This window comes from Colius striatus, unplaced genomic scaffold (assembly GCF_028858725.1).
Source record: "Colius striatus isolate bColStr4 unplaced genomic scaffold, bColStr4.1.hap1 scaffold_44, whole genome shotgun sequence".
Lineage (NCBI taxonomy): Eukaryota > Metazoa > Chordata > Aves > Coliiformes > Coliidae > Colius > Colius striatus.
The window spans coordinates 534394-605357 of record NW_026908525.1 but is presented as its reverse complement, the minus strand read 5'-3'; positions in this window follow the sequence as shown (position 1 = coordinate 605357).

Below are 70964 nucleotides of genomic sequence, written 5' to 3'. Positions count from 1 at the left end.
GAGCCGATGTGACAGCGAGCCTGAGCAAGGGGGAAACCAAAACTGCAGATTGTAAGAGAAACAAGGTCAGGGCAAGAAGACAGGACAGAGCATTAGACTAAGCATTGTTAGAAGACTGAATAGAGCATGCAATTTAGCATTGTGTGATTGCTTGCACCTGACTAACAAATTGCAACACATGTATAAAGGTAAGGAAATGTAAGGTAAGCGTAACCCTAGTCTAGTGTGAGCGAAAGTAACTGAAGGCCGAACAGATGGGGTGATATTTTAAGCACAATAAGGATGATGTTTTAAGCACAATAGGGATGATGTTTTAACACAATGAGGTTGGTGTCTGAGTTGTTACAAAAATGAGACTTTGAGGCCTTCTGCACAGCACATGATCCTCAGTGTTAACTAATTGCCATGGACTGTAGCACGTTACAGTGTTTGGGAAAGTACATAAGTGATGATTATGTGACAATACATTCGGAGTCGATGCACATCATATTGGTGTCTGGTCACTCCCGTCTCACATAATGAAGAAGAACCCCTGCATCTGCTGAGCCGGACGTGATACCAGAGAGAGGGACGAGAGGCAAGCCGGGCCGTCCGAGGGACGGGAAGTGGGTACCCACGAGAAGGGAAAAGAAAAGCCTCCTTTTTGGGCGGGATGGGAATTACTGCATCAGTACTGGAACAGCAGCTACACAGAGCCTGCTCCCATTAGCAACAAACACTGAAACTAAGCTACTGCAGGACGACCTTGCGGCCTTACTCCTGTGCTGTCGGCGCAAGGAGTTATGGAGCAAACCCGACCAGCTCTATGATCTGGGAATTTGGGATCTAATTGACCGTCAACTTTGGGAATCTGTAACGGATGGGAACAAAGACAGCTTGAAACTTGCATCTACGTGGAGAACTGTGAAACGCACGCCAGAACAAATGCAGGGGGAAGCTCAGATAAGTGCAGCTGTGGTACGTGTTGTCCGATCAGCAGGGGAAGAAAAAGAGGGAGTGACTGAAAAACTGATCCCCGGCTTGCCAGAGCCCCCCTCTTCCTACCCAGTCAGTAAAAGTGAAAGAGAATTCTGGGGAGGAGAGAAAATAGAGCCTGGACCCTGGGTGCCCACTGATGTAAAGGATGCTCCTGTAACAACTCCCGAGCAGAGTGCAACAAAGGTGCCAGGAGTTAGGGTGTCGCCCACTGCTCCGTTGCCACCTTATTCTACCCCAGTGGGTCCTGCCCCACCAGATCCTGCCCAAGTAGCGCTCCCCATGGGTGTAGACAAGGAGCTGCAGCCCGGCCCGTCACAACTTTATTTGTCCTTAGTTAACCCTGACTTACAAACACAACTCCGTGACGAAGAAAACACTATGAGAGAGCTACGGACACAAAGGCAGACCGGGGAGTACTGGGAGGCAACTGGGAGGTAACTGCGAGGTAACTGGGAGCACTGGAAGGTAACTGGGAGGTAACTGGGAGCAATGGGAGGTAAGCACCCCAAACACACACAGGAGCGCCCAAAGCATCCTCCCCCACACACAGGAGCCCCCAAAGCACCCCAAACACACCCCAGACACACCCAGGAGCCCCCAAAGCACCCCAAACACAACCCACACACACCCAGGAGCCCCCAAAGCTCCCCAAACACAACCCACACACACCCAGGAGCCCCCAAAGCACCCCCTACACACACAGGAGCCCCCAAAGCACACCCCAAACACACCCTGGAGCTCCAAGGGGACCCTAAAATACCCAATGCCCCAAGGGGACCCCAAACATACCCAGTAGTCCAAAAGGGACCCCAATCCCCCCCAAAACCCTTGCAAGGGAACCCCAAAACCATCCCAACTCTCCCTTTCCAATGCCCCAGAGATCCCAACCCCCCTCAAGTCCCTCCAATGCCCCAAAGGGGCCCCAAAACTCACTCTCAATGCCTCAACGAGACCCCAAAACTCCCCAAGTCCCTCCCCAAAGCCCCAAGGGAATCCCAAAATCTCCCCAAACCCCTCCTTAAAACCCCAAGGGGACCCCAAAACCCCCACAATGCCCTAAGAGGACCCCAAAACCCCCTGAAACCCCTCCAAGTACCACAAGGGGACCCCAAAATCCCCCCAAAACCCCCTCAATGCCCCAAGGGAACCCCAAAACCCACTCAGACCCCTCCCAAGCCCCGCGGGGACCCCCTGTGCACTCACCCAGCTCCAGCGCTGCCTCTGAGACCCCATCCAGGGCCCCCCCCAGCAGCTCCCGGCGCAGGCGGCTCAGGGTCCCCCCAGGCTCCTCCCCCCGGGGGGTGGCTCCTCCCCCTGCAGCAGCTCAAAGGTCAGGGGTATCCCCCAAACCTCCCTGCACCCCCTTTCCCTCCCCTCAACCCCTTGGCTCTCCCCCAGAATCACCCCCCAGCCCCCCCTCCCTGTTTGAGGATCTCCCCCCTCCCAAATTAACCCCAGAAACCCAACAAATTCCTCACAAGGACCCCCCAAGTTCATCCCTGACACCCCATCCTCACCCCAAACTCGGGGTCCCCCCCCCTCACCTCCATCTTCTGCAGATTCTGGTATCTGAACCCCGAGTCAAGCAGCAAACAGGGAGAGGGGAAGGATTTGGGGGATCCCCCCCCCACACCCCCTGAGACTTGGGGGGGCCCTAATGGAGTTGGGGGGGCTCTGGGGGAGTCTGGGGAGCTCTGAGGAGGTTTGGGGGGCTGTGGAGGGGGTTTGGGGGGTTTTGGAGGATGTCTGGGTGAGTTTGGGGAGGCTCTGGTGGGATTTAGGGGGCTCTGAGGGGGTTTGGGGGGACTCTGGGGCAGTTTGGGTAGCTCTTAGGAGGTTTAGCGGGGTTCTGGGTGAGTTTGGGGGGGGCTCTGAGGGAGATTGGGGGGTTCTGAGGTGGTTTGGGGGGGCACGAGGGGTTTAGGGGGGGCGCTGGGAAGACTTTTGGGGTGCTCTGAGGGGGTTTGGAGGGTTCTGGGGGAGTTTGGGGGGCCTCTGGGAGGTCTTGGAAGGACTCTGGGGGACTTTGGGGAGTTCTCAGACGGTTTGGGGTGTCACTGTAGGGTTTTGGGGGGCTCTGGGAAGGCTTGGAGGGTCCTCTGAGGGCTTTTGTGTGTCTGAGGGGATTTAGGGAGCTCTGAGGGGGTCTGGGGGGCTGTGGGGAGGACTCTGGGGGCTTTTGGGGGGGTTCTGGGTGAGTTTGGAGGGAGGCCTGTGGGGGTTTGAGGGGTTCTAAGTTGGTTTGGGGGGGGCGGGACGGGTTTGGGGGGGCCCTGGGAAGATTTTAGGGGCGTCTTGAGGGATTTTGGTGGGCTCTGGGGGGATTTAGGGGGCTCTGAGGAGGTTTTGGGGAACATGGAGGCGTCTGGGCGAGTTTGGGGCCTCTCTAAGGGGTTTTGGGGCGCTCTGGGGTGATTTAGGGGGCTGAGGAGGTCTGGGGGCGCTCTGGGGGATTTTAGGAAGACTCTGTGGACTTTGGGGGGCTCTGAGAGAATGAGGGGGGTCTGAGAAATGGGAGGGACCCTAAAGGAACTGGGAGATGCTCCGAGGGGGTTTGGCGGGACCCTGAGGGAATTCTGGGGGTGCTCGGGGGGTTTTAGGGGGCTCTGAGCAATTTTGGAGGGACTCTGAGAGGGTTTGGGGGGCCCCGGAGGAGTCTCTGATGGACTTTGGGGTCCCTCTGGGAAGCTTTTGGGGGTCACTGATAGATTTTGGGGTCTCTGATGAGTTTTGGGGTCCCTCTGAGGGATTTTGAGGGATCTCTGTTGCGTTTTGGGGACCCCTTGATGCATTCTGGGGTCCCTCTGATGGACTTTGGGGTCTCTGAAGGATTTTGGGGGGTCCCTGAGGGGTTTTGGGGTCCCTGAGGGGTTCTGGGGTCCCTCTGGGGGGTTTTAGGGATCTCTGATGGATTTTAGGGGTCTCTCAGGGGGGGTTGGGGGCCTCTGAGGGGGGATTTGGGGTCCCTGAGGGGGGTTTTGGGGTCCCCAGCTTGGGGGCAGCAGTGGATACCACAGCAGGTTCCCTCAAATCACTTTCACGTTCCTCTGGGGACAAAAGCCCCCCTCAGAGACCCCTCCAGAAGACTGGAGACCCCTCCTGGCCACTGTGGGGTGCCCCCTCAGCTTTTGAGGGGGTCCCCAGCCCGTTTTTGGGGTCCCTCACCCCTGGTTTTGGGGTCCCCTCACCTCTGGTGCCGGACGTGGTGGGTGACGAACTCCCAGACGTGGGCTCCGGGCCCTGAGCACAACCTGGAGGAAGGGGGCAGTGAGGGATTTGGGGGGGTCAGGGGGACCCCAAAACCCCCCTCAGGGAACCCCAAAACCCTCCCAAGCTCCAAAGGAATTCCCCAAATCCTCTGAGCTCCCCCAAAGTCACCCCAAACGCCCCCACAACCCCCTCAAACATCCTTCAGCTCATCCCAGGGGACCCAAAAGCTCCTGGGGGTCCCCAAAGTGACCCCAGAGCCCCCTGAGACTCCCAAAAGGAACCCCAAAACCTCTTGGGACCCCCCAAGGTGACCCCAAAAAGACCCAAGAGAACCCCAAAGCCTCCTGACACCCCCCCCAAAGGGACCCCAAAATCTCCTGGGACCCCTGACAGTGACCCAAAGAAACCCAAAACCCCCCGAGACTCCCCAAAATGACCCCAGAACCATCTGGGACACCCCAAAACGATCCCAAAAGGACACAACACCTCCTCAGACCGCCCCCAAATGACCCAAAAGTCCCCCAGATACCCCTCAGATCCCTCGTCTGAGCTCAGGAGACCCCAAAAACTCCTGACACCTCCCCAATTTGACGCAAAGGGACCCCAAATCAGCTCCAAAGTCACCCCAAAGCCGCCCCAGGACCCTTCATCCCACCCCAGGGAACCCCACAACCTCCTGAGACCCCCCAAAGTGACTCCACAGGCCCTTAAATCACCCCCAACCCCCCCACGACCCCTCAGCTCACCCCCGGGGACCCCAAACCCTCCTGAGAACCCCCCCAAGTGACGAAAGGTCCCGCAACACCCCCCCTCAGGGCCGGGCTTCGGGGTTTGGGGGTTCCCGGACTGCTGAGGACGGCTGGTGAGGGGCGGCTGCGGGGCGGCAGCTCCAGCTCGTCCCACGCCCATCGGCCCAGCGCGGCCGCGGCCGCCATCGCGCGAGAAGCAACCACGGGCGCGAGCGCCGCCGCGCGGGGCATCACGGGAGCTGGAGGCGCCCGCCGCGGGGGTGACCGGGCGGCGCGGGGCATCACGGGAGCTGGAGGCGCTCGCCGCTGCGGTGACCGGGCGGCGCGGGGCATCACGGGACGTGGAGGCGCCCGCCGCTGCAGTGACCGGGCGGCGCGGGGCATCACGGGAGCTGTAGGCGCTCGCCGCTGGGGTGACCGGGCGGCGCGGGGCATCACGGGACCTGTAGGTGCTCACCGCTGCGGTGACCGGGCGGCGCAGGGCATCACGGGAGCTGTAGGCGCTCGCCGCTGCGGTGACCGGGCGGCGCGGGGCATCACGGGAGCTGTAGGCGCTCGCCGCTGCGGTGACCGGGCGGCGCGGGGCATCACGGGAGCTGTAGGCGTTAGACGCTGCGGTGACCGGGCAGCGCGGGGCATCACGGGAGCTGGAGGCGTTAGACGCTGCGGTGACCGGGCGGCGCGGGGCATCACGGGAGCTGGAGGCGTTAGACGCTGCGGTGACCGGGCGGCGCGGGGCATCACGGGAGCTGGAGGCGTTAGACGCTGCAGTGACCGGGCGGCGCGGGGCATCACGGGAGCTGGAGGCGCCCTCCGCGGGGGTGGAAGAAGAAAAAGGAAGAAAAGGCTTCGAATATGTCCAATATAACGAGCAGCTGCACGTTCATGTATCTGATCGCTGCCTGTTTGCTGCCCTGGTCGCTCGCGCTCCCTGGGGACAGTTAAATCCCCCGCGGTTGCTGTGTCTCCGCCTCCCGGCAAGACCGTCCCCCTCGCGAGAGCTGCCTCCTCCTGGCGGCTCTCCTCGCTTCTCCTCCAGTCCCCGTGCTCCAGGAAGCCCCGGATCGCCTCAATCGGCCGCGCAGCCACGAATCAACGAGCCTGGCACCGACACGTGTCCCGCCGCTAAATCAGATGCAAAACTGAGGCAATCTTGTAACAGAACAACAACTTCTGTGTTTATTATCTAAAGAGGTGTATGTAGAAGCCGTGCTCAGGAAGCCCCGATGTGCAGACTGTCCACTGAGCACACGGGTTTGCACAGAGCTGAAGCAAATCCTCAGTGTCCATCTCGAGTCGATCACCGGGAACTGAATCTTCCATCTGGACAACAAAGCTGTCCGTGGGACCTCTCTCCTCGCACCTGCAACACACAGCTAGGAGGTTCTCTCTGAAGCCCTGGGAGGATGACGGCAGAGTGCTGGGAGGTGCAGATGGTGGTTCCATCTCCTCCAGGCTCGGGAGGTTTCTCAGCCAGTTCTGCACAAAGCAGTTGTCTGAAACAGGCCGCTGGGGGCTCTGGAGTGGGGACAGATGAGCTGGGCTGGCCGGGCAGGGCTCTGGGCTGGTGAGGATCACTGTCACAGGGCTCTGTGGCAGCTGGAGTGTTTTTCCAGGCACTGGCAGTTCCGTCTGCTGTGGGACCCAGCTCTCAGGGGCTCTGGGCCGTGCAGGAGGGCTGCTTGGGCACACTAAGTCGCTGCTGCTCTCACGGCTGCATCCTGAAGCTGAGAAGTGACAGGGAGGTGCTGCCACATTCCCGCTGGTCCGGTGGTCGATGAGCGGCTCCTGCAGCAGCTGGTTGTCTGAGATGGGCAGCTGTAGGCTCTGGGATGGGAGTACAGGAGCTGGGCTGGCTGGGCAGGGCTCTGGGCCGGTGTGGGACACTGTTGTGTGGGTCTGGATTAGTCTCTCCAGATCTCCAGGCACAGTCAATGTTTCCTGCTGTGGGACCCAGCTCTCAGGGTTTCTGGACTGTGCAGGATGACTGAGTGGTCCAGAAAGGCAGATCCTGGTCTTGGCCCGGGCTCCTGAAGCTGCAGAGAGGTTCCTGTGGAGAGAGGAAGCAGCTGAGGCCCTGCTGCAGCTCTGGTGCTGAGTGGGAGAAGGGGTGCTGGGCAGAGCTGAGCACACGGTGGGGTTTGGGCACTTGCCTGCGAGCACAGAGAGGTTCTGCAGAAATGGGGTGCCCCACACCCCTCAGCTGCGGATGTGCTCATGTACCCATGGCTATCCCCTCTCAGCCCAGACCATCCTGACCTGCCTGCTCTGCATGTGCCGGGAAGGAGCCCTGACCCCAGCATGTGCAGGTCCATGCTGGCAGCGCTGGCGTGCAGAAGGGACACGCTGACTGCCTTTCTCCACAGCCGGGCCCACAACTGGGAAGGTTCCTCAGCACAGCCTGAGTTGCTGGGACCCCTTGGCCGAGGTGAACATCGGGCATTTACGGCATCAGCTCGCGGGGCGGTTGCTGCTGACAGGTTCCCTGCTGGGGAGATGTCACCTGGGCAAGTCACTGTCTCTGCCCACGCCAGCTCGTGTTCTGTCTGGTCTCTGACCTTGCCCTGCCCACATCTGTGCCTGTGTCTGCTCTCGTCGAGGCAGGGTCCCTTTCAACTAACACCTGCCACAGAAAGAAGGGGATCCCTTGAATTGAGAGGCCACTTCAATCATCTGTCAGCAGAAAGCTCAGCCCAGTCTGGCCAGGAACGAACTGGGCACCCCAGAATGTCCCACCTCTGAATGTTTCACGGCCAACAGCGCCCCTCTCATACAGAAGATTGACAAAAAGACTCTTCAAACAACTCACTGCTTTCTGTGCCTGCGCAGACACATCCCACTGCACAGAAGCATCCCAAGCAGCACGCAGCACAGGGTGATCACAAGGCTCATTATCCAATACTTCTGGACATCCTGAGGATCACCAGCCTTTGTGTTTCTCTCGCTGTCCGCACCTGGAGGAACAGTTCTGCACGTTAGTGTGTCCTGCGCACTGCTGGCAGGGCTGGCATGGCCAGGAAGTGTTCTTCCTCCCTTTCTCAGCATCTCTGAAGACGTCAATACACCGGGGCTGAGACAGTGCCTTGGTTTCAGCAGAAACAGGGCAAACTCCAGAAACCAAGTCAAAGCACTCTGGACCTTCTCCTCTCAGCTTTGTGTACCCTATGGGCTGGCCGCCATCCAGTTTCCCTGGTGTCATGGCTTTGCTCCTCCTTGGCACACCTTCACATTTGGGCACCATCTCTTTGGCACTCAGCCCCCTTCCCTCCCTGAGGCTTCTCCCTGCTGCTGCACGGAGGCTGTCTCTGACCCGTGAGGACAAGTGGTCCCACTGAGCGCCACTCATGAGACCAGATGGAGACCACACGTGGGAGCACAGCGCTTTGACCAGCCGCCCCGTGAGCAACACAGACACAACCCATCTCTGTCCAGTTCCTGCAGGGTTTCCTAGGGCTTGAAGACAGCTGGGAAGATTTTCCTGTTTCTGCTTTTTCTTGCCTCTTTAAAGATCTTACAGAAAGTATTAAGTTACATTTCTCAGAGAAATAAATATGGAAACTGAGTGTTTAAGTGGTTGAGGTCACTCAAGCCAGAGCACTCACCGCTGGGATGCACGGTGGGCCTCGGCACAGGATCCCTCTCAGGAGCTGGAGCCGCATCTGCAACCAAGCACCCAGGAGAACCGTTTGCCACAGGTTTACCAAAGAACCATGGCTCGCGTTTGGGCTTGGAGCCGGCAGCTCTCCAGGGAAGCAAATGTCGTGAAGAGACGACAATGTTCCGTGGCATTCGTCTCTTCACCCCCACTCAGGAGCACCCTGCAGGTCCTGGGAGCCTGGGCCATGCTCGCCCAACGCAATCTGTGCACGGTGCTGTGTGTAGGAAGCACTCCCTGGAGATAAACAGCAGCTCTGACCTCACACCCAGGGAGCCCACTGGCTTTGCATCAGGCACTGGGGGCAGCACAGCAGGGAGAGGTTGGCAAAGAGCTTTACAAGGCAGAGCCCCCAGGACCCCACCGAGCCCCCCCATTCCCTCTCTGATCTTCTGTACGTCTGAGCACTGGCCAAGGAAAGATCTAGTGAAATTACTTTTGATCTGAGTCTTAGAAGCTCTTCTGTTCACGGAAGAAGCCCACCATAGAGAAGTGGCAGTAAATAAGGTCATTTGCAACCTCATAGAGGAGCCCACTGAGCAGTGAGAGATTGCCCCTGACTTTGGGCTCTGCCTGTATGTTGGGGACCCGGGTCTGCCCAAGGAAAGCGCTGCAGGGCTGGAGCAGGAATGCTGCCTTCTTTTTGAGGGACCATCTTCTAGTGCTGGATGTCCCTGAGGCTGAGAGCCAGGACCCAGCTGGAGAGTTGCAGAGCCCAGCTGGGAGTAGGGGGAGAACTGCTCCAGGGGGCACTTCCCCAGCCCCGCCCTGCAGTTCTGGCCCAGGAAAGGCTGCCTCGGGTCCGGGCAGTGGAGTATTGAGCTCTAGGGACAGTTTCATATCCTCTGGCCTTGATTCAGTCCCACTGTTCCCTGGAAAAGCCTCCAACAACAGCCCCAAACTCCTGCACCTCCCTGCACGGCACCTGCCTTCTGCATCTTCCTGGAGGGGCCACACACTACCTGGCCCAGCCTGCTCTTTCTGTATAGGGGAGGGTCACCCTCAGCTCTCCCTCCACAGTCAATAGACCAAGGGGATCTTCAGGGCATCCCTTTGGGCCTCTTTTCACAGGAATGACACCTCCCTCCTCGTGCCTCGGCACTCTGGGGGCTCTGGACACATTGCCCATCATGTGCCAAGCAGGGGGCAGATGGCTGCATTCCCGAGATGGCAAGAAGCTCCCCAGCCCAGAGGTGACAGGCGTCCTGAATTGGACCTTCCTGGCTGCTTTCAGAACACGGGCACACGTGCACGAGCACTGGGAGTCTGGCTGCTGACACCACGTGCAGCGGTGGCACCAGGGCAAGAGCCCAAAGCCCCCCTGTGACTCTGAGTGATGAGGCTGGTGCCTGAGGGACAGTCATACCTTGCACACCCACAGCCTGACTGCTTCCTTCCTGACCAGGTGCCTTTTCTTCCTCTGAACAGTTCATGTCTGTAGACCAAAGGGAAGGTCGGGTTAATTGCAAGTAACCTTTCTGCATCAGGAACACGGCTTCTGCAGGACACAAAGTATTTTCCTAGCACTTATAAACAAATGCCAAGCTCTTCAGGGAGCACCTTGTCCAAACAACGTGTCATGCATGGGGAAACACTGCAGCAAGAGACACTTTCCAGTGTAGTGGTGGACAGCACCGCCTGAGCTGCTGAGAGACTCGGAGACTGGAGCTCATCTTGTCCACATTCCACCGAGGGCACGTTTGGCCCACTGCAAAAACGGTAGCAGCTTCCTTCCTTCAGAAGGGACAGGAAGAGGCTGCAGTAAAATCAGCTTGGGGAGGAGGCTTTTGGACAGGCGCTTCCTGTCATGCCTCGGCCATCCCACAGCAAGCAGAAGAGACCGTTAGAGCCCGGCCTCTTTCAGCCACACTCTAGGCACATTCACAGCTGGCAGTGAAGAGCCCAAAGTCCCCCCAGACAGACAAAAACCTTCCTGTGTGTGCCAGCCACAGCATGTCCATGCCCAGATCTAAAGCCTCAGCTTCCCAAGGCTCCTGTTTTGGGGTGATATTTACTAACCTTTTACTGCTTTGTCCAGGTCCTCCATAATTTCATTCAGGATTTCTAAGGACTGCTGGGGAGATGTTTCGTTTTCCAGTTTCTCCTTGGCTGTTTGAGGACCTTCAAAGAAGAAAAAATAAATACTTCAAGTAACTAAATACAGAAAACGCGTCTTTAGTCTGTGAAGTCACTCAAGACAAACCACTCACCAGTGGGATACACGGTGTGTTCCTGCACGGGATTCATCTCCAGGTTTGGAGTCACAGCTGCAATCAAACACCCAGGAGAAGTGTCCGTCACACATTGGGACAATAACCCGACAGCAGAACAGCCCAACGGGCGAGGGGCTCACACCATGGTGTAGCCCACACTGTGCAGAGCTGTATCCCCACACCCACAGGAGAGCCCTGGCTCACATTTGGGCTTGGAACCGGCAGCTCTCCAGGGAAGAAGCAAAATGCTATGACAAGGCAGCACTGGCACTCCATGGCTCCATGGCACTCGGCTCTCCATTCCCAATTGGCTCTTAGGCATGTGAGGAGCACTGACCATGAGAATATCAAGTTCCCCTTCATGTGAACGGAACATTAAACCCCAGATGCTTGTTCTTTGAAGGGAAAGACCAGTGGGTTTCCCCTGGTGTTCTTGGAAACGATCTGGTTGAGACATGGAGTGGCCGTTGCCTTCAGGCACAGCTGCAGTCAAGAACGTTTGTATTATGGATTGTGATTTCCCTCTTTCAAGACCTTCAGGGCTTGGAAGCTCTGCAAGTACCGTTTCCAGGCCATGGACTTTCCCCACTCTGTTCCCCCACTTGTGGGCTGGGGCTGTGTGTTGGAGACCTGGCTTTACCCAAGGACAGCACTGCAGGTCTGGAGCAGGAATGCTCCCGTTCCCCAGGAAACATCTCCCAAGGAAGGCCGTTCCCTAGACTGAAAGCCAGAGGCAGCGCAGAGACACAGTCAAGGGGAGAATTGCTCCTGGGGGCTCTTACCAGGCCTTGTCCTGCAGCTCTTGCCCTGGCTAAGGCTGCTCCTGGACACGGCAGTTCAGAGATTGCTCTGGGGATGGTTTCTGACCCTTGCACTGCTCCAAGGGGGAGTTTTTACCCCAGAACATTCTCCCACGTGGGCTCTGACCTCCTGTGCCTCACTGCAGGGACGTGACTTCTGCTGATTCATGGAGTGGCTGTTGATCTCCTGGCACAGCCCGGCCCCACTGCTCCCCTGGTCCCACCACGGCCCCAGCCCCGCTGCCACCCCAAGCTCTTGCTGCTGGCCATCGCCTGCCCACTCACCTGATTGCCGTGGTCGACACGGAGCAGTCTGGGCTTCCTGGGCTCCCAGGGCCAGCAGGAACAGGAGTATAAGGACGTTCATGGGGGTCACAGCTCCCCGTGCTTGCACCATGGTGCTGCCGCTGCTGCTGCTGCTGTTGCTGCTGCTGCTGCTGGCAGTTCTGAGTGGTGGCTGTGGCTCAGCTCAGCACAGCACGATGTGGAACCGCTGGGCTCTGTGACCTCACAGCCCAGGCCACAGCCATTGGCGTGTCCAGGAGCGCCCCCCTTAGGGCCCCCCCTGCTTGTGTCACAAGGGGTGTGTGGGGCTGTAATGGGAGCCTCAGTTGGCCCTGTCCCTCCCCTCGCAGGGCCGTGTGCAGCCCTTCCCACCTGCTGCCATCTCTCCCCACGCGGGTTTGTGCATTCGCTAATGGGTTGAGATGAGGCTGAGACACGTTACAGACAGCTGAAGGCTGGTATTTTGCCATTTCTCACCTGTGCTGCTCACAGAAGTTGGGGCCTGAGATATTCACAGCCCTGACTTTTTCCTCTGACCAGCTTTAGCACTCAGACATTAAGGTGCTCCTGCAGTCCACATGGGAAAGAGCAGCACGTACTAAGCAGTCCCCAGAAACTGTTACCAAGAGGTGATTCCCACTGAGGGGTGACTGGGCTGTACTGAAGGGTGGCAATAACGCACAGGAGCCTGCGCACGGTTTCATGACAGACCTTCAGAATCATCTGCCTTTTAACGTGGGCAGACACCTTTACACAGTATTTAGATGCAGAGGAAAGACAAAGAAAAGCACAGTATTTAGATGCAGAGGAAAGACAAGTCAGAAGAAATAGTTTCATCCCACCAGAGACCCTCCCATCTTTGGACTGAAAACCCTACCTTGAGGGTCTCAGGGCTCGATGCCTCAAACACGGATGCCTCCGGTTACCCCTGCACAACAGCCTGGAGGTTGCCAGGTTCTCTCCTCCCCTACAGCCCTCTCTGCCACTCTCAGAGGCTGGGACAATGCCACTAAAGGGTGCCAAGAGGCTGGAGAGTAATGGAGACTCCTTGACCCTCCTGGGACACTGTGGCCACTGTTCCGCTGAGGGCACACGAGGAGAGTCTGGAGCCCAGAGCACACAAAGGGAGCTGGAGGGACGTTGGGCAGCTTTCTCTCTGGCAAGCAAAATGGTTTGCCCTCTCCCATGGGAGGTGCAACCCATCCTGCCTTCCCCAGCCATTTCCCTAGGTGCACTACAGGGACCTTCTCTCCCCCTACAGTGTGCAGGGGTTTTGTTTGGGCAGGACCAGTACGGTTAGTTGAGCCTCTGCTGTTAACCACCCAAGTGGCTCCTGCTACATTTTTATCCCACTGTTCCCTTGCCCCGTTGCCCAGTGTTCTCAACATGGTCTTTAGCAATCCGTTATACCTTTCAATCTTTCCAGAGGCTTGTGGGTGACAGGGGATGTGGTATCTCCACTCAATGCCGTGTTTCTTTGCCCAGGACTTTATTTCAGAAATGAGTCCCATTATCTGATTCAATTCTCTCTGGAGTGCCGTGTGGCCACAAAACTTGCCTTTCAAGGCCCAAGACAGTATTTCGGGCAGTGGCAGGGTTTACAGGGGATGTTTCCAACCAACCGGTAGTTGCTTCCAGTGTGGTGAGTATATAACACTTGCTGTGTTTCTGGTAGTGGTCCAACACAGTCAATTTGCCTCACCATACTGAAAAGCCAGCCATCGACCTCTGTTCCAGGAAGACTTGATCCCTGTGGGTCACTTGATTGCAGCACGTTTCACATTTGTGGGTGACCTGTGTAGTGGCTTCTATGGTCAAGTTCACTCCTCGATCAGGAACCCATCTCTATGTTGCATCTCTCCCCAGATGTCCTGATGTTTCATGGGCCCATCGAGCTATAAATAGCTCACCTTTACGCTCCCAGTCTAGGTCTACCCGAGCTACTTCAATTTTGGCAGCTCTGTCTACCTGTTGATTGTTCGATCGTTCTTCAGTGGCACAGCTTTTGGGCACATGAGCATGGACATGACGTTCTCTCAAAGTCATGGTTTCCACCCGAGCAGCAATGTCTCGCCACAATGCAGCAGACAGATGGGTTTACCCCTGCGCTGCCAGTTGGTCTTCTTCCATTGCTGTAGCCATCCCCATAGGGCATTAGCACCCATCCAGGAGTCAGTATAGAGTACTGGCCACTTCTCTCATCCTGCGCTCTTTAGAGCAAGTTGGATGGCTTTCACTTCAGCAAACTGACTCGACTCACCTTCTCCTTCAGTGGCCTCAGCAACTCATTGTGTGGGACTCCACACAGCAGCTTTCCACTTACGATGGTTTCCTACCACGCGGCAGGATCCATCAGTAAACAAAGCATAGTGTCTCTCATCTTCTGATAGTTCATTGTCTGGTGGTGCCTCTTGGGCACGAGCTACTTCCTCAGGCAATGCTCCAAAGTCTCTGCCTTCTGGCCAGTCCATGATCTCTTCCAGGATTCCTGGGCGATTAGATTTCCCCAGCCGAGATGGTTGTGTCATCAACGCCATCCACTTACTCCATGTAGCGCTGGTTGCGTGATGCACAGAAGGGGTTTTCCCTCTGAACATCCAGTGTAGCACAGGCAGACGTGGTGCCAAGAGGAGATGAGCTTCTGTGCCAATGACTTCTGAAGCAGCTCGAAGTCCCTCGTACGCTGCTAGTATTTCTTTTTCAGTTGGGGTGCAGTGGGCTTCTGATCCTCGATATCCTCGGCTCCAAAACCCTAATGGTTGACCTCGGGTTTCTCCAGATGTTCATCTTCAATTTTTTTTCCTGATATCTCTCAGAATAAAAGTTTCTTGGTGAAAGCAGTGTAGAAATTATTTGATTACCATCTCTCAACGTTACTCTAGATATCAGGAGGCAGAATTTTTTCTAAAGAGGCGGTGTAATATTAAGCATGTGGTGTTCATCTACTTAGCTGCCTAAACAAAGCCCTGATATTTCCAGACTCTTAGGTATTTGCCTTCCCCAACTGCACAAGCCTATAAAAACCCTAAAGAAAGTAGGGAGACCTATATTCACGTACACAAAGGTAGACTTGTTTTATACATTGGAAGGCAGGAAATTTTTAATCATAGTACCTTAACAGTGATGTAGAAACCAGTTGAGAGGTATGAATGATTTCATTACTTTCCATTGCTGTTGCATTATTTGCATTATCACTGAATTGGCCCAGCCTCCCATGCATTCAAGACAGGGAGAATGAAGGAACGCATCTGGGATACTCACTGTGATAAATGATGTATCCCCGAATAGGATTCCGGTTGAGTTTAGGAATTTATTGGATGAATAAGAGCAAGCAAACAGTGCTGGGTGCGCCGAGAGCCTCTGCTCTATCAGGACGCACCCCCGTCACACCCCGAGTTTGCATTAAGTAGGATAGGCCTTATACGTATTCATGGCTTTTCCTCGAAGGGGCTGAAAAATGTGGATCATTTCTGGGAAGGGGTCCTCTCCTTCTCGCGCATGCTTTGTTCCATCTCGGGGGTCTTTTTCACCCTCTTTAGGTGGTCGTTGGAGGAAGTCAGTAGTCTTCCTCACGGTGTCCCCCAGGACACCTCCGTGTGCATATCTCTGCAAAACTGGTTCAAGCTGATCTCCCCAAAACATCTGCCAAGCTGCCGTTACAAGAAGCAGAAACATCCTCCTTATCAAAACCTGGTTCAAGCTAGTCTTCCAAGACACCCGTCAAGCTGCCGTTACGAAAAGCAAGAGCAAGTTACACAAGAACAAACAAAGCTACCAAAAATTATCATCCATATTCGTTGATCCACATTGACACGAAACAAGGGAACACATTTCACACTCACTACCACCAGAATGCTGTGACCAGCTAGCAGTCATTTTCTTGCTGTCTAACAGTTATTCTTAACTTTGAGTCACAGAGTTCCAAGAATATCTTTACTCATTAATTTAAATGAACACGCGAGTTTCAGCCCTATGTCTCAAAAACGCAGTCTTCTCTGTGAGAAACAAAAGAAGCTTTCTCGCGAAAGGCTCGGGTCAGACTCTGCAGTGAAGCACTTTTATTAAGCGCTCTTGCAAGAGCGGGTGTCCTAGCTAGCAGGCACACCTGACAGGTACAACATTCGGCTTGTTATTCCCTATCCCTCCCTTGTTTCCCCCTTGATGAGGTACTCCAAGACTTACAACAAGGCGCCTACAATCCCCTCAGGGGATGTCTGGTTTTTGTATCCTATCGTGGATTCTCCCCACAATCCTAAGATTTAAACTCTGATGAACACTTCAAAGAAACTGATGTTAGTCTCCACACAGAAACAGATAACAGTCCCAGGGCCAGTTCACTGATTGACACTACACAGGAACAGACAAGGCCAGTTCGCTGACTGATACTATACAGAAATGGATAACAGGAAAAAACCCAATTCCTTGTCTTCATTTCTCTTCTAACTCTGCAAAAACAACATCTGCATTTCTCACAGGCCCTGGGCTATAATGACTGTTATGGAGTTAGACAAAGACAGCCAAAGTCAGCAGTTTGTCTTTGAATCACCTTGGCGGAAGGGAAGGGAAGGGAAGGGAAGGGAAGGGAAGGGAAGGGAAGGGAAGGGAAGGGAAGGGAAGGGAAGGGAAGGGAAGGGAAGGGAAGGGAAGGGAAGGGAAGGGAAGGGAAGGGAAGGGAAGGGAAGGGAAGGGAAGGGAAGGGAAGGGAAGGGAAGGGAAGGGAAGGGAAGGGAAGGGAAGGGAAGGGAGCCCATGTGACAGCGAGCCTGAGCAAGGGGGAAACCAAAACTGCAGATTGTAAGAGAAACAAGGTCAGGGCAAGAAGACAGGACAGAGCATTAGACTAAGCATTGTTAGAAGACTGAATAGAGCATGCAATTTAGCATTGTGTGATTGCTTGCACCTGACTAACAAATTGCAACACATGTATAAAGGTAAGGAAATGTAAGGTAAGCGTAACCCTAGTCTAGTGTGAGCGAAAGTAACTGAAGGCCGAACAGATGGGGTGATATTTTAAGCACAATAAGGATGATGTTTTAAGCACAATAGGGATGCTGTTTTAACACAATGAGGTTGGTGTCTGAGTTGTTACAAAAATGAGACTTTGAGGCCTTCTGCACAGCACATGATCCTCAGTGTTAACTAATTGCCATGGACTGTAGCACGTTACAGTGTTTGGGAAAGTACATAAGTGATGATTATGTGACAATACATTCGGAGTCGATGCACATCATATTGGTGTCTGGTCACTCCCGTCTCACATAATGAAGAAGAACCCCTGCATCTGCTGAGCCGGACGTGATACCAGAGAGAGGGACGAGAGGCAAGCCGGGCCGTCCGAGGGACGGGAAGTGGGTACCCACGAGAAGGGAAAAGAAAAGCCTCCTTTTTGGGCGGGATGGGAATTACTGCATCAGTACTGGAACAGCAGCTACACAGAGCCTGCTCCCATTAGCAACAAACACTGAAACTAAGCTACTGCAGGACGACCTTGCGGCCTTACTCCTGTGCTGTCGGCGCAAGGAGTTATGGAGCAAACCCGACCAGCTCTATGATCTGGGAATTTGGGATCTAATTGACCGTCAACTTTGGGAATCTGTAACGGATGGGAACAAAGACAGCTTGAAACTTGCATCTACGTGGAGAACTGTGAAACGCACGCCAGAACAAATGCAGGGGGAAGCTCAGATAAGTGCAGCTGTGGTACGTGTTGTCCGATCAGCAGGGGAAGAAAAAGAGGGAGTGACTGAAAAACTGATCCCCGGCTTGCCAGAGCCCCCCTCTTCCTACCCAGTCAGTAAAAGTGAAAGAGAATTCTGGGGAGGAGAGAAAATAGAGCCTGGACCCTGGGTGCCCACTGATGTAAAGGATGCTCCTGTAACAACTCCCGAGCAGAGTGCAACAAAGGTGCCAGGAGTTAGGATGTCGCCCACTGCTCCGTTGCCACCTTATTCTACCCCAGTGGGTCCTGCCCCACCAGATCCTGCCCAAGTAGCGCTCCCCATGGGTGTAGACAAGGAGCTGCAGCCCGGCCCGTCACAACTTTATTTGTCCTTAGTTAACCCTGACTTACAAACACAACTCCGTGACGAAGAAAACACTATGAGAGAGCTACGGACACAAAGGCAGACCGGGGAGTACTGGGAGGCAACTGGGAGGTAACTGCGAGGTAACTGGGAGCACTGGAAGGTAACTGGGAGGTAACTGGGAGCAATGGGAGGTAAGCACCCCAAACACACACAGGAGCGCCCAAAGCATCCTCCCCCACACACAGGAGCCCCCAAAGCACCCCAAACACACCCCAGACACACCCAGGAGCCCCCAAAGCACCCCAAACACAACCCACACACACCCAGGAGCCCCCAAAGCTCCCCAAACACAACCCACACACACCCAGGAGCCCCCAAAGCACCCCCTACACACACAGGAGCCCCCAAAGCACACCCCAAACACACCCTGGAGCTCCAAGGGGACCCTAAAATACCCAATGCCCCAAGGGGACCCCAAACATACCCAGTAGTCCAAAAGGGACCCCAATCCCCCCCAAAACCCTCGCAAGGGAACCCCAAAACCATCCCAACTCCCCCTTTCCAATGCCCCAGAGATCCCAACCCCCCTCAAGTCCCTCCAATGCCCCAAAGGGGCCCCAAAACTCACTCTCAATGCCTCAACGAGACCCCAAAACTCCCCAAGTCCCTCCCCAAAGCCCCAAGGGAATCCCAAAATCTCCCCAAACCCCTCCTTAAAACCCCAAGGGGACCCCAAAACCCCCACAATGCCCTAAGAGGACCCCAAAACCCCCTGAAACCCCTCCAAGTACCACAAGGGGACCCCAAAATCCCCCCAAAACCCCCTCAATGCCCCAAGGGAACCCCAAAACCCACTCAGACCCCTCCCAAGCCCCGCGGGGACCCCCTGTGCACTCACCCAGCTCCAGCGCTGCCTCTGAGACCCCATCCAGGGCCCCCCCCAGCAGCTCCCGGCGCAGGCGGCTCAGGGTCCCCCCAGGCTCCTCCCCCCGGGGGGTGGCTCCTCCCCCTGCAGCAGCTCAAAGGTCAGGGGTATCCCCCAAACCTCCCTGCACCCCCTTTCCCTCCCCTCAACCCCTTGGCTCTCCCCCAGAATCACCCCCCAGCCCCCCCTCCCTGTTTGAGGATCTCCCCCCTCCCAAATTAACCCCAGAAACCCAACAAATTCCTCACAAGGACCCCCCAAGTTCATCCCTGACACCCCATCCTCACCCCAAACTCGGGGACCCCCCCCCCTCACCTCCATCTTCTGCAGATTCTGGTATCTGAACCCCGAGTCAAGCAGCAAACAGGGAGAGGGGAAGGATTTGGGGGATCCCCCCCACACACCCCCTGAGACTTGGGGGGGCCCTAATGGAGTTGGGGGGACTCTGGGGGAGTCTGGGGAGCTCTGAGGAGGTTTGGGGGGCTGTGGAGGGGGTTTGGGGGGCCTCTGAGGGGGTTTGAGGGGGCCTCTAGTTGAGTCTGAGGGGCTCTGAGGTGCTTTGGGGAGGCTCTGGAGGAATTTAGGGGGCTCTGGGGGAGTTTGGGGAGCTCTGAGGAGGTTTGGGGGGCTGTGGAGGGGACTCTGGGGGGTTTTGGAGGATGTCTGGGTGAGTTTGGGGAGGCTCTGGTGGGATTTAGGGGGCTCTGAGGGGGTTTGGGGGGACTCTGGGGCAGTTTGGGTAGCTCTTAGGAGGTTTAGCGGGGTTCTGGGTGAGTTTGGGGGGGGCTCTGAGGGAGATTGGGGGGTTCTGAGGTGGTTTGGGGGGGCACGAGGGGTTTAGGGGGGCACTGGGAAGACTTTTGGGGAGGCTCTGAGGGGGTTTGGGGGGTTCTGGGGGAGTTTGGGGAGCTCTGAGGAGGTTTGGGGGGCTGTGGAGGGGACTCTGGGGGGTTTTGGAGGATGTCTGGGTGAGTTTGGGGAGGCTCTGGTGGGATTTAGGGGGCTCTGAGGGGGTTTGGGGGGACTCTGGGGCAGTTTGGGTAGCTCTTAGGAGGTTTAGCGGGGTTCTGGGTGAGTTTGGGGGGGGCTCTGAGGGAGATTGGGGGGTTCTGAGGTGGTTTGGGGGGGCACGAGGGGTTTAGGGGGGGTGCTGGGAAGACTTTTGGGGTGCTCTGAGGGGGTTTGGAGGGTTCTGGGGGAGTTTGGGGGGCCTCTGGGAGGTCTTGGAAGGACTCTGGGGGACTTTGGGGAGTTCTCAGACGGTTTGGGGTGTCACTGTAGGGTTTTGGGGGGCTCTGGGAAGGCTTGGAGGGTCCTCTGAGGGCTTTTGTGTGTCTGAGGGGATTTAGGGAGCTCTGAGGGGGTCTGGGGGGCTGTGGGGAGGACTCTGGGGGCTTTTGGGGGGGTTCTGGGTGAGTTTGGAGGGAGGCCTGTGGGGGTTTGAGGGGTTCTAAGTTGGTTTGGGGGGGGCGGGACGGGTTTGGGGGGGCCCTGGGAAGATTTTAGGGGCGTCTTGAGGGGTTTTGGTGGGCTCTGGGGGGATTTAGGGGGCTCTGAGGAGGTTTTGGGGAACATGGAGGCGTCTGGGCGAGTTTGGGGCCTCTCTAAGGGGTTTTGGGGCGCTCTGGGGTGATTTAGGGGGCTGAGGAGGTCTGGGGGCGCTCTGGGGGATTTTAGGAAGACTCTGTGGACTTTGGGGGGCTCTGAGAGAATGAGGGGGGTCTGAGAAATGGGAGGGACCCTAAAGGAACTGGGAGATGCTCCGAGGGGGTTTGGCGGGACCCTGAGGGAATTCTGGGGGTGCTCGGGGGGTTTTAGGGGGCTCTGAGCAATTTTGGAGGGACTCTGAGAGGGTTTGGGGGGCCCCGGAGGAGTCTCTGATGGACTTTGGGGTCCCTCTGGGAAGCTTTTGGGGGTCACTGATAGATTTTGGGGTCTCTGATGAGTTTTGGGGTCCCTCTGAGGGATTTTGAGGGATCTCTGTTGCGTTTTGGGGACCCCTTGATGCATTCTGGGGTCCCTCTGATGGACTTTGGGGTCTCTGAAGGATTTTGGGGGGTCCCTGAGGGGTTTTGGGGTCCCTGAGGGGTTCTGGGGTCCCTCTGGGGGGTTTTAGGGATCTCTGATGGATTTTAGGGGTCTCTCAGGGGGGGTTGGGGGCCTCTGAGGGGGGATTTGGGGTCCCTGAGGGGGGTTTTGGGGTCCCCAGCTTGGGGGCAGCAGTGGATACCACAGCAGGTTCCCTCAAATCACTTTCACGTTCCTCTGGGGACAAAAGCCCCCCTCAGAGACCCCTCCAGAAGACTGGAGACCCCTCCTGGCCACTGTGGGGTGCCCCCTCAGCTTTTGAGGGGGTCCCCAGCCCGTTTTTGGGGTCCCTCACCCCTGGTTTTGGGGTCCCCTCACCTCTGGTGCCGGACGTGGTGGGTGACGAACTCCCAGACGTGGGCTCCGGGCCCTGAGCACAACCTGGAGGAAGGGGGCAGTGAGGGATTTGGGGGGGTCAGGGGGACCCCAAAACCCCCCTCAGGGAACCCCAAAACCCTCCCAAGCTCCAAAGGAATTCCCCAAATCCTCTGAGCTCCCCCAAAGTCACCCCAAACGCCCCCACAACCCCCTCAAACATCCTTCAGCTCATCCCAGGGGACCCAAAAGCTCCTGGGGGTCCCCAAAGTGACCCCAGAGCCCCCTGAGACTCCCAAAAGGAACCCCAAAACCTCTTGGGACCCCCCAAGGTGACCCCAAAAAGACCCAAGAGAACCCCAAAGCCTCCTGACACCCCCCCCAAAGGGACCCCAAAATCTCTGGGACCCCTGACAGTGACCCAAAGAAACCCAAAACCCCCCGAGACTCCCCAAAATGACCCCAGAACCATCTGGGACACCCCAAAACGATCCCAAAAGGACACAACACCTCCTCAGACCGCCCCCAAATGACCCAAAAGTCCCCCAGATACCCCTCAGATCCCTCGTCTGAGCTCAGGAGACCCCAAAAACTCCTGACACCTCCCCAATTTGACGCAAAGGGACCCCAAATCAGCTCCAAAGTCACCCCAAAGCCGCCCCAGGACCCTTCATCCCGCCCCAGGGAACCCCACAACCTCCTGAGACCCCCCAAAGTGACTCCACAGGCCCTTAAATCACCCCCAACCCCCCCACGACCCCTCAGCTCACCCCCGGGGACCCCAAACCCTCCTGAGAACCCCCCCAAGTGACGAAAGGTCCCGCAACACCCCCCCTCAGGGCCGGGCTTCGGGGTTTGGGGGTTCCCGGACTGCTGAGGACGGCTGGTGAGGGGCGGCTGCGGGGCGGCAGCTCCAGCTCGTCCCACACCCATCGGCCCAGCGCGGCCGCGGCCGCCATCGCGCGAGAAGCAACCACGGGCACGAGCGCCGCCGCGCGGGGCATCACGGGAGCTGGAGGCGCCCGCCGCGGGGGTGACCGGGCGGCGCGGGGCATCACGGGAGCTGGAGGCGCTCGCCGCTGCGGTGACCGGGCGGCGCGGGGCATCACGGGACGTGGAGGCGCCCGCCGCTGCAGTGACCGGGCGGCGCGGGGCATCACGGGAGCTGTAGGCGCTCGCCGCTGGGGTGACCGGGCGGCGCGGGGCATCACGGGACCTGTAGGTGCTCACCGCTGCGGTGACCGGGCGGCGCAGGGCATCACGGGAGCTGTAGGCGCTCGCCGCTGCGGTGACCGGGCGGCGCGGGGCATCACGGGAGCTGTAGGCGTTAGACGCTGCGGTGACCGGGCAGCGCGGGGCATCACGGGAGCTGGAGGCGTTAGACGCTGCGGTGACCGGGCGGCGCGGGGCATCACGGGAGCTGGAGGCGTTAGACGCTGCGGTGACCGGGCGGCGCGGGGCATCACGGGAGCTGTAGGCGTTAGACGCTGCGGTGACCGGGCAGCGCGGGGCATCACGGGAGCTGGAGGCGTTAGACGCTGCGGTGACCGGGCGGCGCGGGGCATCACGGGAGCTGGAGGCGTTAGACGCTGCGGTGACCGGGCAGCGCGGGGCATCACGGGAGCTGGAGGCGTTAGACGCTGCGGTGACCGGGCGGCGCGGGGCATCACGGGAGCTGTAGGCGTTAGACGCTGCAGTGACCGGGCGGCGCGGGGCATCACGGGAGCTGGAGGCGCCCTCCGCGGGGGTGGAAGAAGAAAAAGGAAGAAAAGGCTTCGAATATGTCCAATATAACGAGCAGCTGCACGTTCATGTATCTGATCGCTGCCTGTTTGCTGCCCTGGTCGCTCGCGCTCCCTGGGGACAGTTAAATCCCCCGCGGTTGCTGTGTCTCCGCCTCCCGGCAAGACCGTCCCCCTCGCGAGAGCTGCCTCCTCCTGGCGGCTCTCCTCGCTTCTCCTCCAGTCCCCGTGCTCCAGGAACCCCCGGATCGCCTCAATCGGCCGCGCAGCCACGAATCAACGAGCCTGGCACCGACACGTGTCCCGCCGCTAAATCAGATGCAAAACTGAGGCAATCTTGTAACAGAACAACAACTTCTGTGTTTATTATCTAAAGAGGTGTATGTAGAAGCCGTGCTCAGGAAGCCCCGATGTGCAGACTGTCCACTGAGCACACGGGTTTGCACAGAGCTGAAGCAAATCCTCAGTGTCCATCTCGAGTCGATCACCGGGAACTGAATCTTCCATCTGGACAACAAAGCTGTCCGTGGGACCTCTCTCCTCGCACCTGCAACACACAGCTAGGAGGTTCTCTCTGAAGCCCTGGGAGGATGACGGCAGAGTGCTGGGAGGTGCAGATGGTGGTTCCATCTCCTCCAGGCTCGGGAGGTTTCTCAGCCAGTTCTGCACAAAGCAGTTGTCTGAAACAGGCCGCTGGGGGCTCTGGAGTGGGGACAGATGAGCTGGGCTGGCCGGGCAGGGCTCTGGGCTGGTGAGGATCACTGTCACAGGGCTCTGTGGCAGCTGGAGTGTTTTTCCAGGCACTGGCAGTTCCGTCTGCTGTGGGACCCAGCTCTCAGGGGCTCTGGGCCGTGCAGGAGGGCTGCTTGGGCACACTAAGTCGCTGCTGCTCTCACGGCTGCATCCTGAAGCTGAGAAGTGACAGGGAGGTGCTGCCACATTCCCGCTGGTCCGGTGGTCGATGAGCGGCTCCTGCAGCAGCTGGTTGTCTGAGATGGGCAGCTGTAGGCTCTGGGATGGGAGTACAGGAGCTGGGCTGGCTGGGCAGGGCTCTGGGCCGGTGTGGGACACTGTTGTGTGGGTCTGGATTAGTCTCTCCAGATCTCCAGGCACAGTCAATGTTTCCTGCTGTGGGACCCAGCTCTCAGGGTTTCTGGACTGTGCAGGATGACTGAGTGGTCCAGAAAGGCAGATCCTGGTCTTGGCCCGGGCTCCTGAAGCTGCAGAGAGGTTCCTGTGGAGAGAGGAAGCAGCTGAGGCCCTGCTGCAGCTCTGGTGCTGAGTGGGAGAAGGGGTGCTGGGCAGAGCTGAGCACACGGTGGGGTTTGGGCACTTGCCTGCGAGCACAGAGAGGTTCTGCAGAAATGGGGTGCCCCACACCCCTCAGCTGCGGATGTGCTCATGTACCCATGGCTATCCCCTCTCAGCCCAGACCATCCTGACCTGCCTGCTCTGCATGTGCCGGGAAGGAGCCCTGACCCCAGCATGTGCAGGTCCATGCTGGCAGCGCTGGCGTGCAGAAGGGACACGCTGACTGCCTTTCTCCACAGCCGGGCCCACAACTGGGAAGGTTCCTCAGCACAGCCTGAGTTGCTGGGACCCCTTGGCCGAGGTGAACATCGGGCATTTACGGCATCAGCTCGCGGGGCGGTTGCTGCTGACAGGTTCCCTGCTGGGGAGATGTCACCTGGGCAAGTCACTGTCTCTGCCCACGCCAGCTCGTGTTCTGTCTGGTCTCTGACCTTGCCCTGCCCACATCTGTGCCTGTGTCTGCTCTCGTCAAGGCAGGGTCCCTTTCAACTAACACCTGCCACAGAAAGAAGGGGATCCCTTGAATTGAGAGGCCACTTCAATCATCTGTCAGCAGAAAGCTCAGCCCAGTCTGGCCAGGAACGAACTGGGCACCCCAGAATGTCCCACCTCTGAATGTTTCACGGCCAACAGCGCCCCTCTCATACAGAAGATTGACAAAAAGACTCTTCAAACAACTCACTGCTTTCTGTGCCTGCGCAGACACATCCCACTGCACAGAAGCATCCCAAGCAGCACGCAGCACAGGGTGATCACAAGGCTCATTATCCAATACTTCTGGACATCCTGAGGATCACCAGCCTTTGTGTTTCTCTCGCTGTCCGCACCTGGAGGAACAGTTCTGCACGTTAGTGTGTCCTGCGCACTGCTGGCAGGGCTGGCATGGCCAGGAAGTGTTCTTCCTCCCTTTCTCAGCATCTCTGAAGACGTCAATACACCGGGGCTGAGACAGTGCCTTGGTTTCAGCAGAAACAGGGCAAACTCCAGAAACCAAGTCAAAGCACTCTGGACCTTCTCCTCTCAGCTTTGTGTACCCTATGGGCTGGCCGCCATCCAGTTTCCCTGGTGTCATGGCTTTGCTCCTCCTTGGCACACCTTCACATTTGGGCACCATCTCTTTGGCACTCAGCCCCCTTCCCTCCCTGAGGCTTCTCCCTGCTGCTGCACGGAGGCTGTCTCTGACCCGTGAGGACAAGTGGTCCCACTGAGCGCCACTCATGAGACCAGATGGAGACCACACGTGGGAGCACAGCGCTTTGACCAGCCGCCCCGTGAGCAACACAGACACAACCCATCTCTGTCCAGTTCCTGCAGGGTTTCCTAGGGCTTGAAGACAGCTGGGAAGATTTTCCTGTTTCTGCTTTTTCTTGCCTCTTTAAAGATCTTACAGAAAGTATTAAGTTACATTTCTCAGAGAAATAAATATGGAAACTGAGTGTTTAAGTGGTTGAGGTCACTCAAGCCAGAGCACTCACCGCTGGGATGCACGGTGGGCCTCGGCACAGGATCCCTCTCAGGAGCTGGAGCCGCATCTGCAACCAAGCACCCAGGAGAACCGTTTGCCACAGGTTTACCAAAGAACCATGGCTCGCGTTTGGGCTTGGAGCCGGCAGCTCTCCAGGGAAGCAAATGTCGTGAAGAGACGACAATGTTCCGTGGCATTCGTCTCTTCACCCCCACTCAGGAGCACCCTGCAGGTCCTGGGAGCCTGGGCCATGCTCGCCCAACGCAATCTGTGCACGGTGCTGTGTGTAGGAAGCACTCCCTGGAGATAAACAGCAGCTCTGACCTCACACCCAGGGAGCCCACTGGCTTTGCATCAGGCACTGGGGGCAGCACAGCAGGGAGAGGTTGGCAAAGAGCTTTACAAGGCAGAGCCCCCAGGACCCCACCGAGCCCCCCCATTCCCTCTCTGATCTTCTGTACGTCTGAGCACTGGCCAAGGAAAGATCTAGTGAAATTACTTTTGATCTGAGTCTTAGAAGCTCTTCTGTTCACGGAAGAAGCCCACCATAGAGAAGTGGCAGTAAATAAGGTCATTTGCAACCTCATAGAGGAGCCCACTGAGCAGTGAGAGATTGCCCCTGACTTTGGGCTCTGCCTGTATGTTGGGGACCCGGGTCTGCCCAAGGAAAGCGCTGCAGGGCTGGAGCAGGAATGCTGCCTTCTTTTTGAGGGACCATCTTCTAGTGCTGGATGTCCCTGAGGCTGAGAGCCAGGACCCAGCTGGAGAGTTGCAGAGCCCAGCTGGGAGTAGGGGGAGAACTGCTCCAGGGGGCACTTCCCCAGCCCCGCCCTGCAGTTCTGGCCCAGGAAAGGCTGCCTCGGGTCCGGGCAGTGGAGTATTGAGCTCTAGGGACAGTTTCATATCCTCTGGCCTTGATTCAGTCCCACTGTTCCCTGGAAAAGCCTCCAACAACAGCCCCAAACTCCTGCACCTCCCTGCACGGCACCTGCCTTCTGCATCTTCCTGGAGGGGCCACACACTACCTGGCCCAGCCTGCTCTTTCTGTATAGGGGAGGGTCACCCTCAGCTCTCCCTCCACAGTCAATAGACCAAGGGGATCTTCAGGGCATCCCTTTGGGCCTCTTTTCACAGGAATGACACCTCCCTCCTCGTGCCTCGGCACTCTGGGGGCTCTGGACACATTGCCCATCATGTGCCAAGCAGGGGGCAGATGGCTGCATTCCCGAGATGGCAAGAAGCTCCCCAGCCCAGAGGTGACAGGCGTCCTGAATTGGACCTTCCTGGCTGCTTTCAGAACACGGGCACACGTGCACGAGCACTGGGAGTCTGGCTGCTGACACCACGTGCAGCGGTGGCACCAGGGCAAGAGCCCAAAGCCCCCCTGTGACTCTGAGTGATGAGGCTGGTGCCTGAGGGACAGTCATACCTTGCACACCCACAGCCTGACTGCTTCCTTCCTGACCAGGTGCCTTTTCTTCCTCTGAACAGTTCATGTCTGTAGACCAAAGGGAAGGTCGGGTTAATTGCAAGTAACCTTTCTGCATCAGGAACACGGCTTCTGCAGGACACAAAGTATTTTCCTAGCACTTATAAACAAATGCCAAGCTCTTCAGGGAGCACCTTGTCCAAACAACGTGTCATGCATGGGGAAACACTGCAGCAAGAGACACTTTCCAGTGTAGTGGTGGACAGCACCGCCTGAGCTGCTGAGAGACTCGGAGACTGGAGCTCATCTTGTCCACATTCCACCGAGGGCACGTTTGGCCCACTGCAAAAACGGTAGCAGCTTCCTTCCTTCAGAAGGGACAGGAAGAGGCTGCAGTAAAATCAGCTTGGGGAGGAGGCTTTTGGACAGGCGCTTCCTGTCATGCCTCGGCCATCCCACAGCAAGCAGAAGAGACCGTTAGAGCCCGGCCTCTTTCAGCCACACTCTAGGCACATTCACAGCTGGCAGTGAAGAGCCCAAAGTCCCCCCAGACAGACAAAAACCTTCCTGTGTGTGCCAGCCACAGCATGTCCATGCCCAGATCTAAAGCCTCAGCTTCCCAAGGCTCCTGTTTTGGGGTGATATTTACTAACCTTTTACTGCTTTGTCCAGGTCCTCCATAATTTCATTCAGGATTTCTAAGGACTGCTGGGGAGATGTTTCGTTTTCCAGTTTCTCCTTGGCTGTTTGAGGACCTTCAAAGAAGAAAAAATAAATACTTCAAGTAACTAAATACAGAAAACGCGTCTTTAGTCTGTGAAGTCACTCAAGACAAACCACTCACCAGTGGGATACACGGTGTGTTCCTGCACGGGATTCATCTCCAGGTTTGGAGTCACAGCTGCAATCAAACACCCAGGAGAAGTGTCCGTCACACATTGGGACAATAACCCGACAGCAGAACAGCCCAACGGGCGAGGGGCTCACACCATGGTGTAGCCCACACTGTGCAGAGCTGTATCCCCACACCCACAGGAGAGCCCTGGCTCACATTTGGGCTTGGAACCGGCAGCTCTCCAGGGAAGAAGCAAAATGCTATGACAAGGCAGCACTGGCACTCCATGGCTCCATGGCACTCGGCTCTCCATTCCCAATTGGCTCTTAGGCATGTGAGGAGCACTGACCATGAGAATATCAAGTTCCCCTTCATGTGAACGGAACATTAAACCCCAGATGCTTGTTCTTTGAAGGGAAAGACCAGTGGGTTTCCCCTGGTGTTCTTGGAAACGATCTGGTTGAGACATGGAGTGGCCGTTGCCTTCAGGCACAGCTGCAGTCAAGAACGTTTGTATTATGGATTGTGATTTCCCTCTTTCAAGACCTTCAGGGCTTGGAAGCTCTGCAAGTACCGTTTCCAGGCCATGGACTTTCCCCACTCTGTTCCCCCACTTGTGGGCTGGGGCTGTGTGTTGGAGACCTGGCTTTACCCAAGGACAGCACTGCAGGTCTGGAGCAGGAATGCTCCCGTTCCCCAGGAAACATCTCCCAAGGAAGGCCGTTCCCTAGACTGAAAGCCAGAGGCAGCGCAGAGACACAGTCAAGGGGAGAATTGCTCCTGGGGGCTCTTACCAGGCCTTGTCCTGCAGCTCTTGCCCTGGCTAAGGCTGCTCCTGGACACGGCAGTTCAGAGATTGCTCTGGGGATGGTTTCTGACCCTTGCACTGCTCCAAGGGGGAGTTTTTACCCCAGAACATTCTCCCACGTGGGCTCTGACCTCCTGTGCCTCACTGCAGGGACGTGACTTCTGCTGATTCATGGAGTGGCTGTTGATCTCCTGGCACAGCCCGGCCCCACTGCTCCCCTGGTCCCACCACGGCCCCAGCCCCGCTGCCACCCCAAGCTCTTGCTGCTGGCCATCGCCTGCCCACTCACCTGATTGCCGTGGTCGACACGGAGCAGTCTGGGCTTCCTGGGCTCCCAGGGCCAGCAGGAACAGGAGTATAAGGACGTTCATGGGGGTCACAGCTCCCCGTGCTTGCACCATGGTGCTGCCGCTGCTGCTGCTGCTGTTGCTGCTGCTGCTGCTGGCAGTTCTGAGTGGTGGCTGTGGCTCAGCTCAGCACAGCACGATGTGGAACCGCTGGGCTCTGTGACCTCACAGCCCAGGCCACAGCCATTGGCGTGTCCAGGAGCGCCCCCCTTAGGGCCCCCCCTGCTTGTGTCACAAGGGGTGTGTGGGGCTGTAATGGGAGCCTCAGTTGGCCCTGTCCCTCCCCTCGCAGGGCCGTGTGCAGCCCTTCCCACCTGCTGCCATCTCTCCCCACGCGGGTTTGTGCATTCGCTAATGGGTTGAGATGAGGCTGAGACACGTTACAGACAGCTGAAGGCTGGTATTTTGCCATTTCTCACCTGTGCTGCTCACAGAAGTTGGGGCCTGAGATATTCACAGCCCTGACTTTTTCCTCTGACCAGCTTTAGCACTCAGACATTAAGGTGCTCCTGCAGTCCACATGGGAAAGAGCAGCACGTACTAAGCAGTCCCCAGAAACTGTTACCAAGAGGTGATTCCCACTGAGGGGTGACTGGGCTGTACTGAAGGGTGGCAATAACGCACAGGAGCCTGCGCACGGTTTCATGACAGACCTTCAGAATCATCTGCCTTTTAACGTGGGCAGACACCTTTACACAGTATTTAGATGCAGAGGAAAGACAAAGAAAAGCACAGTATTTAGATGCAGAGGAAAGACAAGTCAGAAGAAATAGTTTCATCCCACCAGAGACCCTCCCATCTTTGGACTGAAAACCCTACCTTGAGGGTCTCAGGGCTCGATGCCTCAAACACGGATGCCTCCGGTTACCCCTGCACAACAGCCTGGAGGTTGCCAGGTTCTCTCCTCCCCTACAGCCCTCTCTGCCACTCTCAGAGGCTGGGACAATGCCACTAAAGGGTGCCAAGAGGCTGGAGAGTAATGGAGACTCCTTGACCCTCCTGGGACACTGTGGCCACTGTTCCGCTGAGGGCACACGAGGAGAGTCTGGAGCCCAGAGCACACAAAGGGAGCTGGAGGGACGTTGGGCAGCTTTCTCTCTGGCAAGCAAAATGGTTTGCCCTCTCCCATGGGAGGTGCAACCCATCCTGCCTTCCCCAGCCATTTCCCTAGGTGCACTACAGGGACCTTCTCTCCCCCTACAGTGTGCAGGGGTTTTGTTTGGGCAGGACCAGTACGGTTAGTTGAGCCTCTGCTGTTAACCACCCAAGTGGCTCCTGCTACATTTTTATCCCACTGTTCCCTTGCCCCGTTGCCCAGTGTTCTCAACATGGTCTTTAGCAATCCGTTATACCTTTCAATCTTTCCAGAGGCTTGTGGGTGACAGGGGATGTGGTATCTCCACTCAATGCCGTGTTTCTTTGCCCAGGACTTTATTTCAGAAATGAGTCCCATTATCTGATTCAATTCTCTCTGGAGTGCCGTGTGGCCACAAAACTTGCCTTTCAAGGCCCAAGACAGTATTTCGGGCAGTGGCAGGGTTTACAGGGGATGTTTCCAACCAACCGGTAGTTGCTTCCAGTGTGGTGAGTATATAACACTTGCTGTGTTTCTGGTAGTGGTCCAACACAGTCAATTTGCCTCACCATACTGAAAAGCCAGCCATCGACCTCTGTTCCAGGAAGACTTGATCCCTGTGGGTCACTTGATTGCAGCACGTTTCACATTTGTGGGTGACCTGTGTAGTGGCTTCTATGGTCAAGTTCACTCCTCGATCAGGAACCCATCTCTATGTTGCATCTCTCCCCAGATGTCCTGATGTTTCATGGGCCCATCGAGCTATAAATAGCTCACCTTTACGCTCCCAGTCTAGGTCTACCCGAGCTACTTCAATTTTGGCAGCTCTGTCTACCTGTTGATTGTTCGATCGTTCTTCAGTGGCACAGCTTTTGGGCACATGAGCATGGACATGACGTTCTCTCAAAGTCATGGTTTCCACCCGAGCAGCAATGTCTCGCCACAATGCAGCAGACAGATGGGTTTACCCCTGCGCTGCCAGTTGGTCTTCTTCCATTGCTGTAGCCATCCCCATAGGGCATTAGCACCCATCCAGGAGTCAGTATAGAGTACTGGCCACTTCTCTCATCCTGCGCTCTTTAGAGCAAGTTGGATGGCTTTCACTTCAGCAAACTGACTCGACTCACCTTCTCCTTCAGTGGCCTCAGCAACTCATTGTGTGGGACTCCACACAGCAGCTTTCCACTTACGATGGTTTCCTACCACGCGGCAGGATCCATCAGTAAACAAAGCATAGTGTCTCTCATCTTCTGATAGTTCATTGTCTGGTGGTGCCTCTTGGGCACGAGCTACTTCCTCAGGCAATGCTCCAAAGTCTCTGCCTTCTGGCCAGTCCATGATCTCTTCCAGGATTCCTGGGCGATTAGATTTCCCCAGCCGAGATGGTTGTGTCATCAACGCCATCCACTTACTCCATGTAGCGCTGGTTGCGTGATGCACAGAAGGGGTTTTCCCTCTGAACATCCAGTGTAGCACAGGCAGACGTGGTGCCAAGAGGAGATGAGCTTCTGTGCCAATGACTTCTGAAGCAGCTCGAAGTCCCTCGTACGCTGCTAGTATTTCTTTTTCAGTTGGGGTGCAGTGGGCTTCTGATCCTCGATATCCTCGGCTCCAAAACCCTAATGGTTGACCTCGGGTTTCTCCAGATGTTCATCTTCAATTTTTTTTCCTGATATCTCTCAGAATAAAAGTTTCTTGGTGAAAGCAGTGTAGAAATTATTTGATTACCATCTCTCAACGTTACTCTAGATATCAGGAGGCAGAATTTTTTCTAAAGAGGCGGTGTAATATTAAGCATGTGGTGTTCATCTACTTAGCTGCCTAAACAAAGCCCTGATATTTCCAGACTCTTAGGTATTTGCCTTCCCCAACTGCACAAGCCTATAAAAACCCTAAAGAAAGTAGGGAGACCTATATTCACGTACACAAAGGTAGACTTGTTTTATACATTGGAAGGCAGGAAATTTTTAATCATAGTACCTTAACAGTGATGTAGAAACCAGTTGAGAGGTATGAATGATTTCATTACTTTCCATTGCTGTTGCATTATTTGCATTATCACTGAATTGGCCCAGCCTCCCATGCATTCAAGACAGGGAGAATGAAGGAACGCATCTGGGATACTCACTGTGATAAATGATGTATCCCCGAATAGGATTCCGGTTGAGTTTAGGAATTTATTGGATGAATAAGAGCAAGCAAACAGTGCTGGGTGCGCCGAGAGCCTCTGCTCTATCAGGACGCACCCCCGTCACACCCCGAGTTTGCATTAAGTAGGATAGGCCTTATACGTATTCATGGCTTTTCCTCGAAGGGGCTGAAAAATGTGGATCATTTCTGGGAAGGGGTCCTCTCCTTCTCGCGCATGCTTTGTTCCATCTCGGGGGTCTTTTTCACCCTCTTTAGGTGGTCGTTGGAGGAAGTCAGTAGTCTTCCTCACGGTGTCCCCCAGGACACCTCCGTGTGCATATCTCTGCAAAACTGGTTCAAGCTGATCTCCCCAAAACATCTGCCAAGCTGCCGTTACAAGAAGCAGAAACATCCTCCTTATCAAAACCTGGTTCAAGCTAGTCTTCCAAGACACCCGTCAAGCTGCCGTTACGAAAAGCAAGAGCAAGTTACACAAGAACAAACAAAGCTACCAAAAATTATCATCCATATTCGTTGATCCACATTGACACGAAACAAGGGAACACATTTCACACTCACTACCACCAGAATGCTGTGACCAGCTAGCAGTCATTTTCTTGCTGTCTAACAGTTATTCTTAACTTTGAGTCACAGAGTTCCAAGAATATCTTTACTCATTAATTTAAATGAACACGCGAGTTTCAGCCCTATGTCTCAAAAACGCAGTCTTCTCTGTGAGAAACAAAAGAAGCTTTCTCGCGAAAGGCTCGGGTCAGACTCTGCAGTGAAGCACTTTTATTAAGCGCTCTTGCAAGAGCGGGTGTCCTAGCTAGCAGGCACACCTGACAGGTACAACATTCGGCTTGTTATTCCCTATCCCTCCCTTGTTTCCCCCTTGATGAGGTACTCCAAGACTTACAACAAGGCGCCTACAATCCCCTCAGGGGATGTCTGGTTTTTGTATCCTATCGTGGATTCTCCCCACAATCCTAAGATTTAAACTCTGATGAACACTTCAAAGAAACTGATGTTAGTCTCCACACAGAAACAGATAACAGTCCCAGGGCCAGTTCACTGATTGACACTACACAGGAACAGACAAGGCCAGTTCGCTGACTGATACTATACAGAAATGGATAACAGGAAAAAACCCAATTCCTTGTCTTCATTTCTCTTCTAACTCTGCAAAAACAACATCTGCATTTCTCACAGGCCCTGGGCTATAATGACTGTTATGGAGTTAGACAAAGACAGCCAAAGTCAGCAGTTTGTCTTTGAATCACCTTGGCGGAAGGGAAGGGAAGGGAAGGGAAGGGAAGGGAAGGGAAGGGAAGGGAAGGGAAGGGAAGGGAAGGGAAGGGAAGGGAAGGGAAGGGAAGGGAAGGGAAGGGAAGGGAAGGGAAGGGAAGGGAAGGGAAGGGAAGGGAAGGGAAGGGAAGGGAAGGGAAGGGAAGGGAAGGGAAGGGAAGGGAAGGGAAGGGAGCCCATGTGACAGCGAGCCTGAGCAAGGGGGAAACCAAAACTGCAGATTGTAAGAGAAACAAGGTCAGGGCAAGAAGACAGGACAGAGCATTAGACTAAGCATTGTTAGAAGACTGAATAGAGCATGCAATTTAGCATTGTGTGATTGCTTGCACCTGACTAACAAATTGCAACACATGTATAAAGGTAAGGAAATGTAAGGTAAGCGTAACCCTAGTCTAGTGTGAGCGAAAGTAACTGAAGGCCGAACAGATGGGGTGATATTTTAAGCACAATAAGGATGATGTTTTAAGCACAATAGGGATGCTGTTTTAACACAATGAGGTTGGTGTCTGAGTTGTTACAAAAATGAGACTTTGAGGCCTTCTGCACAGCACATGATCCTCAGTGTTAACTAATTGCCATGGACTGTAGCACGTTACAGTGTTTGGGAAAGTACATAAGTGATGATTATGTGACAATACATTCGGAGTCGATGCACATCATATTGGTGTCTGGTCACTCCCGTCTCACATAATGAAGAAGAACCCCTGCATCTGCTGAGCCGGACGTGATACCAGAGAGAGGGACGAGAGGCAAGCCGGGCCGTCCGAGGGACGGGAAGTGGGTACCCACGAGAAGGGAAAAGAAAAGCCTCCTTTTTGGGCGGGATGGGAATTACTGCATCAGTACTGGAACAGCAGCTACACAGAGCCTGCTCCCATTAGCAACAAACACTGAAACTAAGCTACTGCAGGACGACCTTGCGGCCTTACTCCTGTGCTGTCGGCGCAAGGAGTTATGGAGCAAACCCGACCAGCTCTATGATCTGGGAATTTGGGATCTAATTGACCGTCAACTTTGGGAATCTGTAACGGATGGGAACAAAGACAGCTTGAAACTTGCATCTACGTGGAGAACTGTGAAACGCACGCCAGAACAAATGCAGGGGGAAGCTCAGATAAGTGCAGCTGTGGTACGTGTTGTCCGATCAGCAGGGGAAGAAAAAGAGGGAGTGACTGAAAAACTGATCCCCGGCTTGCCAGAGCCCCCCTCTTCCTACCCAGTCAGTAAAAGTGAAAGAGAATTCTGGGGAGGAGAGAAAATAGAGCCTGGACCCTGGGTGCCCACTGATGTAAAGGATGCTCCTGTAACAACTCCCGAGCAGAGTGCAACAAAGGTGCCAGGAGTTAGGATGTCGCCCACTGCTCCGTTGCCACCTTATTCTACCCCAGTGGGTCCTGCCCCACCAGATCCTGCCCAAGTAGCGCTCCCCATGGGTGTAGACAAGGAGCTGCAGCCCGGCCCGTCACAACTTTATTTGTCCTTAGTTAACCCTGACTTACAAACACAACTCCGTGACGAAGAAAACACTATGAGAGAGCTACGGACACAAAGGCAGACCGGGGAGTACTGGGAGGCAACTGGGAGGTAACTGCGAGGTAACTGGGAGCACTGGAAGGTAACTGGGAGGTAACTGGGAGCAATGGGAGGTAAGCACCCCAAACACACACAGGAGCGCCCAAAGCATCCTCCCCCACACACAGGAGCCCCCAAAGCACCCCAAACACACCCCAGACACACCCAGGAGCCCCCAAAGCACCCCAAACACAACCCACACACACCCAGGAGCCCCCAAAGCTCCCCAAACACAACCCACACACACCCAGGAGCCCCCAAAGCACCCCCTACACACACAGGAGCCCCCAAAGCACACCCCAAACACACCCTGGAGCTCCAAGGGGACCCTAAAATACCCAATGCCCCAAGGGGACCCCAAACATACCCAGTAGTCCAAAAGGGACCCCAATCCCCCCCAAAACCCTCGCAAGGGAACCCCAAAACCATCCCAACTCCCCCTTTCCAATGCCCCAGAGATCCCAACCCCCCTCAAGTCCCTCCAATGCCCCAAAGGGGCCCCAAAACTCACTCTCAATGCCTCAACGAGACCCCAAAACTCCCCAAGTCCCTCCCCAAAGCCCCAAGGGAATCCCAAAATCTCCCCAAACCCCTCCTTAAAACCCCAAGGGGACCCCAAAACCCCCACAATGCCCTAAGAGGACCCCAAAACCCCCTGAAACCCCTCCAAGTACCACAAGGGGACCCCAAAATCCCCCCAAAACCCCCTCAATGCCCCAAGGGAACCCCAAAACCCACTCAGACCCCTCCCAAGCCCCGCGGGGACCCCCTGTGCACTCACCCAGCTCCAGCGCTGCCTCTGAGACCCCATCCAGGGCCCCCCCCAGCAGCTCCCGGCGCAGGCGGCTCAGGGTCCCCCCAGGCTCCTCCCCCCGGGGGGTGGCTCCTCCCCCTGCAGCAGCTCAAAGGTCAGGGGTATCCCCCAAACCTCCCTGCACCCCCTTTCCCTCCCCTCAACCCCTTGGCTCTCCCCCAGAATCACCCCCCAGCCCCCCCTCCCTGTTTGAGGATCTCCCCCCTCCCAAATTAACCCCAGAAACCCAACAAATTCCTCACAAGGACCCCCCAAGTTCATCCCTGACACCCCATCCTCACCCCAAACTCGGGGACCCCCCCCCCTCACCTCCATCTTCTGCAGATTCTGGTATCTGAACCCCGAGTCAAGCAGCAAACAGGGAGAGGGGAAGGATTTGGGGGATCCCCCCCACACACCCCCTGAGACTTGGGGGGGCCCTAATGGAGTTGGGGGGACTCTGGGGGAGTCTGGGGAGCTCTGAGGAGGTTTGGGGGGCTGTGGAGGGGGTTTGGGGGGCCTCTGAGGGGGTTTGAGGGGGCCTCTAGTTGAGTCTGAGGGGCTCTGAGGTGCTTTGGGGAGGCTCTGGAGGAATTTAGGGGGCTCTGGGGGAGTTTGGGGAGCTCTGAGGAGGTTTGGGGGGCTGTGGAGGGGACTCTGGGGGGTTTTGGAGGATGTCTGGGTGAGTTTGGGGAGGCTCTGGTGGGATTTAGGGGGCTCTGAGGGGGTTTGGGGGGACTCTGGGGCAGTTTGGGTAGCTCTTAGGAGGTTTAGCGGGGTTCTGGGTGAGTTTGGGGGGGGCTCTGAGGGAGATTGGGGGGTTCTGAGGTGGTTTGGGGGGGCACGAGGGGTTTAGGGGGGCACTGGGAAGACTTTTGGGGAGGCTCTGAGGGGGTTTGGGGGGTTCTGGGGGAGTTTGGGGAGCTCTGAGGAGGTTTGGGGGGCTGTGGAGGGGACTCTGGGGGGTTTTGGAGGATGTCTGGGTGAGTTTGGGGAGGCTCTGGTGGGATTTAGGGGGCTCTGAGGGGGTTTGGGTCTCTGGGGCAGTTTGGGTAGCTCTTAGGAGGTTTAGCGGGGGTTCTGGGTGAGTTTGGGGGGGGCTCTGAGGGAGATTGGGGGGTTCTGAGGTGGTTTGGGGGGCACGAGGGGTTTAGGGGGGGTGCTGGGAAGACTTTTGGGGTGCTCTGAGGGGGTTTGGAGGGTTCTGGGGGAGTTTGGGGGGCCTCTGGGAGGTCTTGGAAGGACTCTGGGGACTTTGGGGAGTTCTCAGACGGTTTGGGGTGTCACTGTAGGGTTTTTGGGGGGCTCTGGAAGGCTTGGAGGGTCCTCTGAGGGCTTTTGTGTGTCTGAGGGGATTTAGGGAGCTCTGAGGGGGTCTGGGGGGCTGTGGGGAGGACTCTGGGGGCTTTTGGGGGGGTTCTGGTGAGTTTGGAGGGAGGCCTGTGGGGGTTTGAGGGGTTCTAAGTTGGTTTGGGGGGGGCGGGACGGGTTTGGGGGGGCCCTGGGAAGATTTTAGGGGCGTCTTGAGGGGTTTTGGTGGGCTCTGGGGGATTTAGGGGGCTCTGAGGAGGTTTTGGGGAACATGGAGGCGTCTGGGCGAGTTTGGGGCCTCTCTAAGGGGTTTTGGGGCGCTCTGGGGTGATTTAGGGGGCTGAGGAGGTCTGGGGGCGCTCTGGGGGATTTTAGGAAGACTCTGTGGACTTTGGGGGGCTCTGAGAGAATGAGGGGGGTCTGAGAAATGGGAGGGACCCTAAAGGAACTGGGAGATGCTCCGAGGGGGTTTGGCGGGACCCTGAGGGAATTCTGGGGGTGCTCGGGGGGTTTTAGGGGGCTCTGAGCAATTTTGGAGGGACTCTGAGAGGGTTTTGGGGGGCCCCGGAGGAGTCTCTGATGGACTTTGGGGTCCCTCTGGGAAGCTTTTTGGGGGTCACTGATAGATTTTGGGGTCTCTGATGAGTTTTGGGGTCCCTCTGAGGGATTTTGAGGGATCTCTGTTGCGTTTTGGGGACCCCTTGATGCATTCTGGGGTCCCTCTGATGGACTTTGGGGTCTCTGAAGGATTTTGGGGGGTCCTGAGGGGTTTTGGGGTCCCTGAGGGGTTCTGGGGTCCCTCTGGGGGGTTTTAGGGATCTCTGATGGATTTTAGGGGTCTCTCAGGGGGGGTTGGGGGGCCTCTGAGGGGGGATTTGGGGTCCCTGAGGGGGGTTTTGGGGTCCCCCAGCTTGGGGGCAGCAGTGGATACCACAGCAGGTTCCCTCAAATCACTTTCACGTTCCTCTGGGGACAAAAGCCCCCCTCAGAGACCCCTCCAGAAGACTGGAGACCCCTCCTGGCCACTGTGGGGTGCCCCCTCAGCTTTTGAGGGGGTCCCCCAGCCCGTTTTTGGGGTCCCTCACCCCTGGTTTTGGGGTCCCCTCACCTCTGGTGCCGGACGTGGTGGGTGACGAACTCCCAGACGTGGGCTCCGGGCCCTGAGCACCACCTGGAGGAAGGGGGGCAGTGAGGGATTTGGGGGGTCAGGGGGACCCCAAAACCCCCTCAGGGAACCCCAAAACCCTCCAAGCTCCAAAGGAATTCCCCAAATCCTCTGAGCTCCCCCAAAGTCACCCCAAACGCCCCCACAACCCCCTCAAACATCCTTCAGCTCATCCCAGGGGACCCAAAAGCTCCTGGGGGTCCCCAAAGTGACCCCAGAGCCCCCTGAGACTCCCAAAAGGAACCCCAAAACCTCTTGGGACCCCCCAAGGTGACCCCAAAAAGACCCAAGAGAACCCCAAAGCCTCCTGACACCCCCCCAAAGGGACCCCAAAATCTCTGGGACCCCTGACAGTGACCCAAAGAAACCCAAAACCCCCCGAGACTCCCCAAAATGACCCCAGAACCATCTGGGACACCCCAAAACGATCCCAAAAGGACACAACACCTCCTCAGACCGCCCCCAAATGACCCAAAAGTCCCCCAGATACCCCTCAGATCCCTCGTCTGAGCTCAGGAGACCCCAAAAACTCCTGACACCTCCCCAATTTGACGCAAAGGGACCCCAAATCAGCTCCAAAGTCACCCCCAAAGCCGCCCCAGGACCCTTCATCCCGCCCCAGGGAACCCCACAACCTCCTGAGACCCCCCAAAGTGACTCCACAGGCCCTTAAATCACCCCCAACCCCCCCCACGACCCCTCAGCTCACCCCCGGGGACCCCAAACCCTCCTGAGAACCCCCCCCAAGTGACGAAAGGTCCCGCAACACCCCCCCCTCAGGGCCGGGCTTCGGGGTTTGGGGGTTCCCGGACTGCTGAGGACGGCTGGTGAGGGGCGGCTGCGGGGCGGCAGCTCCAGCTCGTCCCACACCCATCGGCCCAGCGCGGCCGCGGCCGCCATCGCGCGAGAAGCAACCCACGGGCACGAGCGCCGCCGCGCGGGGCATCACGGGAGCTGGAGGCGCCCGCCGCGGGGGTGACCGGGCGGCGCGGGGCATCACGGGAGCTGGAGGCGCTCGCCGCTGCGGTGACCGGGCGGCGCGGGGCATCACGGGACGTGGAGGCGCCCGCCGCTGCAGTGACCGGGCGGCGCGGGGCATCACGGGAGCTGTAGGCGCTCGCCGCTGGGGTGACCGGGCGGCGCGGGGCATCACGGGACCTGTAGGTGCTCACCGCTGCGGTGACCGGGCGGGCGCAGGGCATCACGGGAGCTGTAGGCGCTCGCCGCTGCGGTGACGGGCGGCGCGGGGCATCACGGGAGCTGTAGGCGTTAGACGCTGCGGTGACCGGGCAGCGCGGGGCATCACGGGAGCTGGAGGCGTTAGACGCTGCGGTGACCGGGCGGCGCGGGGCATCACGGGAGCTGGAGGCGTTAGACGCTGCGGTGACCGGGCGGCGCGGGGCATCACGGGAGCTGTAGGCGTTAGACGCTGCGGTGACCGGGCAGCGCGGGGCATCACGGGAGCTGGAGGCGTTAGACGCTGCGGTGACCGGGCGGCGCGGGGCATCACGGGAGCTGGAGGCGTTAGACGCTGCGGTGACCGGGCAGCGCGGGGCATCACGGGAGCTGGAGGCGTTAGACGCTGCGGTGACCGGGCGGCGCGGGGCATCACGGGAGCTGTAGGCGTTAGACGCTGCAGTGACCGGGCGGCGCGGGGCATCACGGGAGCTGGAGGCGCCCTCCGCGGGGGTGGAAGAAGAAAAAGGAAGAAAAGGCTTCGAATATGTCCAATATAACGAGCAGCTGCACGTTCATGTATCTGATCGCTGCCTGTTTGCTGCCCTGGTCGCTCGCGCTCCCTGGGGACAGTTAAATCCCCCGCGGTTGCTGTGTCTCCGCCTCCCGGCAAGACCGTCCCCCTCGCGAGAGCTGCCTCCTCCTGGCGGCTCTCCTCGCTTCTCCTCCAGTCCCCGTGCTCCAGGAACCCCCGGATCGCCTCAATCGGCCGCGCAGCCACGAATCAACGAGCCTGGCACCGACACGTGTCCCGCCGCTAAATCAGATGCAAAACTGAGGCAATCTTGTAACAGAACAACAACTTCTGTGTTTATTATCTAAAGAGGTGTATGTAGAAGCCGTGCTCAGGAAGCCCCGATGTGCAGACTGTCCACTGAGCACACGGGTTTGCACAGAGCTGAAGCAAATCCTCAGTGTCCATCTCGAGTCGATCACCGGGAACTGAATCTTCCATCTGGACAACAAAGCTGTCCGTGGGACCTCTCTCCTCGCACCTGCAACACACAGCTAGGAGGTTCTCTCTGAAGCCCTGGGAGGATGACGGCAGAGTGCTGGGAGGTGCAGATGGTGGTTCCATCTCCTCCAGGCTCGGGAGGTTTCTCAGCCAGTTCTGCACAAAGCAGTTGTCTGAAACAGGCCGCTGGGGGCTCTGGAGTGGGGACAGATGAGCTGGGCTGGCCGGGCAGGGCTCTGGGCTGGTGAGGATCACTGTCACAGGGCTCTGTGGCAGCTGGAGTGTTTTTCCAGGCACTGGCAGTTCCGTCTGCTGTGGGACCCAGCTCTCAGGGGCTCTGGGCCGTGCAGGAGGGCTGCTTGGGCACACTAAGTCGCTGCTGCTCTCACGGCTGCATCCTGAAGCTGAGAAGTGACAGGGAGGTGCTGCCACATTCCCGCTGGTCCGGTGGTCGATGAGCGGCTCCTGCAGCAGCTGGTTGTCTGAGATGGGCAGCTGTAGGCTCTGGGATGGGAGTACAGGAGCTGGGCTGGCTGGGCAGGGCTCTGGGCCGGTGTGGGACACTGTTGTGTGGGTCTGGATTAGTCTCTCCAGATCTCCAGGCACAGTCAATGTTTCCTGCTGTGGGACCCAGCTCTCAGGGTTTCTGGACTGTGCAGGATGACTGAGTGGTCCAGAAAGGCAGATCCTGGTCTTGGCCCGGGCTCCTGAAGCTGCAGAGAGGTTCCTGTGGAGAGAGGAAGCAGCTGAGGCCCTGCTGCAGCTCTGGTGCTGAGTGGGAGAAGGGGTGCTGGGCAGAGCTGAGCACACGGTGGGGTTTGGGCACTTGCCTGCGAGCACAGAGAGGTTCTGCAGAAATGGGGTGCCCCACACCCCTCAGCTGCGGATGTGCTCATGTACCCATGGCTATCCCCTCTCAGCCCAGACCATCCTGACCTGCCTGCTCTGCATGTGCCGGGAAGGAGCCCTGACCCCAGCATGTGCAGGTCCATGCTGGCAGCGCTGGCGTGCAGAAGGGACACGCTGACTGCCTTTCTCCACAGCCGGGCCCACAACTGGGAAGGTTCCTCAGCACAGCCTGAGTTGCTGGGACCCCTTGGCCGAGGTGAACATCGGGCATTTACGGCATCAGCTCGCGGGGCGGTTGCTGCTGACAGGTTCCCTGCTGGGGAGATGTCACCTGGGCAAGTCACTGTCTCTGCCCACGCCAGCTCGTGTTCTGTCTGGTCTCTGACCTTGCCCTGCCCACATCTGTGCCTGTGTCTGCTCTCGTCAAGGCAGGGTCCCTTTCAACTAACACCTGCCACAGAAAGAAGGGGATCCCTTGAATTGAGAGGCCACTTCAATCATCTGTCAGCAGAAAGCTCAGCCCAGTCTGGCCAGGAACGAACTGGGCACCCCAGAATGTCCCACCTCTGAATGTTTCACGGCCAACAGCGCCCCTCTCATACAGAAGATTGACAAAAAGACTCTTCAAACAACTCACTGCTTTCTGTGCCTGCGCAGACACATCCCACTGCACAGAAGCATCCCAAGCAGCACGCAGCACAGGGTGATCACAAGGCTCATTATCCAATACTTCTGGACATCCTGAGGATCACCAGCCTTTGTGTTTCTCTCGCTGTCCGCACCTGGAGGAACAGTTCTGCACGTTAGTGTGTCCTGCGCACTGCTGGCAGGGCTGGCATGGCCAGGAAGTGTTCTTCCTCCCTTTCTCAGCATCTCTGAAGACGTCAATACACCGGGGCTGAGACAGTGCCTTGGTTTCAGCAGAAACAGGGCAAACTCCAGAAACCAAGTCAAAGCACTCTGGACCTTCTCCTCTCAGCTTTGTGTACCCTATGGGCTGGCCGCCATCCAGTTTCCCTGGTGTCATGGCTTTGCTCCTCCTTGGCACACCTTCACATTTGGGCACCATCTCTTTGGCACTCAGCCCCCTTCCCTCCCTGAGGCTTCTCCCTGCTGCTGCACGGAGGCTGTCTCTGACCCGTGAGGACAAGTGGTCCCACTGAGCGCCACTCATGAGACCAGATGGAGACCACACGTGGGAGCACAGCGCTTTGACCAGCCGCCCCGTGAGCAACACAGACACAACCCATCTCTGTCCAGTTCCTGCAGGGTTTCCTAGGGCTTGAAGACAGCTGGGAAGATTTTCCTGTTTCTGCTTTTTCTTGCCTCTTTAAAGATCTTACAGAAAGTATTAAGTTACATTTCTCAGAGAAATAAATATGGAAACTGAGTGTTTAAGTGGTTGAGGTCACTCAAGCCAGAGCACTCACCGCTGGGATGCACGGTGGGCCTCGGCACAGGATCCCTCTCAGGAGCTGGAGCCGCATCTGCAACCAAGCACCCAGGAGAACCGTTTGCCACAGGTTTACCAAAGAACCATGGCTCGCGTTTGGGCTTGGAGCCGGCAGCTCTCCAGGGAAGCAAATGTCGTGAAGAGACGACAATGTTCCGTGGCATTCGTCTCTTCACCCCCACTCAGGAGCACCCTGCAGGTCCTGGGAGCCTGGGCCATGCTCGCCCAACGCAATCTGTGCACGGTGCTGTGTGTAGGAAGCACTCCCTGGAGATAAACAGCAGCTCTGACCTCACACCCAGGGAGCCCACTGGCTTTGCATCAGGCACTGGGGGCAGCACAGCAGGGAGAGGTTGGCAAAGAGCTTTACAAGGCAGAGCCCCCAGGACCCCACCGAGCCCCCCCATTCCCTCTCTGATCTTCTGTACGTCTGAGCACTGGCCAAGGAAAGATCTAGTGAAATTACTTTTGATCTGAGTCTTAGAAGCTCTTCTGTTCACGGAAGAAGCCCACCATAGAGAAGTGGCAGTAAATAAGGTCATTTGCAACCTCATAGAGGAGCCCACTGAGCAGTGAGAGATTGCCCCTGACTTTGGGCTCTGCCTGTATGTTGGGGACCCGGGTCTGCCCAAGGAAAGCGCTGCAGGGCTGGAGCAGGAATGCTGCCTTCTTTTTGAGGGACCATCTTCTAGTGCTGGATGTCCCTGAGGCTGAGAGCCAGGACCCAGCTGGAGAGTTGCAGAGCCCAGCTGGGAGTAGGGGGAGAACTGCTCCAGGGGGCACTTCCCCAGCCCCGCCCTGCAGTTCTGGCCCAGGAAAGGCTGCCTCGGGTCCGGGCAGTGGAGTATTGAGCTCTAGGGACAGTTTCATATCCTCTGGCCTTGATTCAGTCCCACTGTTCCCTGGAAAAGCCTCCAACAACAGCCCCAAACTCCTGCACCTCCCTGCACGGCACCTGCCTTCTGCATCTTCCTGGAGGGGCCACACACTACCTGGCCCAGCCTGCTCTTTCTGTATAGGGGAGGGTCACCCTCAGCTCTCCCTCCACAGTCAATAGACCAAGGGGATCTTCAGGGCATCCCTTTGGGCCTCTTTTCACAGGAATGACACCTCCCTCCTCGTGCCTCGGCACTCTGGGGGCTCTGGACACATTGCCCATCATGTGCCAAGCAGGGGGCAGATGGCTGCATTCCCGAGATGGCAAGAAGCTCCCCAGCCCAGAGGTGACAGGCGTCCTGAATTGGACCTTCCTGGCTGCTTTCAGAACACGGGCACACGGGCACGAGCACTGGGAGTCTGGCTGCTGACACCACGTGCAGCGGTGGCACCAGGGCAAGAGCCCAAAGCCCCCCTGTGACTCTGAGTGATGAGGCTGGTGCCTGAGGGACAGTCATACCTTGCACACCCACAGCCTGACTGCTTCCTTCCTGACCAGGTGCCTTTTCTTCCTCTGAACAGTTCATGTCTGTAGACCAAAGGGAAGGTCGGGTTAATTGCAAGTAACCTTTCTGCATCAGGAACACGGCTTCTGCAGGACACAAAGTATTTTCCTAGCACTTATAAACAAATGCCAAGCTCTTCAGGGAGCACCTTGTCCAAACAACGTGTCATGCATGGGGAAACACTGCAGCAAGAGACACTTTCCAGTGTAGTGGTGGACAGCACCGCCTGAGCTGCTGAGAGACTCGGAGACTGGAGCTCATCTTGTCCACATTCCACCGAGGGCACGTTTGGCCCACTGCAAAAACGGTAGCAGCTTCCTTCCTTCAGAAGGGACAGGAAGAGGCTGCAGTAAAATCAGCTTGGGGAGGAGGCTTTTGGACAGGCGCTTCCTGTCATGCCTCGGCCATCCCACAGCAAGCAGAAGAGACCGTTAGAGCCCGGCCTCTTTCAGCCACACTCTAGGCACATTCACAGCTGGCAGTGAAGAGCCCAAAGTCCCCCCAGACAGACAAAAACCTTCCTGTGTGTGCCAGCCACAGCATGTCCATGCCCAGATCTAAAGCCTCAGCTTCCCAAGGCTCCTGTTTTGGGGTGATATTTACTAACCTTTTACTGCTTTGTCCAGGTCCTCCATAATTTCATTCAGGATTTCTAAGGACTGCTGGGGAGATGTTTCGTTTTCCAGTTTCTCCTTGGCTGTTTGAGGACCTTCAAAGAAGAAAAAATAAATACTTCAAGTAACTAAATACAGAAAACGCGTCTTTAGTCTGTGAAGTCACTCAAGACAAACCACTCACCAGTGGGATACACGGTGTGTTCCTGCACGGGATTCATCTCCAGGTTTGGAGTCACAGCTGCAATCAAACACCCAGGAGAAGTGTCCGTCACACATTGGGACAATAACCCGACAGCAGAACAGCCCAACGGGCGAGGGGCTCACACCATGGTGTAGCCCACACTGTGCAGAGCTGTATCCCCACACCCACAGGAGAGCCCTGGCTCACATTTGGGCTTGGAACCGGCAGCTCTCCAGGGAAGAAGCAAAATGCTATGACAAGGCAGCACTGGCACTCCATGGCTCCATGGCACTCGGCTCTCCATTCCCAATTGGCTCTTAGGCATGTGAGGAGCACTGACCATGAGAATATCAAGTTCCCCTTCATGTGAACGGAACATTAAACCCCAGATGCTTGTTCTTTGAAGGGAAAGACCAGTGGGTTTCCCCTGGTGTTCTTGGAAACGATCTGGTTGAGACATGGAGTGGCCGTTGCCTTCAGGCACAGCTGCAGTCAAGAACGTTTGTATTATGGATTGTGATTTCCCTCTTTCAAGACCTTCAGGGCTTGGAAGCTCTGCAAGTACCGTTTCCAGGCCATGGACTTTCCCCACTCTGTTCCCCCACTTGTGGGCTGGGGCTGTGTGTTGGAGACCTGGCTTTACCCAAGGACAGCACTGCAGGTCTGGAGCAGGAATGCTCCCGTTCCCCAGGAAACATCTCCCAAGGAAGGCCGTTCCCTAGACTGAAAGCCAGAGGCAGCGCAGAGACACAGTCAAGGGGAGAATTGCTCCTGGGGGCTCTTACCAGGCCTTGTCCTGCAGCTCTTGCCCTGGCTAAGGCTGCTCCTGGACACGGCAGTTCAGAGATTGCTCTGGGGATGGTTTCTGACCCTTGCACTGCTCCAAGGGGGAGTTTTTACCCCAGAACATTCTCCCACGTGGGCTCTGACCTCCTGTGCCTCACTGCAGGGACGTGACTTCTGCTGATTCATGGAGTGGCTGTTGATCTCCTGGCACAGCCCGGCCCCACTGCTCCCCTGGTCCCACCACGGCCCCAGCCCCGCTGCCACCCCAAGCTCTTGCTGCTGGCCATCGCCTGCCCACTCACCTGATTGCCGTGGTCGACACGGAGCAGTCTGGGCTTCCTGGGCTCCCAGGGCCAGCAGGAACAGGAGTATAAGGACGTTCATGGGGGTCACAGCTCCCCGTGCTTGCACCATGGTGCTGCCGCTGCTGCTGCTGCTGTTGCTGCTGCTGCTGCTGGCAGTTCTGAGTGGTGGCTGTGGCTCAGCTCAGCACAGCACGATGTGGAACCGCTGGGCTCTGTGACCTCACAGCCCAGGCCACAGCCATTGGCGTGTCCAGGAGCGCCCCCCTTAGGGCCCCCCCTGCTTGTGTCACAAGGGGTGTGTGGGGCTGTAATGGGAGCCTCAGTTGGCCCTGTCCCTCCCCTCGCAGGGCCGTGTGCAGCCCTTCCCACCTGCTGCCATCTCTCCCCACGCGGGTTTGTGCATTCGCTAATGGGTTGAGATGAGGCTGAGACACGTTACAGACAGCTGAAGGCTGGTATTTTGCCATTTCTCACCTGTGCTGCTCACAGAAGTTGGGGCCTGAGATATTCACAGCCCTGACTTTTTCCTCTGACCAGCTTTAGCACTCAGACATTAAGGTGCTCCTGCAGTCCACATGGGAAAGAGCAGCACGTACTAAGCAGTCCCCAGAAACTGTTACCAAGAGGTGATTCCCACTGAGGGGTGACTGGGCTGTACTGAAGGGTGGCAATAACGCACAGGAGCCTGCGCACGGTTTCATGACAGACCTTCAGAATCATCTGCCTTTTAACGTGGGCAGACACCTTTACACAGTATTTAGATGCAGAGGAAAGACAAAGAAAAGCACAGTATTTAGATGCAGAGGAAAGACAAGTCAGAAGAAATAGTTTCATCCCACCAGAGACCCTCCCATCTTTGGACTGAAAACCCTACCTTGAGGGTCTCAGGGCTCGATGCCTCAAACACGGATGCCTCCGGTTACCCCTGCACAACAGCCTGGAGGTTGCCAGGTTCTCTCCTCCCCTACAGCCCTCTCTGCCACTCTCAGAGGCTGGGACAATGCCACTAAAGGGTGCCAAGAGGCTGGAGAGTAATGGAGACTCCTTGACCCTCCTGGGACACTGTGGCCACTGTTCCGCTGAGGGCACACGAGGAGAGTCTGGAGCCCAGAGCACACAAAGGGAGCTGGAGGGACGTTGGGCAGCTTTCTCTCTGGCAAGCAAAATGGTTTGCCCTCTCCCATGGGAGGTGCAACCCATCCTGCCTTCCCCAGCCATTTCCCTAGGTGCACTACAGGGACCTTCTCTCCCCCTACAGTGTGCAGGGGTTTTGTTTGGGCAGGACCAGTACGGTTAGTTGAGCCTCTGCTGTTAACCACCCAAGTGGCTCCTGCTACATTTTTATCCCACTGTTCCCTTGCCCCGTTGCCCAGTGTTCTCAACATGGTCTTTAGCAATCCGTTATACCTTTCAATCTTTCCAGAGGCTTGTGGGTGACAGGGGATGTGGTATCTCCACTCAATGCCGTGTTTCTTTGCCCAGGACTTTATTTCAGAAATGAGTCCCATTATCTGATTCAATTCTCTCTGGAGTGCCGTGTGGCCACAAAACTTGCCTTTCAAGGCCCAAGACAGTATTTCGGGCAGTGGCAGGGTTTACAGGGGATGTTTCCAACCAACCGGTAGTTGCTTCCAGTGTGGTGAGTATATAACACTTGCTGTGTTTCTGGTAGTGGTCCAACACAGTCAATTTGCCTCACCATACTGAAAAGCCAGCCATCGACCTCTGTTCCAGGAAGACTTGATCCCTGTGGGTCACTTGATTGCAGCACGTTTCACATTTGTGGGTGACCTGTGTAGTGGCTTCTATGGTCAAGTTCACTCCTCGATCAGGAACCCATCTCTATGTTGCATCTCTCCCCAGATGTCCTGATGTTTCATGGGCCCATCGAGCTATAAATAGCTCACCTTTACGCTCCCAGTCTAGGTCTACCCGAGCTACTTCAATTTTGGCAGCTCTGTCTACCTGTTGATTGTTCGATCGTTCTTCAGTGGCACAGCTTTTGGGCACATGAGCATGGACATGACGTTCTCTCAAAGTCATGGTTTCCACCCGAGCAGCAATGTCTCGCCACAATGCAGCAGACAGATGGGTTTACCCCTGCGCTGCCAGTTGGTCTTCTTCCATTGCTGTAGCCATCCCCATAGGGCATTAGCACCCATCCAGGAGTCAGTATAGAGTACTGGCCACTTCTCTCATCCTGCGCTCTTTAGAGCAAGTTGGATGGCTTTCACTTCAGCAAACTGACTCGACTCACCTTCTCCTTCAGTGGCCTCAGCAACTCATTGTGTGGGACTCCACACAGCAGCTTTCCACTTACGATGGTTTCCTACCACGCGGCAGGATCCATCAGTAAACAAAGCATAGTGTCTCTCATCTTCTGATAGTTCATTGTCTGGTGGTGCCTCTTGGGCACGAGCTACTTCCTCAGGCAATGCTCCAAAGTCTCTGCCTTCTGGCCAGTCCATGATCTCTTCCAGGATTCCTGGGCGATTAGATTTCCCCAGCCGAGATGGTTGTGTCATCAACGCCATCCACTTACTCCATGTAGCGCTGGTTGCGTGATGCACAGAAGGGGTTTTCCCTCTGAACATCCAGTGTAGCACAGGCAGACGTGGTGCCAAGAGGAGATGAGCTTCTGTGCCAATGACTTCTGAAGCAGCTCGAAGTCCCTCGTACGCTGCTAGTATTTCTTTTTCAGTTGGGGTGCAGTGGGCTTCTGATCCTCGATATCCTCGGCTCCAAAACCCTAATGGTTGACCTCGGGTTTCTCCAGATGTTCATCTTCAATTTTTTTTCCTGATATCTCTCAGAATAAAAGTTTCTTGGTGAAAGCAGTGTAGAAATTATTTGATTACCATCTCTCAACGTTACTCTAGATATCAGGAGGCAGAATTTTTTCTAAAGAGGCGGTGTAATATTAAGCATGTGGTGTTCATCTACTTAGCTGCCTAAACAAAGCCCTGATATTTCCAGACTCTTAGGTATTTGCCTTCCCCAACTGCACAAGCCTATAAAAACCCTAAAGAAAGTAGGGAGACCTATATTCACGTACACAAAGGTAGACTTGTTTTATACATTGGAAGGCAGGAAATTTTTAATCATAGTACCTTAACAGTGATGTAGAAACCAGTTGAGAGGTATGAATGATTTCATTACTTTCCATTGCTGTTGCATTATTTGCATTATCACTGAATTGGCCCAGCCTCCCATGCATTCAAGACAGGGAGAATGAAGGAACGCATCTGGGATACTCACTGTGATAAATGATGTATCCCCGAATAGGATTCCGGTTGAGTTTAGGAATTTATTGGATGAATAAGAGCAAGCAAACAGTGCTGGGTGCGCCGAGAGCCTCTGCTCTATCAGGACGCACCCCCGTCACACCCCGAGTTTGCATTAAGTAGGATAGGCCTTATACGTATTCATGGCTTTTCCTCGAAGGGGCTGAAAAATGTGGATCATTTCTGGGAAGGGGTCCTCTCCTTCTCGCGCATGCTTTGTTCCATCTCGGGGGTCTTTTTCACCCTCTTTAGGTGGTCGTTGGAGGAAGTCAGTAGTCTTCCTCACGGTGTCCCCCAGGACACCTCCGTGTGCATATCTCTGCAAAACTGGTTCAAGCTGATCTCCCCAAAACATCTGCCAAGCTGCCGTTACAAGAAGCAGAAACATCCTCCTTATCAAAACCTGGTTCAAGCTAGTCTTCCAAGACACCCGTCAAGCTGCCGTTACGAAAAGCAAGAGCAAGTTACACAAGAACAAACAAAGCTACCAAAAATTATCATCCATATTCGTTGATCCACATTGACACGAAACAAGGGAACACATTTCACACTCACTACCACCAGAATGCTGTGACCAGCTAGCAGTCATTTTCTTGCTGTCTAACAGTTATTCTTAACTTTGAGTCACAGAGTTCCAAGAATATCTTTACTCATTAATTTAAATGAACACGCGAGTTTCAGCCCTATGTCTCAAAAACGCAGTCTTCTCTGTGAGAAACAAAAGAAGCTTTCTCGCGAAAGGCTCGGGTCAGACTCTGCAGTGAAGCACTTTTATTAAGCGCTCTTGCAAGAGCGGGTGTCCTAGCTAGCAGGCACACCTGACAGGTACAACATTCGGCTTGTTATTCCCTATCCCTCCCTTGTTTCCCCCTTGATGAGGTACTCCAAGACTTACAACAAGGCGCCTACAATCCCCTCAGGGGATGTCTGGTTTTTGTATCCTATCGTGGATTCTCCCCACAATCCTAAGATTTAAACTCTGATGAACACTTCAAAGAAACTGATGTTAGTCTCCACACAGAAACAGATAACAGTCCCAGGGCCAGTTCACTGATTGACACTACACAGGAACAGACAAGGCCAGTTCGCTGACTGATACTATACAGAAATGGATAACAGGAAAAAACCCAATTCCTTGTCTTCATTTCTCTTCTAACTCTGCAAAAACAACATCTGCATTTCTCACAGGCCCTGGGCTATAATGACTGTTATGGAGTTAGACAAAGACAGCCAAAGTCAGCAGTTTGTCTTTGAATCACCTTGGCGGAAGGGAAGGGAAGGGAAGGGAAGGGAAGGGAAGGGAAGGGAAGGGAAGGGAAGGGAAGGGAAGGGAAGGGAAGGGAAGGGAAGGGAAGGGAAGGGAAGGGAAGGGAAGGGAAGGGAAGGGAAGGGAAGGGAAGGGAAGGGAAGGGAAGGGAAGGGAAGGGAAGGGAAGGGAGCCCATGTGACAGCGAGCCTGAGCAAGGGGGAAACCAAAACTGCAGATTGTAAGAGAAACAAGGTCAGGGCAAGAAGACAGGACAGAGCATTAGACTAAGCATTGTTAGAAGACTGAATAGAGCATGCAATTTAGCATTGTGTGATTGCTTGCACCTGACTAACAAATTGCAACACATGTATAAAGGTAAGGAAATGTAAGGTAAGCGTAACCCTAGTCTAGTGTGAGCGAAAGTAACTGAAGGCCGAACAGATGGGGTGATATTTTAAGCACAATAAGGATGATGTTTTAAGCACAATAGGGATGCTGTTTTAACACAATGAGGTTGGTGTCTGAGTTGTTACAAAAATGAGACTTTGAGGCCTTCTGCACAGCACATGATCCTCAGTGTTAACTAATTGCCATGGACTGTAGCACGTTACAGTGTTTGGGAAAGTACATAAGTGATGATTATGTGACAATACATTCGGAGTCGATGCACATCATATTGGTGTCTGGTCACTCCCGTCTCACATAATGAAGAAGAACCCCTGCATCTGCTGAGCCGGACGTGATACCAGAGAGAGGGACGAGAGGCAAGCCGGGCCGTCCGAGGGACGGGAAGTGGGTACCCACGAGAAGGGAAAAGAAAAGCCTCCTTTTTGGGCGGGATGGGAATTACTGCATCAGTACTGGAACAGCAGCTACACAGAGCCTGCTCCCATTAGCAACAAACACTGAAACTAAGCTACTGCAGGACGACCTTGCGGCCTTACTCCTGTGCTGTCGGCGCAAGGAGTTATGGAGCAAACCCGACCAGCTCTATGATCTGGGAATTTGGGATCTAATTGACCGTCAACTTTGGGAATCTGTAACGGATGGGAACAAAGACAGCTTGAAACTTGCATCTACGTGGAGAACTGTGAAACGCACGCCAGAACAAATGCAGGGGGAAGCTCAGATAAGTGCAGCTGTGGTACGTGTTGTCCGATCAGCAGGGGAAGAAAAAGAGGGAGTGACTGAAAAACTGATCCCCGGCTTGCCAGAGCCCCCCTCTTCCTACCCAGTCAGTAAAAGTGAAAGAGAATTCTGGGGAGGAGAGAAAATAGAGCCTGGACCCTGGGTGCCCACTGATGTAAAGGATGCTCCTGTAACAACTCCCGAGCAGAGTGCAACAAAGGTGCCAGGAGTTAGGATGTCGCCCACTGCTCCGTTGCCACCTTATTCTACCCCAGTGGGTCCTGCCCCACCAGATCCTGCCCAAGTAGCGCTCCCCATGGGTGTAGACAAGGAGCTGCAGCCCGGCCCGTCACAACTTTATTTGTCCTTAGTTAACCCTGACTTACAAACACAACTCCGTGACGAAGAAAACACTATGAGAGAGCTACGGACACAAAGGCAGACCGGGGAGTACTGGGAGGCAACTGGGAGGTAACTGCGAGGTAACTGGGAGCACTGGAAGGTAACTGGGAGGTAACTGGGAGCAATGGGAGGTAAGCACCCCAAACACACACAGGAGCGCCCAAAGCATCCTCCCCCACACACAGGAGCCCCCAAAGCACCCCAAACACACCCCAGACACACCCAGGAGCCCCCAAAGCACCCCAAACACAACCCACACACACCCAGGAGCCCCCAAAGCTCCCCAAACACAACCCACACACACCCAGGAGCCCCCAAAGCACCCCCTACACACACAGGAGCCCCCAAAGCACACCCCAAACACACCCTGGAGCTCCAAGGGGACCCTAAAATACCCAATGCCCCAAGGGGACCCCAAACATACCCAGTAGTCCAAAAGGGACCCCAATCCCCCCCAAAACCCTCGCAAGGGAACCCCAAAACCATCCCAACTCCCCCTTTCCAATGCCCCAGAGATCCCAACCCCCCTCAAGTCCCTCCAATGCCCCAAAGGGGCCCCAAAACTCACTCTCAATGCCTCAACGAGACCCCAAAACTCCCCAAGTCCCTCCCCAAAGCCCCAAGGGAATCCCAAAATCTCCCCAAACCCCTCCTTAAAACCCCAAGGGGACCCCAAAACCCCCACAATGCCCTAAGAGGACCCCAAAACCCCCTGAAACCCCTCCAAGTACCACAAGGGGACCCCAAAATCCCCCCAAAACCCCCTCAATGCCCCAAGGGAACCCCAAAACCCACTCAGACCCCTCCCAAGCCCCGCGGGGACCCCCTGTGCACTCACCCAGCTCCAGCGCTGCCTCTGAGACCCCATCCAGGGCCCCCCCCAGCAGCTCCCGGCGCAGGCGGCTCAGGGTCCCCCCAGGCTCCTCCCCCCGGGGGGTGGCTCCTCCCCCTGCAGCAGCTCAAAGGTCAGGGGTATCCCCCAAACCTCCCTGCACCCCCTTTCCCTCCCCTCAACCCCTTGGCTCTCCCCCAGAATCACCCCCCAGCCCCCCCTCCCTGTTTGAGGATCTCCCCCCTCCCAAATTAACCCCAGAAACCCAACAAATTCCTCACAAGGACCCCCCAAGTTCATCCCTGACACCCCATCCTCACCCCAAACTCGGGGACCCCCCCCCCTCACCTCCATCTTCTGCAGATTCTGGTATCTGAACCCCGAGTCAAGCAGCAAACAGGGAGAGGGGAAGGATTTGGGGGATCCCCCCCACACACCCCCTGAGACTTGGGGGGGCCCTAATGGAGTTGGGGGGGCTCTGGGGGAGTCTGGGGAGCTCTGAGGAGGTTTGGGGGGCTGTGGAGGGGGTTTGGGGGGCCTCTGAGGGGGTTTGAGGGGGCCTCTAGTTGAGTCTGAGGGGCTCTGAGGTGCTTTGGGGAGGCTCTGGAGGAATTTAGGGGGCTCTGGGGGAGTTTGGGGAGCTCTGAGGAGGTTTGGGGGGCTGTGGAGGGGACTCTGGGGGGTTTTGGAGGATGTCTGGGTGAGTTTGGGGAGGCTCTGGTGGGATTTAGGGGGCTCTGAGGGGGTTTGGGGGGACTCTGGGGCAGTTTGGGTAGCTCTTAGGAGGTTTAGCGGGGTTCTGGGTGAGTTTGGGGGGGGCTCTGAGGGAGATTGGGGGGTTCTGAGGTGGTTTGGGGGGGCACGAGGGGTTTAGGGGGGCACTGGGAAGACTTTTGGGGAGGCTCTGAGGGGGTTTGGGGGGTTCTGGGGGAGTTTGGGGAGCTCTGAGGAGGTTTGGGGGGCTGTGGAGGGGACTCTGGGGGGTTTTGGAGGATGTCTGGGTGAGTTTGGGGAGGCTCTGGTGGGATTTAGGGGGCTCTGAGGGGGTTTGGGGGGACTCTGGGGCAGTTTGGGTAGCTCTTAGGAGGTTTAGCGGGGTTCTGGGTGAGTTTGGGGGGGGCTCTGAGGGAGATTGGGGGGTTCTGAGGTGGTTTGGGGGGGCACGAGGGGTTTAGGGGGGGTGCTGGGAAGACTTTTGGGGTGCTCTGAGGGGGTTTGGAGGGTTCTGGGGGAGTTTGGGGGGCCTCTGGGAGGTCTTGGAAGGACTCTGGGGGACTTTGGGGAGTTCTCAGACGGTTTGGGGTGTCACTGTAGGGTTTTGGGGGGCTCTGGGAAGGCTTGGAGGGTCCTCTGAGGGCTTTTGTGTGTCTGAGGGGATTTAGGGAGCTCTGAGGGGGTCTGGGGGGCTGTGGGGAGGACTCTGGGGGCTTTTGGGGGGGTTCTGGGTGAGTTTGGAGGGAGGCCTGTGGGGGTTTGAGGGGTTCTAAGTTGGTTTGGGGGGGGCGGGACGGGTTTGGGGGGGCCCTGGGAAGATTTTAGGGGCGTCTTGAGGGGTTTTGGTGGGCTCTGGGGGGATTTAGGGGGCTCTGAGGAGGTTTTGGGGAACATGGAGGCGTCTGGGCGAGTTTGGGGCCTCTCTAAGGGGTTTTGGGGCGCTCTGGGGTGATTTAGGGGGCTGAGGAGGTCTGGGGGCGCTCTGGGGGATTTTAGGAAGACTCTGTGGACTTTGGGGGGCTCTGAGAGAATGAGGGGGGTCTGAGAAATGGGAGGGACCCTAAAGGAACTGGGAGATGCTCCGAGGGGGTTTGGCGGGACCCTGAGGGAATTCTGGGGGTGCTCGGGGGGTTTTAGGGGGCTCTGAGCAATTTTGGAGGGACTCTGAGAGGGTTTGGGGGGCCCCGGAGGAGTCTCTGATGGACTTTGGGGTCCCTCTGGGAAGCTTTTGGGGGTCACTGATAGATTTTGGGGTCTCTGATGAGTGTTGGGGTCCCTCTGAGGGATTTTGAGGGATCTCTGTTGCGTTTTGGGGACCCCTTGATGCATTCTGGGGTCCCTCTGATGGACTTTGGGGTCTCTGAAGGATTTTGGGGGGTCCCTGAGGGGTTTTGGGGTCCCTGAGGGGTTCTGGGGTCCCTCTGGGGGGTTTTAGGGATCTCTGATGGATTTTAGGGGTCTCTCAGGGGGGGTTGGGGGCCTCTGAGGGGGGATTTGGGGTCCCTGAGGGGGGTTTTGGGGTCCCCAGCTTGGGGGCAGCAGTGGATACCACAGCAGGTTCCCTCAAATCACTTTCACGTTCCTCTGGGGACAAAAGCCCCCCTCAGAGACCCCTCCAGAAGACTGGAGACCCCTCCTGGCCACTGTGGGGTGCCCCCTCAGCTTTTGAGGGGGTCCCCAGCCCGTTTTTGGGGTCCCTCACCCCTGGTTTTGGGGTCCCCTCACCTCTGGTGCCGGACGTGGTGGGTGACGAACTCCCAGACGTGGGCTCCGGGCCCTGAGCACAACCTGGAGGAAGGGGGCAGTGAGGGATTTGGGGGGGTCAGGGGGACCCCAAAACCCCCCTCAGGGAACCCCAAAACCCTCCCAAGCTCCAAAGGAATTCCCCAAATCCTCTGAGCTCCCCCAAAGTCACCCCAAACGCCCCCACAACCCCCTCAAACATCCTTCAGCTCATCCCAGGGGACCCAAAAGCTCCTGGGGGTCCCCAAAGTGACCCCAGAGCCCCCTGAGACTCCCAAAAGGAACCCCAAAACCTCTTGGGACCCCCCAAGGTGACCCCAAAAAGACCCAAGAGAACCCCAAAGCCTCCTGACACCCCCCCCAAAGGGACCCCAAAATCTCTGGGACCCCTGACAGTGACCCAAAGAAACCCAAAACCCCCCGAGACTCCCCAAAATGACCCCAGAACCATCTGGGACACCCCAAAACGATCCCAAAAGGACACAACACCTCCTCAGACCGCCCCCAAATGACCCAAAAGTCCCCCAGATACCCCTCAGATCCCTCGTCTGAGCTCAGGAGACCCCAAAAACTCCTGACACCTCCCCAATTTGACGCAAAGGGACCCCAAATCAGCTCCAAAGTCACCCCAAAGCCGCCCCAGGACCCTTCATCCCACCCCAGGGAACCCCACAACCTCCTGAGACCCCCCAAAGTGACTCCACAGGCCCTTAAATCACCCCCAACCCCCCCACGACCCCTCAGCTCACCCCCGGGGACCCCAAACCCTCCTGAGAACCCCCCCAAGTGACGAAAGGTCCCGCAACACCCCCCCTCAGGGCCGGGCTTCGGGGTTTGGGGGTTCCCGGACTGCTGAGGACGGCTGGTGAGGGGCGGCTGCGGGGCGGCAGCTCCAGCTCGTCCCACACCCATCGGCCCAGCGCGGCCGCGGCCGCCATCGCGCGAGAAGCAACCACGGGCACGAGCGCCGCCGCGCGGGGCATCACGGGAGCTGGAGGCGCCCGCCGCGGGGGTGACCGGGCGGCGCGGGGCATCACGGGAGCTGGAGGCGCTCGCCGCTGCGGTGACCGGGCGGCGCGGGGCATCACGGGACGTGGAGGCGCCCGCCGCTGCAGTGACCGGGCGGCGCGGGGCATCACGGGAGCTGTAGGCGCTCGCCGCTGGGGTGACCGGGCGGCGCGGGGCATCACGGGACCTGTAGGTGCTCACCGCTGCGGTGACCGGGCGGCGCGGGGCATCACGGGAGCTGGAGGCGCTCGCCGCTGCGGTGACCGGGCGGCGCGGGGCATCACGGGAGCTGTAGGCGTTAGACGCTGCGGTGACCGGGCAGCGCGGGGCATCACGGGAGCTGGAGGCGTTAGACGCTGCGGTGACCGGGCGGCGCGGGGCATCACGGGAGCTGGAGGCGTTAGACGCTGCGGTGACCGGGCGGCGCGGGGCATCACGGGAGCTGTAGGCGTTAGACGCTGCGGTGACCGGGCAGCGCGGGGCATCACGGGAGCTGGAGGCGTTAGACGCTGCGGTGACCGGGCGGCGCGGGGCATCACGGGAGCTGGAGGCGTTAGACGCTGCGGTGACCGGGCAGCGCGGGGCATCACGGGAGCTGGAGGCGTTAGACGCTGCGGTGACCGGGCGGCGCGGGGCATCACGGGAGCTGTAGGCGTTAGACGCTGCAGTGACCGGGCGGCGCGGGGCATCACGGGAGCTGGAGGCGCCCTCCGCGGGGGTGGAAGAAGAAAAAGGAAGAAAAGGCTTCGAATATGTCCAATATAACGAGCAGCTGCACGTTCATGTATCTGATCGCTGCCTGTTTGCTGCCCTGGTCGCTCGCGCTCCCTGGGGACAGTTAAATCCCCCGCGGTTGCTGTGTCTCCGCCTCCCGGCAAGACCGTCCCCCTCGCGAGAGCTGCCTCCTCCTGGCGGCTCTCCTCGCTTCTCCTCCAGTCCCCGTGCTCCAGGAACCCCCGGATCGCCTCAATCGGCCGCGCAGCCACGAATCAACGAGCCTGGCACCGACACGTGTCCCGCCGCTAAATCAGATGCAAAACTGAGGCAATCTTGTAACAGAACAACAACTTCTGTGTTTATTATCTAAAGAGGTGTATGTAGAAGCCGTGCTCAGGAAGCCCCGATGTGCAGACTGTCCACTGAGCACACGGGTTTGCACAGAGCTGAAGCAAATCCTCAGTGTCCATCTCGAGTCGATCACCGGGAACTGAATCTTCCATCTGGACAACAAAGCTGTCCGTGGGACCTCTCTCCTCGCACCTGCAACACACAGCTAGGAGGTTCTCTCTGAAGCCCTGGGAGGATGACGGCAGAGTGCTGGGAGGTGCAGATGGTGGTTCCATCTCCTCCAGGCTCGGGAGGTTTCTCAGCCAGTTCTGCACAAAGCAGTTGTCTGAAACAGGCCGCTGGGGGCTCTGGAGTGGGGACAGATGAGCTGGGCTGGCCGGGCAGGGCTCTGGGCTGGTGAGGATCACTGTCACAGGGCTCTGTGGCAGCTGGAGTGTTTTTCCAGGCACTGGCAGTTCCGTCTGCTGTGGGACCCAGCTCTCAGGGGCTCTGGGCCGTGCAGGAGGGCTGCTTGGGCACACTAAGTCGCTGCTGCTCTCACGGCTGCATCCTGAAGCTGAGAAGTGACAGGGAGGTGCTGCCACATTCCCGCTGGTCCGGTGGTCGATGAGCGGCTCCTGCAGCAGCTGGTTGTCTGAGATGGGCAGCTGTAGGCTCTGGGATGGGAGTACAGGAGCTGGGCTGGCTGGGCAGGGCTCTGGGCCGGTGTGGGACACTGTTGTGTGGGTCTGGATTAGTCTCTCCAGATCTCCAGGCACAGTCAATGTTTCCTGCTGTGGGACCCAGCTCTCAGGGTTTCTGGACTGTGCAGGATGACTGAGTGGTCCAGAAAGGCAGATCCTGGTCTTGGCCCGGGCTCCTGAAGCTGCAGAGAGGTTCCTGTGGAGAGAGGAAGCAGCTGAGGCCCTGCTGCAGCTCTGGTGCTGAGTGGGAGAAGGGGTGCTGGGCAGAGCTGAGCACACGGTGGGGTTTGGGCACTTGCCTGCGAGCACAGAGAGGTTCTGCAGAAATGGGGTGCCCCACACCCCTCAGCTGCGGATGTGCTCATGTACCCATGGCTATCCCCTCTCAGCCCAGACCATCCTGACCTGCCTGCTCTGCATGTGCCGGGAAGGAGCCCTGACCCCAGCATGTGCAGGTCCATGCTGGCAGCGCTGGCGTGCAGAAGGGACACGCTGACTGCCTTTCTCCACAGCCGGGCCCACAACTGGGAAGGTTCCTCAGCACAGCCTGAGTTGCTGGGACCCCTTGGCCGAGGTGAACATCGGGCATTTACGGCATCAGCTCGCGGGGCGGTTGCTGCTGACAGGTTCCCTGCTGGGGAGATGTCACCTGGGCAAGTCACTGTCTCTGCCCACGCCAGCTCGTGTTCTGTCTGGTCTCTGACCTTGCCCTGCCCACATCTGTGCCTGTGTCTGCTCTCGTCAAGGCAGGGTCCCTTTCAACTAACACCTGCCACAGAAAGAAGGGGATCCCTTGAATTGAGAGGCCACTTCAATCATCTGTCAGCAGAAAGCTCAGCCCAGTCTGGCCAGGAACGAACTGGGCACCCCAGAATGTCCCACCTCTGAATGTTTCACGGCCAACAGCGCCCCTCTCATACAGAAGATTGACAAAAAGACTCTTCAAACAACTCACTGCTTTCTGTGCCTGCGCAGACACATCCCACTGCACAGAAGCATCCCAAGCAGCACGCAGCACAGGGTGATCACAAGGCTCATTATCCAATACTTCTGGACATCCTGAGGATCACCAGCCTTTGTGTTTCTCTCGCTGTCCGCACCTGGAGGAACAGTTCTGCACGTTAGTGTGTCCTGCGCACTGCTGGCAGGGCTGGCATGGCCAGGAAGTGTTCTTCCTCCCTTTCTCAGCATCTCTGAAGACGTCAATACACCGGGGCTGAGACAGTGCCTTGGTTTCAGCAGAAACAGGGCAAACTCCAGAAACCAAGTCAAAGCACTCTGGACCTTCTCCTCTCAGCTTTGTGTACCCTATGGGCTGGCCGCCATCCAGTTTCCCTGGTGTCATGGCTTTGCTCCTCCTTGGCACACCTTCACATTTGGGCACCATCTCTTTGGCACTCAGCCCCCTTCCCTCCCTGAGGCTTCTCCCTGCTGCTGCACGGAGGCTGTCTCTGACCCGTGAGGACAAGTGGTCCCACTGAGCGCCACTCATGAGACCAGATGGAGACCACACGTGGGAGCACAGCGCTTTGACCAGCCGCCCCGTGAGCAACACAGACACAACCCATCTCTGTCCAGTTCCTGCAGGGTTTCCTAGGGCTTGAAGACAGCTGGGAAGATTTTCCTGTTTCTGCTTTTTCTTGCCTCTTTAAAGATCTTACAGAAAGTATTAAGTTACATTTCTCAGAGAAATAAATATGGAAACTGAGTGTTTAAGTGGTTGAGGTCACTCAAGCCAGAGCACTCACCGCTGGGATGCACGGTGGGCCTCGGCACAGGATCCCTCTCAGGAGCTGGAGCCGCATCTGCAACCAAGCACCCAGGAGAACCGTTTGCCACAGGTTTACCAAAGAACCATGGCTCGCGTTTGGGCTTGGAGCCGGCAGCTCTCCAGGGAAGCAAATGTCGTGAAGAGACGACAATGTTCCGTGGCATTCGTCTCTTCACCCCCACTCAGGAGCACCCTGCAGGTCCTGGGAGCCTGGGCCATGCTCGCCCAACGCAATCTGTGCACGGTGCTGTGTGTAGGAAGCACTCCCTGGAGATAAACAGCAGCTCTGACCTCACACCCAGGGAGCCCACTGGCTTTGCATCAGGCACTGGGGGCAGCACAGCAGGGAGAGGTTGGCAAAGAGCTTTACAAGGCAGAGCCCCCAGGACCCCACCGAGCCCCCCCATTCCCTCTCTGATCTTCTGTACGTCTGAGCACTGGCCAAGGAAAGATCTAGTGAAATTACTTTTGATCTGAGTCTTAGAAGCTCTTCTGTTCACAGAAGAAGCCCACCATAGAGAAGTGGCAGTAAATAAGGTCATTTGCAACCTCATAGAGGAGCCCACTGAGCAGTGAGAGATTGCCCCTGACTTTGGGCTCTGCCTGTATGTTGGGGACCCGGGTCTGCCCAAGGAAAGCGCTGCAGGGCTGGAGCAGGAATGCTGCCTTCTTTTTGAGGGACCATCTTCTAGTGCTGGATGTCCCTGAGGCTGAGAGCCAGGACCCAGCTGGAGAGTTGCAGAGCCCAGCTGGGAGTAGGGGGAGAACTGCTCCAGGGGGCACTTCCCCAGCCCCGCCCTGCAGTTCTGGCCCAGGAAAGGCTGCCTCGGGTCCGGGCAGTGGAGTATTGAGCTCTAGGGACAGTTTCATATCCTCTGGCCTTGATTCAGTCCCACTGTTCCCTGGAAAAGCCTCCAACAACAGCCCCAAACTCCTGCACCTCCCTGCACGGCACCTGCCTTCTGCATCTTCCTGGAGGGGCCACACACTACCTGGCCCAGCCTGCTCTTTCTGTATAGGGGAGGGTCACCCTCAGCTCTCCCTCCACAGTCAATAGACCAAGGGGATCTTCAGGGCATCCCTTTGGGCCTCTTTTCACAGGAATGACACCTCCCTCCTCGTGCCTCGGCGCTCTGGGGGCTCTGGACACATTGCCCATCATGTGCCAAGCAGGGGGCAGATGGCTGCATTCCCGAGATGGCAAGAAGCTCCCCAGCCCAGAGGTGACAGGCGTCCTGAATTGGACCTTCCTGGCTGCTTTCAGAACACGGGCTCTGCACTGGGAGTCTGGCTGCTGACACCACGTGCAGCGGTGGCACCAGGGCAAGAGCCCAAAGCCCCCCTGTGACTCTGAGTGATGAGGCTGGTGCCTGAGGGACAGTCATACCTTGCACACCCACAGCCTGACTGCTTCCTTCCTGACCAGGTGCCTTTTCTTCCTCTGAACAGTTCATGTCTGTAGACCAAAGGGAAGGTCGGGTTAATTGCAAGTAACCTTTCTGCATCAGGAACACGGCTTCTGCAGGACACAAAGTATTTTCCTAGCACTTATAAACAAATGCCAAGCTCTTCAGGGAGCACCTTGTCCAAACAACGTGTCATGCATGGGGAAACACTGCAGCAAGAGACACTTTCCAGTGTAGTGGTGGACAGCACCGCCTGAGCTGCTGAGAGACTCGGAGACTGGAGCTCATCTTGTCCACATTCCACCGAGGGCACGTTTGGCCCACTGCAAAAACGGTAGCAGCTTCCTTCCTTCAGAAGGGACAGGAAGAGGCTGCAGTAAAATCAGCTTGGGGAGGAGGCTTTTGGACAGGCGCTTCCTGTCATGCCTCGGCCATCCCACAGCAAGCAGAAGAGACCGTTAGAGCCCGGCCTCTTTCAGCCACACTCTAGGCACATTCACAGCTGGCAGTGAAGAGCCCAAAGTCCCCCCAGACAGACAAAAACCTTCCTGTGTGTGCCAGCCACAGCATGTCCATGCCCAGATCTAAAGCCTCAGCTTCCCAAGGCTCCTGTTTTGGGGTGATATTTACTAACCTTTTACTGCTTTGTCCAGGTCCTCCATAATTTCATTCAGGATTTCTAAGGACTGCTGGGGAGATGTTTCGTTTTCCAGTTTCTCCTTGGCTGTTTGAGGACCTTCAAAGAAGAAAAAATAAATACTTCAAGTAACTAAATACAGAAAACACGTCTTTAGTCTGTGAAGTCACTCAAGACAAACCACTCACCAGTGGGATACACGGTGTGTTCCTGCACGGGATTCATCTCCAGGTTTGGAGTCACAGCTGCAATCAAACACCCAGGAGAAGTGTCCGTCACACATTGGGACAATAACCCGACAGCAGAACAGCCCAACGGGCGAGGGGCTCACACCATGGTGTAGCCCACACTGTGCAGAGCTGTATCCCCACACCCACAGGAGAGCCCTGGCTCACATTTGGGCTTGGAACCGGCAGCTCTCCAGGGAAGAAGCAAAATGCTATGACAAGGCAGCACTGGCACTCCATGGCTCCATGGCACTCGGCTCTCCATTCCCAATTGGCTCTTAGGCATGTGAGGAGCACTGACCATGAGAATATCAAGTTCCCCTTCATGTGAACGGAACATTAAACCCCAGATGCTTGTTCTTTGAAGGGAAAGACCAGTGGGTTTCCCCTGGTGTTCTTGGAAACGATCTGGTTGAGACATGGAGTGGCTGTTGCCTTCAGGCACAGCTGCAGTCAAGAACGTTTGTATTATGGATTGTGATTTCCCTCTTTCAAGACCTTCAGGGCTTGGAAGCTCTGCAAGTACCCTTTCCAGGCCATGGACTTTCCCCACTCTGTTCCCCCACTTGTGGGCTGGGGCTGTGTGTTGGAGACCTGGCTTTACCCAAGGACAGCACTGCAGGTCTGGAGCAGGAATGCTCCCGTTCCCCAGGAAACATCTCCCAAGGAAGGCCGTTCCCTAGACTGAAAGCCAGAGGCAGCGCAGAGACACAGTCAAGGGGAGAATTGCTCCTGGGGGCTCTTACCAGGCCTTGTCCTGCAGCTCTTGCCCTGGCTAAGGCTGCTCCTGGACACGGCAGTTCAGAGATTGCTCTGGGGATGGTTTCTGACCCTTGCACTGCTCCAAGGGGGAGTTTTTACCCCAGAACATTCTCCCACGTGGGCTCTGACCTCCTGTGCCTCACTGCAGGGACGTGACTTCTGCTGATTCATGGAGTGGCTGTTGATCTCCTGGCACAGCCCGGCCCCACTGCTCCCCTGGTCCCACCACGGCCCCAGCCCCGCTGCCACCCCAAGCTCTTGCTGCTGGCCATCGCCTGCCCACTCACCTGATTGCCGTGGTCGACACGGAGCAGTCTGGGCTTCCTGGGCTCCCAGGGCCAGCAGGAACAGGAGTATAAGGACGTTCATGGGGGTCACAGCTCCCCGTGCTTGCACCATGGTGCTGCCGCTGCTGCTGCTGCTGTTGCTGCTGCTGCTGCTGGCAGTTCTGAGTGGTGGCTGTGGCTCAGCTCAGCACAGCACGATGTGGAACCGCTGGGCTCTGTGACCTCACAGCCCAGGCCACAGCCATTGGCGTGTCCAGGAGCGCCCCCCTTAGGGCCCCCCCTGCTTGTGTCACAAGGGGTGTGTGGGGCTGTAATGGGAGCCTCAGTTGGCCCTGTCCCTCCCCTCGCAGGGCCGTGTGCAGCCCTTCCCACCTGCTGCCATCTCTCCCCACGCGGGTTTGTGCATTCGCTAATGGGTTGAGATGAGGCTGAGACACGTTACAGACAGCTGAAGGCTGGTATTTTGCCATTTCTCACCTGTGCTGCTCACAGAAGTTGGGGCCTGAGATATTCACAGCCCTGACTTTTTCCTCTGACCAGCTTTAGCACTCAGACATTAAGGTGCTCCTGCAGTCCACATGGGAAAGAGCAGCACGTACTAAGCAGTCCCCAGAAACTGTTACCAAGAGGTGATTCCCACTGAGGGGTGACTGGGCTGTACTGAAGGGTGGCAATAACGCACAGGAGCCTGCGCACGGTTTCATGACAGACCTTCAGAATCATCTGCCTTTTAACGTGGGCAGACACCTTTACACAGTATTTAGATGCAGAGGAAAGACAAAGAAAAGCACAGTATTTAGATGCAGAGGAAAGACAAGTCAGAAGAAATAGTTTCATCCCACCAGAGACCCTCCCATCTTTGGACTGAAAACCCTACCTTGAGGGTCTCAGGGCTCGATGCCTCAAACACGGATGCCTCCGGTTACCCCTGCACAACAGCCTGGAGGTTGCCAGGTTCTCTCCTCCCCTACAGCCCTCTCTGCCACTCTCAGAGGCTGGGACAATGCCACTAAAGGGTGCCAAGAGGCTGGAGAGTAATGGAGACTCCTTGACCCTCCTGGGACACTGTGGCCACTGTTCCGCTGAGGGCACACGAGGAGAGTCTGGAGCCCAGAGCACACAAAGGGAGCTGGAGGGACGTTGGGCAGCTTTCTCTCTGGCAAGCAAAATGGTTTGCCCTCTCCCATGGGAGGTGCAACCCATCCTGCCTTCCCCAGCCATTTCCCTAGGTGCACTACAGGGACCTTCTCTCCCCCTACAGTGTGCAGGGGTTTTGTTTGGGCAGGACCAGTACGGTTAGTTGAGCCTCTGCTGTTAACCACCCAAGTGGCTCCTGCTACATTTTTATCCCACTGTTCCCTTGCCCCGTTACCCAGTGTTCTCAACATGGTCTTTAGCAATCCGTTATACCTTTCAATCTTTCCAGAGGCTTGTGGGTGACAGGGGATGTGGTATCTCCACTCAATGCCGTGTTTCTTTGCCCAGGACTTTATTTCAGAAATGAGTCCCATTATCTGATTCAATTCTCTCTGGAGTGCCGTGTGGCCACAAAACTTGCCTTTCAAGGCCCAAGACAGTATTTCGGGCAGTGGCAGGGTTTACAGGGGATGTTTCCAACCAACCGGTAGTTGCTTCCAGTGTGGTGAGTATATAACACTTGCTGTGTTTCTGGTAGTGGTCCAACACAGTCAATTTGCCTCACCATACTGAAAAGCCAGCCATCGACCTCTGTTCCAGGGAGACTTGATCCCTGTGGGTCACTTGATTGCAGCACGTTTCACATTTGTGGGTGACCTGTGTAGTGGCTTCTATGGTCAAGTTCACTCCTCGATCAGGAACCCATCTCTATGTTGCATCTCTCCCCAGATGTCCTGATGTTTCATGGGCCCATCGAGCTATAAATAGCTCACCTTTACGCTCCCAGTCTAGGTCTACCCGAGCTACTTCAATTTTGGCAGCTCTGTCTACCTGTTGATTGTTCGATCGTTCTTCAGTGGCACAGCTTTTGGGCACATGAGCATGGACATGACGTTCTCTCAAAGTCATGGTTTCCACCCGAGCAGCAATGTCTCGCCACAATGCAGCAGACAGATGGGTTTACCCCTGCGCTGCCAGTTGGTCTTCTTCCATTGCTGTAGCCATCCCCATAGGGCATTAGCCACCATCCAGGAGTCAGTATAGAGTACTGGCCACTTCTCTCATCCTGCGCTCTTTAGAGCAAGTTGGATGGCTTTCACTTCAGCAAACTGACTCGACTCACCTTCTCCTTCAGTGGCCTCAGCAACTCATTGTGTGGGACTCCACACAGCAGCTTTCCACTTACGATGGTTTCCTACCACGCGGCAGGATCCATCAGTAAACAAAGCATAGTGTCTCTCATCTTCTGATAGTTCATTGTCTGGTGGTGCCTCTTGGGCACGAGCTACTTCCTCAGGCAATGCTCCAAAGTCTCTGCCTTCTGGCCAGTCCATGATCTCTTCCAGGATTCCTGGGCGATTAGATTTCCCCAGCCGAGATGGTTGTGTCATCAACGCCATCCACTTACTCCATGTAGCGCTGGTTGCGTGATGCACAGAAGGGGTTTTCCCTCTGAACATCCAGTGTAGCACAGGCAGACGTGGTGCCAAGAGGAGATGAGCTTCTGTGCCAATGAGTTCTGAAGCAGCTCGAAGTCCCTCGTACGCTGCTAGTATTTCTTTTTCAGTTGGGGTGCAGTGGGCTTCTGATCCTCGATATCCTCGGCTCCAAAACCCTAATGGTTGACCTCGGGTTTCTCCAGATGTTCATCTTCAATTTTTTTTCCTGATATCTCTCAGAATAAAAGTTTCTTGGTGAAAGCAGTGTAGAAATTATTTGATTACCATCTCTCAACGTTACTCTAGATATCAGGAGGCAGAATTTTTTCTAAAGAGGCGGTGTAATATTAAGCATGTGGTGTTCATCTACTTAGCTGCCTAAACAAAGCCCTGATATTTCCAGACTCTTAGGTATTTGCCTTCCCCAACTGCACAAGCCTATAAAAACCCTAAAGAAAGTAGGGAGACCTATATTCACGTACACAAAGGTAGACTTGTTTTATACATTGGAAGGCAGGAAATTTTTAATCATAGTACCTTAACAGTGATGTAGAAACCAGTTGAGAGGTATGAATGATTTCATTACTTTCCATTGCTGTTGCATTATTTGCATTATCACTGAATTGGCCCAGCCTCCCATGCATTCAAGACAGGGAGAATGAAGGAACGCATCTGGGATACTCACTGTGATAAATGATGTATCCCCGAATAGGATTCCGGTTGAGTTTAGGAATTTATTGGATGAATAAGAGCAAGCAAACAGTGCTGGGTGCGCCGAGAGCCTCTGCTCTATCAGGACGCACCCCCGTCACACCCCGAGTTTGCATTAAGTAGGATAGGCCTTATACGTATTCATGGCTTTTCCTCGAAGGGGCTGAAAAATGTGGATCATTTCTGGGAAGGGGTCCTCTCCTTCTCGCGCATGCTTTGTTCCATCTCGGGGGTCTTTTTCACCCTCTTTAGGTGGTCGTTGGAGGAAGTCAGTAGTCTTCCTCACGGTGTCCCCCAGGACACCTCCGTGTGCATATCTCTGCAAAACTGGTTCAAGCTGATCTCCCCAAAACATCTGCCAAGCTGCCGTTACAAGAAGCAGAAACACCCTCCTTATCAAAACCTGGTTCAAGCTAGTCTTCCAAGACACCCGTCAAGCTGCCGTTACGAAAAGCAAGAGCAAGTTACATAAGAACAAACAAAGCTACCAAAAATTATCATCCATATTCGTTGATCCACATTGACACGAAACAAGGGAACACATTTCACACTCACTACCACCAGAATGCTGTGACCAGCTAGCAGTCATTTTCTTGCTGTCTAACAGTTATTCTTAACTTTGAGTCACAGAGTTCCAAGAATATCTTTACTCATTAATTTAAATGAACACGCGAGTTTCAGCCCTATGTCTCAAAAACGCAGTCTTCTCTGTGAGAAACAAAAGAAGCTTTCTCGCGAAAGGCTCGGGTCAGACTCTGCAGTGAAGCACTTTTATTAAGCGCTCTTGCAAGAGCGGGTGTCCTAGCTAGCAGGCACACCTGACAGGTACAACATTCGGCTTGTTATTCCCTATCCCTCCCTTGTTTCCCCCTTGATGAGGTACTCCAAGACTTACAACAAGGCGCCTACAATCCCCTCAGGGGATGTCTGGTTTTTGTATCCTATCGTGGATTCTCCCCACAATCCTAAGATTTAAACTCTGATGAACACTTCAAAGAAACTGATGTTAGTCTCCACACAGAAACAGATAACAGTCCCAGGGCCAGTTCACTGATTGACACTACACAGGAACAGACAAGGCCAGTTCGCTGACTGATACTATACAGAAATGGATAACAGGAAAAAACCCAATTCCTTGTCTTCATTTCTCTTCTAACTCTGCAAAAACAACATCTGCATTTCTCACAGGCCCTGGGCTATAATGACTGTTATGGAGTTAGACAAAGACAGCCAAAGTCAGCAGTTTGTCTTTGAATCACCTTGGCGGAAGGGAAGGGAAGGGAAGGGAAGGGAAGGGAAGGGAAGGGAAGGGAAGGGAAGGGAAGGGAAGGGAAGGGAAGGGAAGGGAAGGGAAGGGAAGGGAAGGGAAGGGAAGGGAAGGGAAGGGAAGGGAAGGGAAGGGAAGGGAAGGGAAGGGAAGGGAAGGGAAGGGAAGGGAAGGGAGCCCATGTGACAGCGAGCCTGAGCAAGGGGGAAACCAAAACTGCAGATTGTAAGAGAAACAAGGTCAGGGCAAGAAGACAGGACAGAGCATTAGACTAAGCATTGTTAGAAGACTGAATAGAGCATGCAATTTAGCATTGTGTGATTGCTTGCACCTGACTAACAAATTGCAACACATGTATAAAGGTAAGGAAATGTAAGGTAAGCGTAACCCTAGTCTAGTGTGAGCGAAAGTAACTGAAGGCCGAACAGATGGGGTGATATTTTAAGCACAATAAGGATGATGTTTTAAGCACAATAGGGATGCTGTTTTAACACAATGAGGTTGGTGTCTGAGTTGTTACAAAAATGAGACTTTGAGGCCTTCTGCACAGCACATGATCCTCAGTGTTAACTAATTGCCATGGACTGTAGCACGTTACAGTGTTTGGGAAAGTACATAAGTGATGATTATGTGACAATACATTCGGAGTCGATGCACATCATATTGGTGTCTGGTCACTCCCGTCTCACATAATGAAGAAGAACCCCTGCATCTGCTGAGCCGGACGTGATACCAGAGAGAGGGACGAGAGGCAAGCCGGGCCGTCCGAGGGACGGGAAGTGGGTACCCACGAGAAGGGAAAAGAAAAGCCTCCTTTTTGGGCGGGATGGGAATTACTGCATCAGTACTGGAACAGCAGCTACACAGAGCCTGCTCCCATTAGCAACAAACACTGAAACTAAGCTACTGCAGGACGACCTTGCGGCCTTACTCCTGTGCTGTCGGCGCAAGGAGTTATGGAGCAAACCCGACCAGCTCTATGATCTGGGAATTTGGGATCTAATTGACCGTCAACTTTGGGAATCTGTAACGGATGGGAACAAAGACAGCTTGAAACTTGCATCTACGTGGAGAACTGTGAAACGCACGCCAGAACAAATGCAGGGGGAAGCTCAGATAAGTGCAGCTGTGGTACGTGTTGTCCGATCAGCAGGGGAAGAAAAAGAGGGAGTGACTGAAAAACTGATCCCCGGCTTGCCAGAGCCCCCCTCTTCCTACCCAGTCAGTAAAAGTGAAAGAGAATTCTGGGGAGGAGAGAAAATAGAGCCTGGACCCTGGGTGCCCACTGATGTAAAGGATGCTCCTGTAACAACTCCCGAGCAGAGTGCAACAAAGGTGCCAGGAGTTAGGATGTCGCCCACTGCTCCGTTGCCACCTTATTCTACCCCAGTGGGTCCTGCCCCACCAGATCCTGCCCAAGTAGCGCTCCCCATGGGTGTAGACAAGGAGCTGCAGCCCGGCCCGTCACAACTTTATTTGTCCTTAGTTAACCCTGACTTACAAACACAACTCCGTGACGAAGAAAACACTATGAGAGAGCTACGGACACAAAGGCAGACCGGGGAGTACTGGGAGGCAACTGGGAGGTAACTGCGAGGTAACTGGGAGCACTGGAAGGTAACTGGGAGGTAACTGGGAGCAATGGGAGGTAAGCACCCCAAACACACACAGGAGCGCCCAAAGCATCCTCCCCCACACACAGGAGCCCCCAAAGCACCCCAAACACACCCCAGACACACCCAGGAGCCCCCAAAGCACCCCAAACACAACCCACACACACCCAGGAGCCCCCAAAGCACCCCAAACACAACCCACACACACCCAGGAGCCCCCAAAGCACCCCCTACACACACAGGAGCCCCCAAAGCACACCCCAAACACACCCTGGAGCTCCAAGGGGACCCTAAAATACCCAATGCCCCAAGGGGACCCCAAACATACCCAGTAGTCCAAAAGGGACCCCAATCCCCCCCAAAACCCTCACAAGGGAACCCCAAAACCATCCCAACTCCCCCTTTCCAATGCCCCAGAGATCCCAACCCCCCTCAAGTCCCTCCAATGCCCCAAAGGGGCCCCAAAACTCACTCTCAATGCCTCAACGAGACCCCAAAACTCCCCAAGTCCCTCCCCAAAGCCCCAAGGGAATCCCAAAATCTCCCCAAACCCCTCCTTAAAACCCCAAGGGGACCCCAAAACCCCCACAATGCCCTAAGAGGACCCCAAAACCCCCTGAAACCCCTCCAAGTACCACAAGGGGACCCCAAAATCCCCCCAAAACCCCCTCAATGCCCCAAGGGAACCCCAAAACCCACTCAGACCCCTCCCAAGCCCCGCGGGGACCCCCTGTGCACTCACCCAGCTCCAGCGCTGCCTCTGAGACCCCATCCAGGGCCCCCCCCAGCAGCTCCCGGCGCAGGCGGCTCAGGGTCCCCCCAGGCTCCTCCCCCCGGGGGGTGGCTCCTCCCCCTGCAGCAGCTCAAAGGTCAGGGGTATCCCCCAAACCTCCCTGCACCCCCTTTCCCTCCCCTCAACCCCTTGGCTCTCCCCCAGAATCACCCCCCAGCCCCCCCTCCCTGTTTGAGGATCTCCCCCCTCCCAAATTAACCCCAGAAACCCAACAAATTCCTCACAAGGACCCCCCAAGTTCATCCCTGACACCCCATCCTCACCCCAAACTCGGGGTCCCCCCCCCTCACCTCCATCTTCTGCAGATTCTGGTATCTGAACCCCGAGTCAAGCAGCAAACAGGGAGAGGGGAAGGATTTGGGGGATCCCCCCCCCACACCCCCTGAGACTTGGGGGGGCCCTAATGGAGTTGGGGGGGCTCTGGGGGAGTCTGGGGAGCTCTGA